Source organism: Primulina tabacum, chromosome 1 (genome assembly GCF_025594145.1).
Source record: "Primulina tabacum isolate GXHZ01 chromosome 1, ASM2559414v2, whole genome shotgun sequence".
NCBI classification, from domain to species: Eukaryota; Viridiplantae; Streptophyta; class Magnoliopsida; order Lamiales; family Gesneriaceae; genus Primulina; species Primulina tabacum.
Genome location: NC_134550.1, coordinates 5,887,848 through 5,958,373, shown reverse-complemented (window position 1 = coordinate 5,958,373; position 70,526 = coordinate 5,887,848). Strand labels below are relative to the sequence as shown.

The window sequence follows — 70,526 nt, the reverse complement described above, 5'->3', positions numbered from 1 at the left end:
TAATACATATTGTGAGTATCTCATTTACGAAGTCAAGTATTTGCAAACTCAAATTAAAATACTTCTCATTTAGGAAGTAAAATAAAGTATTGGTAGATTCGAATTAGATATTTTTTGTACTAATTTAGGTATCACATTTTAACTTCACAAATGACACATCAAAAGTCACTCAATATTACTAACTATATTTTTTTATATCCCGAAATAATCAAAATTGAGTCTTAAAATGGTAAAATCAAGTATTTGTGAAATCAAAATAGGTACTATTTGTACCAATTTTAGGTAGCACGTTTTTCATTCACAAATCTCATCATCAAAAAATATTCAATATTATCTTCAAATTATATATTTTGACATACTCAATCGAATTTGAGTATTTAAAAGGTAAAATCAAGTGTTTGTGAACTCAAATTATGTATTATTTGTATTAATTTAGGTATCACATTTTTGCTTCACGAATATCAACATCGGTGTCACTTAATATTAACTTCAAATTATATTTTGGCATCCTCAAATAATTGGATATGAGTATTACGAGGTAAAATCATGTATTTATATACTCTAATTAGATACTCTTTGTACCAATTTAAGTATCACATTTTAACTTCACAAATGACACAATCAAAAGTCACTTAATATTACTTGAAATTTAAGTATTTTCTTACACATTTGAAGTATTCAAATAGCCAAATCAAATATTTGAAACCCGAAAATAGGTATTTTATTGATCAAAATAAATAATTTTTCTAATTCAACAACTAGTGAGAAACTGTGTTTTTTCAAAAATTATATGACATGAATAAGTCATCTTAATGCATTTTCAATGAAAATACCAACAATTATTGAATTTATTGTGATAGCTCGAAGATCCAGTATTTTCTTACACATTTGGAGTATTCAAAGAGTAAAACCAAGCATTTGGAACTCCAAAATAGATATTTTGTTTGTCAAAATAAATACTTAATCTTATTTCATGATGAGTGATGACCTATGTATTTTTTAAAAAATAAAATGACATGAATAAGTCATCATAATGCATTTTTCATGAAAATATCAACAATGACTGAATTTACGTTGAATGCTCGAAAATATAGTATTTTCTTATATATTTGGAGTATTCAAAGAGCAAAATCAAGTATCTAAAACCCCATAATAGGTACTTTGTATGTCAAAATAAGTATTTACTTTTATTCCATGATAATTGAGAAACAATATTTTGATAAAACTATATTTTAAATGGATAAAAATGATATAATTTCGGTAATTTGGAGAAAAATACCTCTGTCAATGATTTAATTAAGATTCAGTACCCAACAATTTTTTTTTTGTAATTTAATATCTGACAAAAGACCACTTAGTTTTTACTACATGTTTTATACATTTTTACATTTTTACCCTTTTTAATTAATAAAAAATTATATAAATCTCAAATTTTTGTTGGTCATCTTCTCTTTCCACTCATCATTCCCGATGCATTTTGATGACATGTACATTGAATTAAAATATTTTTTATTTAAAAAAATACAAATTCATAACTAAGCATTGAACTTTTTGAAATACTTAGTTTTACTTGCGAAATATCTAATTTCAGTTTTAAAATACTTAAATTGGTAAATGAGATACTCAGAATGAATATTAAAATACTAAATATTCGAATATGCAACGTAAGTTCATCAAGTGATCGTATTTCCATCTAAGATCCATTTGGATGGCATGTTCATTTCATTTAATTATTTTTTTTATTTTTTAAAAAAACAAATTCGCAACTAAATATTGAACTTTTTCAAGTACTTAATTTTACTTGCGAAATATCTAATTTCAGTTTTAAAATAATTGATTTGGTAAATGAGATACTCAGAATGAGTATTAAAATACTAGATATTCTAATATGCAACGCAAGTTCACCAATGCTCTTGGATGACTTGTTCATTTCATTTAATTTTTTTTATTTAAAAAAAAACAAATTCACAACTAAGCATTGAACTTTTTCAAGTACTTAGTTTTACTTGTGAAATACCTAATTTCAGTTTTAAAATACTTGATTTGGTAAATGAGATACTCAGAATGAGTATTAAAATACTGAATATTCGAATATGCAACGCAAGTTCACCAGGTGCTCTTATTTCCATCCAAGATCCATTTGGATGACTTGTTCATTTCATTTAATTATTTTTTTATTTTAAAAAAACACATTCGCAACTAAGCATTGAACTTTTTCAATTATTTAGTTTTACTTGCGAAATACCTATTTCAGTTTTAAAATATTTGATTTGATAATTGAGATACTCATAAAAGTTAATAAAATACTGGATATTCTAGTAGGCAATGTAAGTTCACTATGTGCTCGCATTTCCATCCAAGATGCATTTGGATGACATTTACATTTCATTTAAATATTTTTTTATTTTTAAAAAAAAAAACAAATTCACAACTAAACATTGAACTTTTTGAAGTACTTAGTTTTACTTGCGAAATACCTAATTTCAATTTTAAAATACTTGATTTGGTAAATAAAATACTCAGAATGAGTATTAAAATACTGGATATTAGAATATACAACGTAAATTCACCAAATGCTCGTATTTCCATCCAAGATGCATTTGGATGATATGTTAATTTCATTTAATTATTTTTTTATTGTTAAAAAAAACAAATTTGTAACTAAGCATTGAACATTTTCAAGTACTTAGTTTTACTAGCGAAACACCTAATTTAAAATACTTGATTTGGTAAATGAGATACTTAGAATGGGTATTAAAATACTGGATATTCGAATATGCAACGTAAGTTCACCAAGTGTTGGTCTTTCTTTGGAAGATGCATTTGGACGACATATTCTTCTCATGTGATATCTATTTTGTAAAAAAAAAAATTCAAATTCACAACTAAGCATGAAACTTTTAAAGTACTTAGTTTATTTGATAAATACCTAATTTCAGTTTCAAAATACTTGATTTCATAAACGAGATACTCAGAATAGGTAATAAAATAATGAATATTCTAATATGCATTATGATGCAATTTCAATGCAATTGAAATTTTAACAAATACATTGTTCATCACTCTCTATGAAATAAAAATAACAATTTATTTCGGTATACAAAAAAAGAACTTAATTTTACTCCGGGACAAGTATGCTACTATATTTTTGTTAAAAGTAAGTGCTTATTTTGATCTACAAACAACTTACTCTTACTTCACGATCAGTAATGAACTGTGTTCATTTCTATAAATGACATGAATAAGTATTCTAATGAATCTTAGTTGGAAAAACCAACCATGACTGAATTTACGTTGCATATTCGAATATCCAGTATTCTATCACATATTATGAGTATCTCATTTACCAAATCAAGTATTTTAAATTAAAATTAGGTATTTCGCAAGTAAAAGTAAGTACTTCAAAATGTTCCATGCTTAGTGATCGAGCAAAACTTTCATTGTAAAATTCTTAGTAAAAATTAATAATATTCAAGCTCGAAATAATCGCAAGTGCACAATGTCAAGTAATAATATAGTGTACAAGAGTACGAGTATCGTTCCTCTAAGGACTGTATTTATCAATTATTATTCTCAGTTATTCAATTTTTAGCAGTGATACTTCAGATGATTGTTTACTACTACGATTATTAAATAAAAACTCAATGAAATGGTTCAAGAATTAAATGATGAAATAAATAAAGCTAGAATGATTTATTAAAGTTCAATGAGAAATGAATTTTTTGAGAATATCGGTTCACCTACCCCTCGCTAATCTTCTTAATTCGTTCGACAATGATCTATGCTTTCGACGAGATTTCTTATCCAGGGTGAATTGCATGTTGTTTTATTAAATCCCCTAGCTTTCGACCTACTGGACTATGACTATCGACATGTATCCGACTTCATATTTATATGTAAATTGTAAATCCATGAATTATGCTACTCGTTCCTATCACGGGCTATTATCTCGAAGAACATTGTCCGAAAATCTTCAAATCTTCGCTCCAAGCCTTTTTTCTCTTTCAAAGCCCTGTGGCTGTTAAAAAGTCCTTGAACATGTTATCCAAATGCATCTTGGATGGAAATGCAAGCAGTTGGTGAACTTACGTTGCATATTCGAATATCCAGTATTTTAATACTCATTATAAGTATCTCATTTACCAAATAAAGTATTTTAAAACTGAAATTAGGTATTTTGCAAGTAAAACTAAGTACTTGAAAAAGTTCAATGCTTAGTGGCGAATTTGTTTTTTTTACAATAAAAAAGTAATTAAGTGAAATGAACATGTCATCCAAATGTATCTTGGATAGAAATGCGAGCACTTGATGAACTTACGTTGCATATTTGAATATCCAGTATTTTAATACCCATTCTGAGTATCTCATTTACCAAATCAAGGATTTTAAAATTGAAATTAGGTATTTCGCAAATAAAAGTAAGTACTTCAAAATGTTTTATGCTTGGTTGCGAATTTGTTTTTTTAAAATAAAGAAAATAATTAAATGAAATGAACATGTCATCCAAATGCATCTCGGATGGAAATGAGAGCACTTGGTGAACTTACGTTGCATATTCGAATATTCAGTATTTTAATACTCATTCTGAGTATTTCATTTACCAAATCAATTATTTTAAAATTGAAATTAGATATTTCGCAAATAAAACTAAGTACTTGAAAAAGTTCAATGCTTAGTTATGAATTTGTTTTCTTTTTAAATAAAAAAATAATTAAATGAAATGAACAAGTCATCCAAATGGATCTTTGATGGAAATACGAGCACTTGGTGAACTTACGTTGCATATTCAAATATCCAATATTTTAATACTCATTCTGAGTATCTCATTTACCAAATCAAGTATTTTAAAATTGAAATTAGGTATTTAGCAAATAAAAGTAAGTACTTCAAAATGTTCTATGCTTAGTTGCGAATTTGTTTGTTTTTTTTAAATAAAAAATAATTAAATGAAATGAACAAGTCATCCAAATGCATTTTGGATGGACATGTGAGCACTTAGTGAACTTACGTTGCATATTCGAATATCCAGTATTTTAATACTCATTCTGAGTATTTCATTTACCAAGTCAAGTATTTTAAAATTGAAATTAGGTACTTCGCAAATAAAACTAATTACTTGAAAACGTTCAATGCTTAGTTACGAATTTGTTTTTTTAAAAATAAAAAAATAATTAAATGAAATGAACATGTCATACAAATGCATCTTGGATGGAAATGCGAGCATTTGGTGAACTTACGTTGCCTATTCTTTTTTTTTTTTGAAAAGTACGTTGCATATTCTAATATCCTGTATTTTAATATTTATTCTGAGTATCTCATTTACCAAATCAAGTATTTTAAAACTGAAATTAGGTATTTCGTAAGTTAAAACTAAGTACTTGAAAAAGTTCAATGCATAGTTGCAAATTTATTTTTTTAAAAATAAAAAAAATTAAATGAAATGGACAAGTCTTCTAAATGAATCTGGGATGGAAATACGGGCACTTGGTGAATTTGCGTTGCATATTCGAATATCCAGTATTTTAATTCTCATTCTGAGTATCTCATTTACCAAATCAAGTATTTTAAAATTGAAATTAGGTATTTCGCAAGTAAAACTAATTACTTGAAAAAGTTCAATGCTTAGTTGCGAATTTGTTTTTTTTTTAAAAAAAAATAATTAAATGAAATGAAATGTCATCCAAATGGATCTTGGATGGAAATACGAACACTTGGTGAACTTTCGTTACATATTCGAATATCCAGTGTTTTAATACATATTTTGAGTATGTTATTTACTGAATCAAGTATTTTAAAATTGAAATTAAGTATTTCGCAAGTAAAACTAAGTATTTCAAAGAGTTCAATGCTTAGTTGTGAATTTTTTTTAAAATAAAAAATATTTAATTCAATGTACATGTCATCCAAATGCATCGGGAATGATGAGTGGAAAGAGAATAGACCAACAAAAATAGGGATTTATATACTTTTTTATTAATTTAAAAGGGTAAAAAAGTAAAAATGCTTGAAACATGTAGTAAAAACTAAGTTGGTCACTTGTCAGGTATTAAAATACAAAAAAAAAATTGATAGGTACTGAAGCTTAAAAAAAATGATTGACAGATATATTTTTCTACAAATTACCCATATAATTTTGGTGGATAAAATAATATATTTATTTAAATAATAAAGGGTAAAAATGTAAAGTTTGCTTAATGGGCAGTTAAAACTAAATGTATACATTTGTTAGGTACTGATTTCTGAAAAATTATGGCTAGGTACTGAATTTTAATGAAAACATTGACAGAGGTATTTTTGGGAAATTTACCGTTAATTGGAATCGTCAGATTTATTTACATAAATAAGTTGAATTGCATAAATTTATAATTCTATTTTTTCATATTTATATTAACAGTAATTAAGATAACAAAATAACAATTTTGTTTCAATTTTAGTTTTTTTTGGTCGGACTATCGACGTAGCATTGAAAAATGATATATAATCGAAATTACTTATGTGACAACGTATATTGTTCATGTTCAACATTTCAAATGAAAAAAAATATGATTTCCTTCTGCCAAAATAGGCATAATTTCAAAATTGGGATCGTGTATTTTTAATTAAAGAATAAGACTGAGAGTAAAAAGAAAATTGACTCCGATCGAATACCAAACCAACCCGTGATCCAAAAAAATTAGTATAAAATTAAGAGACAAAAATTAGAATGGCCACCTATAGTTATTAATTAATACTTCATTTGTCCCCTTTTCACATTTACATTTGTTATACTAATGTGTGATTTTTTTAAAAAAAAAAATTTATTGCCTCGCAAAAGTTATTTAGTATTTAAAAACGTTTACCAAACTATTTTTTTCCGAATATTTTTTGTAGATATATAATTTATATTATTATAATTTATAATAAATTGATTCAATCAAATAAATTCACGCATTTAAAATTGATCCTGTCATATAATATGATTCAGAGAATCCATGATTTTCGCTGTTGTCCATGGAAAAGGTGACAAACATCAATTATTGCCTAAAGTTGGAGGAAAATATTAAATTGACTTGTCTTGCAACTTTGTGCTCTTGATTTATGAATACATATATATTGTTTGGAATCAACAATATAATTGTGAATATTAGTAAGTGAATCGTGTATGATTTTAAAGATTGAAATTGCATTATAATTATTACTTGTAGTTTTTAAAATTGTATCGTAACTACTAGCTAAAATTTTTGTCAAAACGACAATTTTGATTTATATATCTGATATTTCGCGCGATGCAATTTATTTTTTAAATCTCATCTAAAATTCCATATTAATGTATCTTGTTTTATGTATCTCTTAACTATGAGGCATTCTATGTATTTAGTGTTGGAAAAATTGAAAATATTGGATCTGTTCGTTCGAGATAATATTTAGTACTTGGTTAATTTCAGTGTCATCGTTGTATCTTGAGAAACAGACGTTCGATTCTCAAAATTATGACCATACCTATGTATGATAATTCTATTTGAAATTTGAAATTTGAAATTTGAAATAATATAATTTTTGCTAAACCGAGTTCGAGTCCCTGGTGAACTATCTAGATTTTGGTTTTGATAAATTGTATCTCGTTTCTTCGGTCTTAAAAGCAGATCTCGATCTACGTTTTTTTACACTACCGACTGCTTAGCTTTAATACCAATTTATGAAAATCAACGACTGTGTTAAAATTTTTGCTTTTATTTTAGTTTTATTATTATTTTTGAAAGTAAAACTCGCAAATTTATTGATTAAAATCATTCATTACAAGCTTAACCAACCAAAATGAAAACTCACCATTCATTCAAACAAATGATGAAGGTGAGGAAAAAAGCAAAACGAGCAATATTATGAGCAACTTTATTCGACGAGCGACAAACATGAGTGCACTCGGAGATCAAAGGTTTTATCAAACGCTCTTTAATATTATCTGCACAAAGTGAAATATACCCAATATCATCTTGATTGTTAGTGACTATCTGCACCGCCAATAAGAATGAGATACTACTTGGATATCAGTAAAACCTTTTATAAAGTAGGAGAATTCCTTCCCGGATTGCCAACAGTTCTCCGTGTACAACTGAGAGGGGTTGATTGATCTGTTTACTAAATGCCAACAAGAAGCTGCCTTGGTTATCTCGTACTACATCACCGATGCTAAATTGTTGTATCTCATCGTTCACATATGCATCCACATTAAGCTTTAATGAACAAGAACTAGGCGGCGTCCATATCCTCTCTGGATTTCCCCTCGATAATGCTTCAGCTATTTTCTCTTTAGCACGAGTTTTGCGCAAATCAGGTAGTATCGACGAGCTCGAGGAAACGTTTGCTAGCTGCTAGCGATTTCTTCTTATCACTATGAAGAAAATTTTACTTCTCTCGTCAAACTGTCCACATATAAAGTGCGAAATCCTCAAAATCTGACTTTAGTAAATGTGTTTTAAGCCAAAGACACATCTCCAAAGTGCAAGATTGATTAGTTTTGTTATTAATATTTCATTTCATCATATTTTATAATTATCATAAATCTCTCTAAATTACATTGAATAAACCTAAAACAGAGTCTTGTTAATTGAGATAAAGTGTTAATTACGAGTTTTGTGTTTCAGAAACAACCCTATATTTTTTTTAAGAGTGAAAAATATTTTGGTAGACGAACTATTGATATATTGATAAATTTGTACATGAACTTTTGTATATGGTTTAATTTCCACCTCCTCTAAATTGCTATTAAATCTAATATTTTTATTAAATTTAAATAAATACATAATTTTTTCAATATTATTTTATTGATTAAAATTAGAAAATTAAATTAAAATTATATTATAATATACTTTTTTATAAAAAAAAATTATGATTATTAAGTAATAAGAAAAATAAATTAAAATTATATTATTATATATTTTTTATAAAAAAATTATGATTATTAAGTAATATATATATATATATATATTCAAGTATAATATATTTTAAAATATATATAATATAATGATTTTTTTCTCTAACTATATTATATATTAATTTTTGTAATAATAAAATATAAAAATCTTCCACATCAATAATGAAATATATTAAATAAAGTGTCCGATTATTAGGAATAGATGTCGCGTGGGAATACTCTTGGGTAGGTAGGTTAGAATTTTATGGTGGAATATAAGAATATAACTATATCATATTATATAATAATTAGATAAATAATACTTCTATCAATATCATAATTTTCCTACAAATAAAAACCATTCAAAGATTAGGTGATCTGTAATTATTTTTGGGTGGCAACCAAATAAAAATTTATTGTTTTCTTTATCATGTTGTAGGTGACAGCATGACATTGCAATTTTACTTATATTAAACCATCTATAAGTAATTATACTATAGTTTTGTGGATTTTATGTTATGTCCAACGTAACGACGACTTTTAGATTGGTTTGGAACTTTATCTCAATGAGTGGTGATAGCCTGTCGAGTGAAATTCATGTGTGTGTACAACTCTACTTAAAAAGTAACTCGTATAATGAGTTATGCTAGTAACTACTTCATATCAATCAACAATATTTGAATATAGTTTATCTACGTCGTCAGTCGTCAGTACATTAAAATATCTTAAAAGTATATTTTTCTTATTGTATATGTTTTATGAATTTTAAATTAGTTTCCACAAATGTGTGGAAACAAGTTATAAGTTGAGTATGTCTCCAAGTTATTTATGGAGAAATTTTTTCTACTTCTCCTAAACTACCAATATTGTATTTTTATCTTCTAACTTCATTTTCTCATATCTATTTTTGGATGATAAAATGCTAGCATGACGATAATTCTTTTTCCTTACCTTGTTGTTTCATCAGATTGATTTGATTCTATTAATTCTTTTTTTGGAAATTTGGTTAGTATTATTGCAAACACTGATATATATAATTATATAGTAACAGATCGTGGCACACATGTTATATATATATAAAAATTAGATAATGGAGTTGTGTTATATATATATAATTTTAAAATGGAAATTATTACATTTTAAAATTGAAATGGTACGAGAGAAGATGAAATATAAAGAAAAATGTTATAAATAAGATAAAGAATAGGTCTCTTGTGAGACGGTCTCACGAATCTTTATTTGTGAGACGGGTCAATCTTACCGATATTCATAATAAAAAGTAATACTCTTAGCATAAAAAGTAATACTTTTTTATAGATGACTCAAATAAGATATCTGTCTAATAAAATAAGATCCATAAAATCGTCTCAAACAAACTTTTGGTTAAGATAAAACGTGACACACTGCAGCTTCATAGTTCTCCTAAGTCAATTCCCTTCGGGGAAAAAAAAAACATATCCTCCACGGAAAGTCTTTGAAAAACGAGATAATTGGGTTCGAACTCAATTATAGCAAATTACTCTCGTCTCCTCACTTAAACGAATAAAAAGAGGGGCAATTACGTAAATTCAGTATGGTTGCCAACGCCCGCTAAACACCTGAATCAGTTGATACGAGGGGGAGGAGACTACAACAAGAAAACAGAAAATGAAGGAAGAGATGGAGAGATAGATGGAGATATGGATAAATAGGAAATCTTTCAAATTTTCAGGAAACCTAATAAAAAAATATCTTGAAACTTTGATTGCAACTGATTCTCTGATTCCATCCGGTGGAGTCAGAGGATTTATCCATAAATTCGTTTTTCACATTCCAAACATTACCTTCCTCTTCTCTTGTGTACATCTTGTTTATGTATTTATTGATTTTTATTGTATGTATGAGTGTATATATTTGCCAAAAGTGCAATTCTGAAACATTCCTTAAATTGGTTTTTGATTAAAAGGGGAGGGAAAAGTTGGGATTTGTTTTTTCTTGAAATGGGAGAAGAATGGGAGATGAAGGGGTGGCTTTACCTGCTTCGTTTCAACCGTTTTGGGCTGCAATATTCACGTAAAAGGTACTTCATTCTTGAAGATAGTTGCCTCAGGAGCTTCAAATCAATCTCCGGTTCCGAGACAGAGGTGGGTCTTTGTTGTCGTTTTGTTCTTGGCTTTATGCCATTCTATTGCAAACATGCAAAAACATGTGTTTCTTTAAGGAAATATATGTATATGTTTTATCTATTGCGTATATCTTTGTGCCATTTATTTCAATGTTTATATCGTGTGCTTCTTACTCGATGTTGCCACTGTGAATTGGTTTTTTCAAGATTGTGATGACTGAATTTGGGAATGCCTCCCCTTCTGTTTTGATCTTTATGTTGGTCTATATCATTTAGTTACCACAAATTATGTAGCAATTATTTTCCAGTCTCAAGTAATGATGATAGTGATAATGCTACCTTCGTTATTGGAACATTTTTGTGTCCTCTCTAAATGCAAAAACTGTGTTGTGAATATGGGATACCTCAACCCTTTTCTCATAGTGTTTGTTATGGAAATATATTGTCTGCGGCATCACCATTTCCTTGCTTCTGAATGCGAACATGGAGTAGTTAATATTATGTCTTGTGATTTAACCATGTATGGATTGGGCTTTCATACTTTATTACTCAAACATTATCATTGATTCCATTTGGAAAGATATGTTGGAGAATGAAGCCTAGGTTATCAGTGGAATAGGTGTTTCCAACAAAACATTTAAGAACTCATATTGCGAGGAGAAATTGGTGATGATTGTAAAAATATTATTAAGATTGATTGATAATTTGAGTACAAATCAAATATTTACAGAGTGCTGATAATGGTTCCAATGCAATCAAGTAATACAAATAATATTTATAAGGCAATTAATTAATACCAAGAGCAGTTCTGACACAATGAGGTTTTTAGTTCTAGAGCTATTTTAGGTGAACTAAAAAAGTTTCTAGAAACATAATCGAGAAAATAACAAAATAAGAAACTAATAATTTGAATTGGAAGATTGTTAATTGTGTGCTGCGTACCTATCCTTGGATTATTTGTATCCATGTATTTTTCTGCTCGAAATAACTTATGTGATCATACAATGATTTCATGAAAGCAGCTGCCAATAGCAATATAATCTTGAAATGGACCACGTGTGTTGAAGAAAAAGATGTGTAATTTTGAAGCCATTCTCCTTCTCAAAAGGACATACTTGTGACCAAATGGACAAACTGGTGACCAAATGGACAAACTGATGAATTTTATATTATTCTGGCTAATTCATTTCTTGGAAACATATTTGATAGATAAATTATGAAAAATGTTATTTTCATGGCAACCATTCTGATGTAAAATGAATCGGTGATTGTTGGATCAGGAGCCTCTGAGAAGTGCAATAATAGACTCCTGCGTTCGTGTCATAGACAATGGAAGAGAGAGCCACCGCATGAAAGTATGTGGTTTCACTGGTATATTCTGCTAATCTGTTTAGATACCAAATGATCTACTTCATTGCTAGCTCATATGAAGTTTCTTGTGAAATACAGCTATTTTTCATTTTCACCTTGGTCAATACTTCAAATCACAATGATATGCTGAAGGTAAGCATAACTTGTTTTAGATTTTAAAAATAAAATATTATATGCCAATAGTAAGTGATATTAGGTGATGATATAATTCAAATACATAGTTAGGAGCAACCAGCTCCGAAGATGCCGCTAGGTGGATTCGAGCTTTACAGGATGCTGTGCTTAACTCAGTTAACAGCTTGACATCTTGTTCCAAAAGAAAATGGCAGCCTTTCAGGTGAGCATATTTTTCTTAACCAACATAAGCCTTGCTATGTTTTCGAAACTGAAATCTTGTAATCGGGATGCTTGGTACTTGTTACATAAATATATGGTTAAAACTTATGTCATCGTTGATCAAACAGCTTGAGTGTTTCAAAGAGAATGAAAAATAAAAGGTGTGTTGACTCGGCTTCAGTATCTTCCGATCACGTGAATGCGATGACATCCGATGTAATTGCACCTTCACCATGGAAAATATTTGGCTGTCAAAATGGTACCTACCTGACTATTAGTTTTTTTAGGTGAATATTTGTATGTGTTCAGAAATTTCAGTTGATGTTCGTATGTTGTTGCCTCTTCAGGATTACGTCTCTTCAAAGAGTCAAGAGATAGAGATTCCAAACGGAAGGTAGATTTCTAGAAACGAGTTGATCATTTGTCTTAAATCTTGAATAGGTTTCATAGCTCCTTGACAAATATCTGTATTATTACTCTCAGCATTGGGGCGATCACCCAGCCATAATGGCTGTAGGTGTCGTTGATGGTGCTTCAGAAGATGTTTTTAACACCCTTATGTCTCTTGGTACCTCAAGAACAGAGTGAGACCTCAAGTACCCTTGACACAAAGTTTAAGGCTTCATACACGTTTTTAATCTACTTCTAAACATTGTTCAATTATTTGTCGAGGACCTATAAGTGGGAGATATTTGTATAAACCGGCATTTTTCCCCCTAGATTTATCTTTAAACTACTATTTGCAGATGGGATTTCTGTTTCTATCAGGGCAGTGTGATTGAGCATCTCGATGGCCACACTGATATAATTTACATTCAACTTTACAACCATTGGCTACCATGGTAAGACTAGGAACTTAGGCCAGGAATCTGTACTGGAAAATAATTAGTTTTGAACTAATATCTTTCACGTGTACAGGGAAATGAAACGAAGAGACTTGCTGCTCAGACGTTATTGGAGAAGAGAAGAGGATGGCACATATGGTATCATTTGAACTCAGGAAGTTTATACAAACTCTATATTGTAAAGCCATTATTCTCACGCACTGTTTCTGTTGCAGTGATTCTTTACCATTCCGTGATTCACAGAAAGTGTCCGCCCCAAAATGGATATGTCCGTGCTTACCTTAAAAGTAATGTATGCTTTGAGTTGCAAATTCTGAGCCTTTCCAATCAATAACATCACGTGTCTTGAGCTTTTTTCATAAACTCAAGATCAATACACGTGTTACCTGTAGACAAGGAAGATGTTGTAATGGCTCGTTGAGATCCAGAAATCTTTTCGTAAAACTCAATTATTTCTAATTTTTTTTTCTTTCCATTTGAACATAACTATGTTGACTAGATTCAATTTTAACATTAAGTAAAGAAAGCATTAAACACGTGTGTTTCCTTCTGAATTGAATAATTTGTAATTAGCCAAGAAATACAGATACCGAGTTCATTTTCTTCATAATCATGCAGGTGGTGGATATGTGATTTCTCCTACAAAGCAAGGTAAAGAATGTGTCATAAAAAACATGCTGGCCGTGGATTGGAGGTTTTGGAAATCATATATAAGGAAAACATCTTCAAGATCTATTACTATTTGTATGCTTGGGAGAGTTGCAGGTATTATTCTTGTCAGGTAATGAGTATTAATTTTCTTTTCTTTCAGATTAATTGGAGAGGGTACTTTTGCAGCTTTAAGAGAATTTTTCACAGCAAAATCCGGAAATTCTAGCCATGAATGTGTATCGAGAGAGCTGACAATAGATACGGGGATGCCTGTGAGTGATAACGAGGCAATCCATGACAGAAGTTAGCATGAATAGGGTACCATATAAAGATGAAGATGAGCCGGCAAGACAGATTTCTGGGGCTTCTAGTCTCTTTGAAATGGATGATGCGGCTGACGAGTTTTTTGATGTGCCCGAACCGATTGATGATGAGCCATTAGAGACTGAATGGTGTTCAAACAAGAGTCCAGAATTGTGTTATGTGGTACTTTTGAATTTAACTCTCGTAATTTTAAATAACTCTGTCAAATATGAGAATTTACTGTGTACACAATACTCCATCTAGCTGAAATATTTTGATAAAGTCATTACTGAGGCATTCAAATGCAACGTCGATTACTACCCATTTTTAATGTTTTTCGACAATGTATGAGTGTCTAAGCCTCGAGAATGACAATTTTTCCCTCTTAAATCTGCAGGAGTACCAGCCAAAATTATCTTCTTCTGCCAACTTTGTGAAAAAACTGCATGATCTCGCAGGTAGGGAATTGATATAGGAATGGCTTAGTTTGCTGGAAAAATATTGAAATTCTGACATTTGTAGTTCAGAAAAAGGGTTACCAGGAATTGCGAGAAATATCTTGGGATGAAAGTGTATCATCCTCTTACGGTACCACGCTTCCGAAGGATTCGACTTTTAACATGCCCTGTAGCTGGGCAGCAGCTGATGCTTCCTCGTTCCTTATTCGTGATGATAGTTATTTACAAGACCGTCGAAAGGTATATTTTTTAATTATTGATTTATAAACCATGCCGCCATCAAAAATTCAGGTGAGCTACTTTTATTTTGTTTGATTATCTGAACATGATAAGCTCTAGGTGTCTCTCATATGAAGACAATTTGGTTTACTCAATTCTAAGATTAAATATTTGATCGGGCACGGTCACGTCCACTCTCATTATTTAGCTTGTGTACATTGATTATGCAATATGATCTTTCCACTAGCTATAGATTACTTTTGAATTCTTAATTCTCGTTTTTTTCCATCAGATCAAAGCAAACGGGACTTTGATGGAAATGGTTGCGGCAGATTGGCTGAGATCGGACAAGCGCGAAGATCATCTTGCTGGTCGATATGGAGGCATTGTACAGGTTTTACAATGAGAGTAAAAACGAAAACTAGCCGAATTATGGTTTCATATAACCACTCCCTTCACTTTTAAATATGATCCGTGCAGAGATATGCCGCTCAAGGAGGACCAGAGTTCTTTTTTATCATTAATATACAGGTTATCTTTTGTTTTTGCTTATGCTTTTTATCCCATGTCCATGTAGAGTTCAAGAGTACTCAATGTGCTCCGTGACCGAACCAGGTTCCTGGCTCAGCCACATATAGTTTGGCCTTATATTACATGTTAAAAACACCCCTGGAAGAGACGCCTTTGTTGGAACGCTTTGTTAATGATGATGATGCATTCAGGAATTCGAGGTTCAAGCTCATACCATATATTTCAAAGGTTGGTGAATATAGGAAGTGTTACAGATCACAAAATATGTTTTTTAATACGATTTGATATTATTAAGACTATATATGATACATCTTCAAGGTAAATTCTCAGGGATCTTGGATCGTAAAGCAGAGTGTCGGAAAGAAAGCTTGTCTAATAGGTCAAGTACTTGAAATCAATTATTTTCGAGGGAAAAACTACTTGGAGGTACAATCAACCATTTCCAGAAGATTAAAATGAATTTCACAACTTAATTGCTTGGATTTAAACAAGAAAATGGAGCGTTTTGTCTTGTTAATTGTAGCATTTCTCTTTGCTTTTCAGCTCGATGTCGATATTGGGTCATCGACTGTGGCGAGGGGTGTGGTTGGCCTTGTTCTTGGATACTTGAATAACCTTGTCATAGAGATGGCATTCTTGATACAGGTAAAAACCAACATAGTCCGATCCTCAACACCCCCACCTCGACTATTGTTGTGTTTTCTAGAAATTCTTAGCATCAGACTCAAATCATTTCGTCCTTTTACCAAGTCCAACATAAATATCTTTTACGAAATATCAAGTTAGAATCAAATTTTCATGTTGTATCATAAAATCAAATGGTTTGTTATGAAACTTGCAGGGTAACACGGAGGACGAATTACCAGAATTTCTGCTTGGAACGTGTCGACTTAACCACTTGGACGCGTCAAAATCAGTTCCTACTGTCTCAATCAGCAGAAGCTAGAAAGATGGAGTATGTGAAAGCCTCGAGTTGGTTCATGCATAGGGTTATTATTATTTTTTGCAATGCCATCCGTTTTTTGAAGCATTGCGTTAATGGTATCAGTAATTATTTTTACTGAAACTTTATCTAAAAATGGTGTACTTCAATGAGTTGTATGTATAGATGAATGACAGAGAAATTATATTAGAATTTATATCAACAACCCGCCAACGAAGTGTCGCTCACATTGGTGGACACGGTAGATATATATATATATATATATATAGTCTATTGGTTTTGGTGTAAAAATACAAAGGTAATTATCCTTCGTCTTCTTCATTTCCTTGCTTTTGTTCGGTTGCTCTCCGACATGTGGCCCAATTTACTCATTTACCGAAGCTCATTAGACTAATTAAATTTCTTGGGCCATATTATTCAAATTATTATTTTATGGGTCAACACCTATAAATACAAGAACTTGAGAATATATCTATGGTATCCGAATTCCGAGCATTCAAAGTACTCCCGAAAATCACATTCTTTGTGATTCAAGTATCATTGCCGCACACAAATCCTAGTATACAAATTGATTTCCTATATATGTGTTAGAATGTAGGATCAAGCCGTTGTCAGTTTACTAAAAAATATGATCTCAATGCAACTCAAATATTTTAAATCGTCTGACAACTCAAGTTTCACGTTTCAATTGTTCTACTCAACAAAGATAACTATTGCATTCCATCAATTTCTTTTCCGATAATTGTTCTCTTTGCAATCAATGACATTCGGACTCGTGATATTGTTTCTGATACTAATTATAGGAACGAAATTGTCATTTTACTAAAAACTATATCTGGTGGTACTTGTGAAGCTCAAATATTTTAAATCGTACAGCATCTCAAGCATCGCGTTTCAATTGATCTACCTGTCAGAGAGAATTATTGTACCACAACATAGAAACAAATTGGAGATCACAAATTGATTTAATTGATCTTCTATATATATCATAACACCTAGAATGTAGGATCAAACGATTGTTATTTTAACAAAAATTATGATAATAATTGAATTCAAATATTTTTAATTTAATTCGTAAAACAACTCAAGTATCACGTTCTGTTTTTCTACCAAACAAAGATAATTATTGTATTACATCAATATATCTTCAAATAATTACACTTTATACCATAAATGATAATCGAATATTGTAAATCTGGTCATTTATATTAGTCTCTTTAAGATTATCATCTGTATTATTAAATTTGAAATTTTTTCTACTTTTTTTTTTTTATCTTTTTTCATTTTTTGCCTTTTGTCTACATGAGCACTAAAATTTCAAAAAAAAAAAAAATTGTCAATATTTTCAAAATAAAAAAACGCAAGAATAAAAATCAATTTTAATAATATAATCGACCAAAATCGCAAAACTTAAAATAAAAACTTCAAGAAAAACCATGAGTTGGTATTACAAATTTTGCAGAATGAATCTATTACGTGGTTTTGGCTTTTGGATGCTTAATATTCAACGTGACCATCCCCTTATTATGAGAAAAATATCGATTCCACCTGGCATAATTTTTCATGTCATACTCTACCAGAATTTTCTATAATGAACCTCACATGTTAAGGGACATCATGTCGTAAGATTGAACAATAATTGCTCATATATTATAATTTATAGCTCTGGCATACAACAACAAAATTAGAAAAATATATATATATATATATATATATATTTCAAAATTTTCAAAAAAATTCAATTGAAAAGTACTAATTTAGGCTTGATTATAAACCAGTTCAAATCATTCACGTATCGATGAGTGATACGAGTAGTATATATCAAATTAGTTTGTGTTGAATTTATTCTGATTGGACTTCGTTGGAGTTCGAATGAAGTTTTTATTAATAATTTTTTTTTTATTGTTACTTCAATTGATTGTCTTGATTTTTAATAAATTAAATATTTCAACACTTATTTTTATTAAAATCTTAAAAGTCGAACCTTGTTTATTTGTATTTCAAACACCGACTAAGGTGATTTGGAAACTTCATTGTATTGTTAATTGCAATAATAAAATGGTATGAAAGATTTCTATATATATATATATATATATATATATATTGGTAATGATATAAGCCAAATATTTAAAACTTTATAACAGTTCAAACTTCATATTTTAATTAAACAAAAACTTGTGTGAGACAGTCTCACGGATCGTATTTTGTGAGACAAATCTCTTATTTAGGTCATCCATGAAAAAACATTACTTTTTTATGCTATGAGTATTACTTTTTATTGTGAATATCTATAAGGTTGAACCGTCTCACAGATAAAATTCGTAAGATCGTACTCTTTTAATTATTACTATTTTAACATGAGCAATTATATTAATATTCAACAATTCATTTGCATATAAGAAAAACCAAAAGTATAGCTCAAATGTCACATTGTTATCATCCCAACAAAAGAATAATTATTGTTCACATATTTTGTTTATTTAAATATTTGAAAACATTTTAATAAATTTACAAAATAAAAATATTTTAAAAACAAGTAAATTTAACCCATACTAAAATCAAATTTGACTATGCATTAATATGTCATTAATAAAAAAAGATGACCGATTGTGAATTCTGTTGATGTAAAAAATAATAATAATAAAACAATATGATCAAATAACAACTATCTTGTGATTAAATATTTTTCTTAATTTCAAAATTGATTTTCACATATTTAACTAAATTCATATAATTTTCATATTTCATTTTATTATTATAAACAAATTTATTGTCATATTTAATTTTATAAAATATCTAAAAAATATCATAATTAAATCGAAATAAAATACAATATTATATATATTAGTACAAAGGGCTCAAATCCCTAAACATGGTCACGTGACTCTGTCCGATGCCTTAGACTAAGGCTTAGCTGGCATATTCAGCACTGTGGGCTCCACAGATTCTACGATTTTTGATTCTTCATGTGTTAAAATGGACGGACCAGATTTCACCGACGCTGTAATATTTTCTCATATATTTTATTCCCGCGTTTGAGGGAGCCACTTCAGTTGCTGGATCGAGAGGGTTGTTTTTGTCCACAAAGAGGTCCACACGAGGATATAATTGTCCTTGCAGATAATTCGAATTATTTGAAATCATGTCATTTAAAATTTGAATAATTTTAAAATTATTAAACTCTGTTAAAAAAACAATTTTAAATTTTAATTTTTGAATTCAAATTGACACGGGATCCACACCATATTTTAGTTATTTATTTACTTTTCAAGACCTAATAATCTTGAAAGCAATCTACTAAATTTGAATTGAGTAATCTTTTCATCTTAAACATGTAAATTTGTTCGAATTTTCATATATATTAAGAAAAGCAAAGCATATGTTATCAAATTTTAGTTGTAATCATACATCTTCCGCTTTTTGGTATTTGTAGTCATTTTTATTTGGAATACTGATATGACAGTACACACATCGACGCTGCATTGATGTCACATCAACGTTCGCTAGGAAAAATGACTAAAATCGGCCAAAAAACAAAAATAGCAAAACAAACTGAAAATTAACAAAATAGATACCAAAATCACAAAAGAACAAACATATCGAACCAAAACCTTATGTGTATCTAATGTGGTTATTTACATGAGTATCGTTGAGGTAACACAATTATAATTGAATGTAAAATCTTAATTATCACATCTAATAAATAAACTTCATCCAATCAAAGCTCGCATATGTGTATTGAGTCAATAGTTTTCACGTGTAATGTGGCTTAAAATTAGGAATTAGAAAGACGATTAAAATAATAATATTTTCATTAAATTAATTTAAACCAATCATTTGTTCACAACATGCTTACGCGTCAGCTTTTAATTATTATATTATTAGAATGAGATCCGCTTAATTTTTTTTATTTTAAACAAAATCAACGTTGTCCATCCAATCGAGTGATCGGGCGGAGCTTTGTCGTTATATTTTAAAAATATTAGTATAATATTTAATACTCACAAAAAAATAATAATCATAAAAACAAAAACATTATTTACTATATTAAACATATATTATAAAAAAATATTCTCTGCAAATTTTTAATAGTTAAAATCTGATTGTCAACCTGTTAACATCCATTTAACACCCACTCTCCAATAACGCCCACTCACGTGATAGAGGGTGTGGAGCGTTCAAACAATTGAACGTCCCTGTATCAGTTTTTTTTTTAAAAAAAAAATTGGATAATTAGCGACAGTTTGTGAAAAACTGTCGCTATTTGCGACGGATTTTCACAAACCGTCGCTGAACGCGGGCCCCACACACGTGATGAACTTTCCTTATTTAATGTTATTTAGTGTATTGGTTTAAATTTCAAATTTGTATTTTTTTAAAAAAAATTCGAAAATTAAAATAAATTAAAAAAATATTAAATTAAAAACTAACGGTTGTTTTTATTTATAAAATTAAAAAATTGTTTTAACGGCTAATTAACGGCTAGTTTAATAAAAAAATAATATATTCATCTATAAATATTCACACACTACACAAATTATTTTCAAACATCAAAACATATTATTCATTTATTTTACATCAAGTTTAATTTATTTTCTTTTATTTTTATGCCAGTGTTATTTATTATTATATGTTGTACGGTTTTATTTTAGGTTTATAATAAATTTTTTATTTTAAATAAATGACACTCATAAAATTATATTATTTTATGTATTAAATATATAAAAACATATTATTATTAATATAAAATAATAATAATTCAAATTTCTTAAAAAATTTGAAATTGAATATATTTAATTTAAAGTAAGAATAAGATGAATGAGTGGACAACGGGACATACAAATAATGAGTGTGAATGTTAAAATGAATGTGAGAGAATAGATGTGTTAATGTAATGTGTGTGTGGCATGTTGACCCCACGATTTTTGACGAGGGTGCTCTAAGTAACGTGGACAGCTTGAAAATTATTTTGATAAAATGGGTAAAAAATCTACTGAACTTAGTGAAAATTTGTCCAGAAAAATAAATAAATATATAAGTACAATGAAATACTAGTTTTACTAATTTTTTTAGCTTGGCCTCTCACATTCAGCTGAAACAGTACAAAATCATCTGTTATATTTATATTTTGTTCAAACAAATCTCGTTTACATCAATTATTAAAAATTAAACATATTATATAATACTATGCATAAACAAAAAACAATAAATAAAAGATAAAACATTCAATTCATATATATTTTAAATATATATATATATATCTCAAGAATGATAAATAATCAAAATAATTTATCGTTTATTTTTTTTTTTAAAAAAAAAAGATGAATCGAATGTTTTGTTCACGATTTATTGTGTTTTGTTTATACATAATGTTTATGGTGCTTAATTTTTAATAACTCGTACAAACGGAGCTTGTTTAAACAAAATGTAGTATAATTTGAAAAACTATTCAACTTAAAATTTTAAATCGTATAACAACTCACGAAATAAACTTTAATTTTCTTCTTTGACGGCATGTTCATGGCTCAAAAAAGTGATGTCCACATGCAAATTGTCATGGGAACTAATTCATTTATGTTTACCGACAGAAAATGTGTCGGCTTTGATAGAAAACCATCGATCTTAATTAAAATTGTAGAATAATTTCAATAACAAGCAAATCACATTCTCATTCAATTATTTGTCTTCACGTCTCTTTCCATTAATGGATTTTTATTGTTAGTAATTTAATTTAATTTAATTTATTTTAAGCATCAAGAATCCAACGATGACGTACGTTATTGGAAAAGGGTCCATTAATTACACAATGATTATAATTTTGAATTCTGATTTGCAATTAAGATGTTTTGTATGTTACGTAGTTAATCATAATTTGAATCAATTTAGCTAATTGATGGGAATCAATTTAATGATCCAACTCAAATATTTTATGATCAAACGTTTGCCGTTTCACTAAAAAAATATAGTTTATGGTAATGATTCAACTTAAATATTTTAGGTCGTACGACATCGTAAATATCACGTTTCGATTGTTCTGTCCAACATAGACAATTTTTGCACTCAACGATCTCTCTCTCGATAATTTCACTTCTTGCAATCAACGTGATCGAATCCATGAGAATTGATTATGATATTAATTGTAGGGCATAATGTTCGTCGATTTACCAAAAATTATAGTTGGTGGTAATTATACAACTCAAATATTTCAAACTGTACATATCCGTAGATGAGTGGCTTTAGGGATGTCAATGGGTCTGGGTAAAACCCAGACCCGCAATGGACCCGCCCCATCTGGACGGGTTTGGGCATATTAAATGGGTCATGGGAGGGTCTCGGGTCTAATTTTTGAGACCCGTCTGGGTATGGGGCGGGTCATGGGTCCTATAATACCCGCCACATACCCGCCCCGTATATGTGGATATAAATATTATAGGGTTTTAGTTTTATTACATTTTTTTACCGTTTTAAATTACAGTTTTATTTTTTCAATATAATTTCTATCTTTAAATTTGTAGGTAATTCTTCAAATAGTTTGTCAACTTGTCCCACCATTCTTGATGAAGAGGAAGATGATCCTGAAGAATGTGTCTGAATTATTGCATACTCGCTGATTGTATATTGATCTGTTTAGGTTCTGTTATGGCTTATTTTCGGGGATGTCAAGATTTTTTTTGGAGAGCCAATATCTATTTTTTATGTAATTCTTTATGTCATAAAAATACTTTGTTTTTTTTATTAAGTGTGGTTGAAGATATGAATTAGTTTTCTATTGTATTGTATTTAGAAACTTTTTTGTTTCATAATTCAGTTATGTGAGAAGAATATTATTGTTTTCATTTTAAAAAAATTCGGGTCTCACGGGTCTCATGGGTCTACCCGGCCCCGTTTCGTATTCGGGATGGGGCGGGTCCGAAGAATATTTAACCGGGGTGGGGCGGGTAATGGGTCGAAGTTTTCTTCATGGGACGGGTCTTGGGTTTAGCCATACTACCTCATACCCGCCCCATTGATATCTCTAAGTGGCTTGTGAACGGATCCACTTAGCTATAGACCAGTAAACAACAATCTTCGTGGGTTGTCACATATGTCACGAACAAACGTCAGAATTTTCGAAAAATACTTTGACGCTCGAGTCAGTACATAATTAACATATATTTTTTGAAAGTTGTAGATCTAAATTAGAAAAATGATAGAATATACCTTAGATAATGACGATGATCCACTGTCTATATATTTTAAAAGAATGTATAGTGAGAGAACAAGAGTTTCAAAGGTCTCGAATTGATAGATTTCTAATTTTAAGGGAGTGTGATTGTCATTTGGGCTACGATGTGTTGCGATTCACAAATTTTGATTTAGTACAGATTCAATTTACATGGTGATTTTAAATATGTTATATTATTTTGAAACTTAATTTAGTTAATCTGCCAAATATCGAGATGTTTAAAAGTAATGTAAAATATACATTTTAAAAATTCACAATGAATTTATGTTTTTTTTCTTGTACACAGGTGAATTTAATTAAGGTTTCAAGAGAAAATTATTTGACGCTACTATAAAAACGATCCAAATATAATATTTGAATTATTGTATGATTTTAACATATAAATTATATATTATATGAACTATAACTTCAATATTAACAAATTGGCATGATCGATTGGGACATCCTGGTTCAACAATGATGCGAAAAATTATAGAAAATACACATGGTCATCCACTGAAAGACCAGAAGATCTTTCAGAATAATAAGTTTCAATGTAAAGCATGTTCTCTTGGAAAACTTATTATAAGACCATCACCAGTCAAAATCCAAACTGAATCACCAATGTTTCTTGAACGTATTCAGGGTGATATTTGTGGACCAATCCATCCACCATGTGGATCATTCAGATATTTTATGGTATTGATTGATGCCTCCAGCAGATGGTCACATGTATGTTTATTGTCAACTCGAAATGTTGCATTTGCAAGATTACTTGCTCAAATAATAAAATTGAGGAATCAATTTCCCGATTATACAATGAAGAAAATTAGACTTGATAATGCTGGTGAATTTACTTCCCAGACTTTCAATGATTATTGTATGTCTATGTGAATCATTGTTGAGCATCATGTTGCTCATGTACATACACAGAATGGATTGGCTGCATCATTGATTAAACGTCTGCAAATGATTGCTAGACCAATGATTATGAAAACAAAGCTCCTTATTTCTATATGGGGACATGCAATTTTACACTGCTGCTTCATTAATTCGCATCAGACCAAGTGCATATCATAAATACTCCCCATTGCAGCTTGCATTTGGTAAAGAACCAGACATTTCTCATCTGAGAATTTTTGGATGTATGGTGTATATGCCTATTGCACCACCGCAACGAAAGAAAATGGGACATCAAAGAAAGATTGTAATTTATATCGCTTATGATAGTCCATCAATTATTCGATATCTTGAACATCAGACAGGGGATGTGTTCACAGCACGTTTTGCTGATTGTCATTTTAATGAGGAAATCTTCACAATGTTAGTGGGAGATAAGAAACATACCGAAAAAGAAATTACATGGTATGTATCATCATTGTTACATCTGGATCCAAGAACAAAACAATGTGAAAAAGATGTACAGCAAATTGTGCACTTGCAAAGAATAGCAAATCAAATACCAGATGCATTTGCAGACACAAAAGGGGTAACTAAATCATATATACATGCTGCAAATGCCCCTGCTCGAATTGAAATTCCGAAAAAACAAATTGAATATACTCATGATGTCATTAAACGCCTGAAGCGTGGAAGGCCAGTCGGTTCCAAGGATAAAAATTCTCGAAAAAGAAAATTCATAGAGAAACACGATGATCACAAAATAGAGAATGATGTTCCTGAAGAAACACATGATGATCACAAAATAGAGAATGATGTTCCTGAAAAAACACATGATGATGAAAATGTTCTGTCAGAAACACAAACTGACGATAATCGTGAAATCTCTATCAATTACATTAATACTGGAAAAATATGGAATCGAAAAGATATAGAAGAAATTGATGATATATTTTCTTATAATGTGGCAATTGACATCATAAATGATAATGAAGATCATGAACCACAATCTTTTGGTGAATGTAAAAATCGACAGGATTGGATAAAATGGAAAGATGCCATCCAGGTTGAATTAGATTCGCTAAATAAACGTAATGTTTTTGGACCTATAGTTCCTTACACCTGAAGGTGCAAAACCTGTTGGATACAAATGGGTTTTTATTCGAAAGCGAAATGAGAAAAATGAAATAGTAAGATATAAAGCTCGACTTGTTGCACAAGGTTTTTCTCAAAGGCCTGGAATTGATTATGAAGAAACGTATTCTCCTGTAATGGATGCAATTACGTTTTGGTATTTGATTAGCTTGGCGGTATTTGAAAATTTAGAAATGCGCCTTATGGATGTTGTTACAGCTTACTTATATGGATCACTTGATAGTAATATATATATGAAAATCCCTTAAGGATTTAAGATGCCTGAAGCACAAAGTTCAAAATCCAGAGAACGTTATTCTGTGAAATTACAAAGATCATTATATGGGTTAAAGCAATCTGGCCGAATGTGGTATAATCGGCTAAGTGATCACTTGATGAAAAAGGGATATGTAAATAATTCAATATGCCCTTGTGTTTTCATTAAGAAAACAACAGTCCGGATGAGTAATTATTGTTGTATATGTTGATGATTTATACATCATTAGAACGAATAAGGAAATTCAAGAAGTTGTGTCATACTTGAATGAAGAATTTGAAATGAAGGATCTTGAAAAAACAAAGTATTGTCTGGGTTTACAAATTGAACAAAAAGAATGTGGAATGTTCGTTCACCAGACAAATTATACAGAAAAGATCCTTAAACGTTTTAATATGGATAAATCAAATCCTTTAAGTACTCCAATGGTTGTTAGATCATTAAACATAGAAAAGGATCCATTCCGTCCACGTGAAGATGATGAAGATATTCTTGGTCCAGAAGTACCATATCTAAGTGCTATCGGTGCCCTTATGTATCTTACAAATTGTACAAGGCCTGATATATCTTTTGCCGTAAATTTATTGGCAATATTTAGCAAATACCAACAAAGAGATACTGGAACGGAATTAAACATATATTCCGTTATCTACGAGGAACGACAGACTTGGGACTTTTGTATTCAAAAGATGCTAATCCAAGTATAATTGGTTATGCCGATGCTGGATACTTATCTGATCCACACAAGGCACGTTCCCAAACTGGATATGTATTTACTCGTGGAGGCACTGCAATTTCTTGGCGTTCACAGAAACAAACGCTCGTAACAACTTCATCAAATCATGCCGAGATTATTGCACTACATGAAGCAAGTCGTGAATGTGTGTGGTTAAAATCAATACCCAACATATCCCAATCTCATGCGGATTATCATTTGACGAGAAGCCTGTGATACTATATGAAGATAATGCTGCATGTGTTGCTCAAATGAAAGAATGATACATAAAAAGCGACAGAACTAAACATATTCCTCATAAGTTCTTCGCATTCACCAAGGAGCTTGAGAAGAATAAATGTATTGATGTTCGTCACATTCAATCAAGTGAAAACTCATCAGATCTTTTCACAAAGGCACTTCCTACAACAATATTCAGAAAGCACATATATAATATTGGGATGCGCAATCTACGAAATTTGTGAAGAATTGTTTGTGTCAACATGAGGGGGAGTTTACGTGACTGCACTCTTTTTCCCTTACTATGGTTTTTATCCCAATGAGTTTTTCCTAGTAAGGTTTTTAACGAGACGGTATAAAAACACGTAATGAAGACAATCATTATGATCATCATCACAAGGGGGAGTGTTGAAAAATAATATTTAAAATGTGTGTATTGAATATTTGAATGTTGAAAATAGGAGTTGTAAATATTGAAAATTAGTATGTGATGATGTAGATAATGATGAATTTATTTTTGGATTATTTGTAAAGATTTTCTATAAATAGATCTCTCATTTGTGAAGAAAATCACAATTGAGTTGAGAGAAAAATATTATAAAGTGTGTAGTTTGATAATTTTGAGAGTTTGAAATTTTTATTTTTTATCATAAATTTTTATTTTTTCACAACATCAAATACTTTTACGATGTTATGTTGAGTTTTTGCAATTTCTTAAAATAACAATTTAAAATTAATATCAAATTACGTGATCGTAACACTATCCCAACTAGCATGTACGATCGTCACCGCTCTAGCATTAACGTGTTTTTCCTAGTGATTTTGTTGGTTTTCTAAAATAAATATCGCTTTATTCATTTATGATTTTAAATTTGAAAATACTTCGACCAAAAAGTCAAACTTTGGAAAATTTTAAATTAATTTTTCGATTTGATTTGTAGGACGAAACGGGTAAAATTTTCTACTGTTCATCGACTATTTTTAAGGTAAAATAAATTTTTTTTTGGGGTCTCATTTTGGATTTTAATCCACCAATTATTCAAATTTTACTCTTGTTGTAATAAATTAGCAGATTGCTAAATAGCACGATGTTATTTATATTCCCATTTATTAAAAAATAAGAATAAATTTATATGTAAATCGGAGTGCATATAACATAACTTGAAATGCAAATGACATTATTAATTTATTTAATGTCCATTTCAAAAAAGATTTGCATATTTTATAGTTTATACACGACTCCAAATACATTTTGGAATTGAAAATGTAATACTATTATTATTGTATTAAACATTATTACAATTTATCGACGTAACGTTTAAGTTGTTGTATGATCGAAAATGTTAGATTTGTATCGTTATTATAAACTGAAACTTTTTGTAAAACGACGAACATTTAATTTTACACAATCTTATATTTTTTCAGGTCAAAATAATTTCATTCACGATATTTAATTTTTTTTAGTAAATTAAATTCTTATTTTATAGAATAAAATCGTAATATGAATTATAAAAAAATTGTTTAAAAATTTTAAAGTATTTATCAAATTTTTAAACAAAAGAATCCCATTAAATTACCGAATTCCCAAATTTCTCACTTTTTCATACCATTTTATTACACAAATAGGCCCAAAAAAAGGCATGGAAAAAAAAATCAATTTCTTGATTTTTTTTTTGTTTTTCGAGTAAAAAAAAGTTTGAATCTTTGAAAGTAAGGTGTCGGGGAGTGACGTGGGACCCGAGTGTAATCAGAGGCGGAGATGGAGGTGAGGTGATGGTCTTGAAGAAGACTTAAATATGAAGACAGTGAGGGGTTAGTAGTGCAAAAGACAGCTAGCAATGAGGCGAGAATTTCACGTGCCATTTGCCTTTTTCTTTTTAGCCTTTAATAGCATTTCTCTCACCATTTCTCCTTCTTCATAAGCAAACTTCACACCCCATTTTCAATCCCATTCTCTCTACTCTTTTCATATATATACATGATATTGTAGAATTCTATAACTCTATTCATGGAGTAAGTTTATTGTGGAGGAATAATAGAGCACAGGGGGGTTGGCTTAGAGTTGCTCCTTTCTTTTGTTTTTTGTTGGTTGAGTTTGGCCCTGTTTGTGTTGAGTTTTTGTGAGCTTGGAAGTTGTGCCAGTGGGAAAGAAATCTGCTCATTTCTTGGTCATTGTTCCTAAGCCTTTTTTGGGCGGGAAATTTGGTGGGGTTCAAGTACAGGTCTGGCTGGCTCTGCCTTATTTTTACTTTTCTCTCATTTGTGCTGGGAAAAAAATCGATTTTTTCTCCTCTGTTCTTGCTTGGATTTGTGGGTCTCGTGATATTTTACAACCATAATTGAGTAACTGGGTACTTTTTTTCCCTTCTAGCATTTGCATTTCTTCACCCTTTTGAGGGAAAAAAAGGTTTAAACGTGAAAATAAAACACGGTACAGTGTGATTCTGTTACCTTCGTTTGTTTTTACCTGAAATGCACCGGAGATTTTGGCTCGTCGAGTAATTTTTCCTCTCTTGCTAGAGAAAAAAGGGAAAGTTGAAGACTTGAAGCTCATTATCGTTTGATGAGGAAAAAATTGATATCTTTGCAATTTCTAGCCACCATAATGTGACATTTTCCACACATTTTTCTCCTGCGACTGTTACCTATCTTGACATATGTGATATTTCATGTATATTCACACTTAAATCTCTGTAATTTTTCCATTTTTGAAGATTATTTGTTGATGTAATTTTCTATTTTACACTTACTGAAATTTAACCAACCAAACTCCTTCGTTCGTACAGGAAAGTTAGTGTAGTGGGAACTGGAGTTGAAGAACTTGCAACAATTAAAACTTACTGCATTTTAGGATCTCCAGTTCTTGTATCAACAAACCCAAAAACTTCAAGGTTTGTTCCTTAGTTGGCTAGTTGTGGAGTTTGATTGAATTTTTGTGACGGTGTGGTCTAAATAAGCCATATATGTTCACATTTACTTCACATATTTACCGCCATTTCATCTCTTTTCTTGTCATCTTGTTCTGCATATCTGTATTTGGCAGAGATTTTCAAAATCCCACTCAAATATTAGACACAAACGAGCAAGAATCCATACATGCTCTTAATAATCACTTTTACTCCTTTTGGCAAGCATCAATTGACAAGTAATGTTTCCACACTGCAAAAGGCAGTTCTTGTGGCCCCCTCCTACACCTCATGTGCACGCTAGTATTATTCCCATTTCAAATCCATTCATTCCTTCATACATATTAGCAAATGTTTTCTCTTTGTTATTTTCCATTGTTTTTGTTAATTGTATCTCTGTTTCTTGTTCAGGTTAAATAACAGATTAGAGGTGATGGGGCCATTTTTCGTTGATGAAATTGACTGTGGAAACTTCTTTGATCAAATGGATGATTTAATTGAGTTTCCTCCGGAAAATGATTGTGCCGGTGGTGACTTAGTTAACTCCGGCAACTGCCAAGATATTTCGAGCATGTGGAATGACTTGTTACCGGGTTCCGACCCTCTTTTTCCCGGAAGCCAAACAGATTCTGCAGCTGATCTTTCTGCAGAGCTCTCTGTTCCGGTGAGTATGAATTTCTAGAAGAAATATTGCAAATTTCAAACTTTTGGTTGAATTGATAGATTCTTGGAATGGTGGAGTTTGTTCCGTGCAACGAACGATGACTGTAGAATATTGTTGGTTGATTGTATTGATTGTACCATATTTGACATGTGGTGATCACATGCCACCATTATTTAGCTGTTGGTTTGGTCAGTATACTGTATGGTAATGCCATAAGGTATCTTTGCTTTAAATTCTGAAATGGATTTCAAATTTTATATGTTAGACGTGGTGTGTGTATGGTGGTCTATTCAATCCACAAGTTATCCTTGGTAATTTAGTTAGAATTCGCATGATAGAGTGAATGTATTTATGTTATTTATCTTGTTAGGTTCTGATTACATTTGTGCTTTGTTTATTTCTCTCAGTATGAGGATATCATACAGCTAGAATGGCTTTCGACGTTCGTGGAGGATTCATTTTCCGGCAGTGGCGTGACCATTGGAAAAGAGAATTCTGGCATAAACAAAGTGCTACCATCCTCTCACAAACAATTCCAAACCTCAAGCCCAGTTTCAGTGTTAGAGAGCAGCAGCAGTTCCTCTTCTGTTGGGAAGAATACGCCTCTCAGTGGCTCACAACGTGCTCGAAGCAAGCGCTCCCGCCCCGCAACTTTCAGTCCCAGATTGCCAATTCATCTCATCTCCCCCTCAACCTCCGGAGAGGCCCCTCTGCCTTCTGCCCCTCATAGATTCTATACAGATGCCGATAATTTTGCTGAGTCACTCTCGAAACTGAATGGATCCGAACATAAGAGGAAAAAGAAAATAAAATCATCTTTATCAGTGGATCCGATGGAGTCTACGTATCAGAAAACACCTACACAATCCGTTCGTAAATGCTTGCACTGCGAGATAACAATGACTCCTCAATGGAGAGCTGGCCCAATGGGTCTGAAAACTCTATGCAACGCATGTGGAGTTCGCTTCAAGTCTGGTCGACTGTTCCCCGAGTACCGTCCCGCTGCCAGCCCGACCTTTGTTCCTGCTCTGCACTCCAACTCCCACAAGAAAGTTATTGAGATGAGGAACAACGTTGGCCTCGAAAGCATGGGAAAAACGTCGAAAACCGAATGCAACCCAAGCACCTCACTCTAGTAGGTGTGATAATTTCAATCAAAGAAAATGGCTCACTTGGTCATGCTGTTTCCTGTTCGTTGGTTCATTGTACAGTAGTTTGTAGCTGCAATGGAAGCTATATACAGATGATGGTAATTTTGAGAATCGAGAAGAAAGTACTTAGGGAGCTTAGACATAAAAAAGAAAGTTAGGACTAGGCGCTGAAGTTGAATCTTGTTTTAGGTCCTTGAAATATGATATAGCTGTTCGGGTCTAAAGTAGCTCCTCTCTGCTTAATGGGAATTCTTTTTGCAGTTGATTTGTAGTAGGGATTTTCAAATGGTGGTGAGTTTTATTTATTACTTACATTATTATTGAACTCATGGATGAATGACATTTTAATGCATGATGTTTACTAACATAATATATCTGTCATCTAGAAGACACCATCTTTGGTTTCTTAAATTCTTCTTACAAACTTTTTTTTCTAATAATAATTTTGTACTGAAACAGGTAATTATATTTAGAAATGGTAATTTTCGTGATCAAATCTTGCCCACCAACATTAATGAAGGCTCTAAAATTCAAATGTTTTGTTGGGTCGTTCGAGCGAGGGCTTCAATGGATATTGGCTGCACATGCACCTATCATTGTATGTCACTATCTCTGTTTTCATTCATATCCAGACAAATAGTTCTGTCATGTCAGATATTTTAATTTCAACTCTATCTTTTTTCAAAAATATAGTTTTTGTTTAATGATCAAACACCGCAATATTTGAATGAAGTTTTCAACATCACAGCAAGAATGTCGATGAAATTCATCATCTTGTTTAGTATTACATATACAATTGTCTTTATAATTCTTTTTCACGTTTATAAACAACTAATCACATAATTTTTACAACCAATCTGATAAAATGCATGAGCGGATTAAAGAAGTTTCATCATGAAACCATACCTCACTTCTTGCGAAGCTCTTGGGTAAGGCCAATTTGCTCCTTCGGGGATCTTAATGGATTTATAGCCTTGGTTTGCATACAACATGGTTGCTCCTCGGTTGTTAAGATCACAATGTAAAGCTATGGAACGACATCCCCAACTTTTAGCTTCTTCCTCTGCTTTAGCGATTAGCCTCTTCGCTATTCCCTTTCTGCGGTATTCATCTCGAACTGCAACATTTGATAAGTACGCGATTCCTGTCCTGTCCACAACCACGACATGCTTCACTTCAACACATGTTTACCTATGTGGCCGAATCTAGGAATTTCGTGAAGAGGGCTAAGCCTGAAAGAGGATTGACTCAATGGAATACATCGGATCAATTTTGAAATTTTGAAAAATTACACATAAAATCGAACATTTTGTCGTCTGAAGGGGTAAGCCTACACTCAGTAAAGGTTCATCCATCACTTGCCCGAATTTCGATCATGCATTGTAATAAAACCTTAAACATATATATGGGATATCTCAAAGCCGATAAACTTCTATGGTTATGACTATATATCATAGCTATGTTTTGTTATATGCAAGATTTTTGACGCTAAACAGTAAAAGTATTCACCATTATGAAATTCACTAAACCCCATCTTAGGATCCAAGAATAGCAGTAAAGCATAAACAAATTTTGACCAAGTTTCGAAGTTCAAGGCAGGCTGTTGACAAGAGTGAGTTGCCACCATCATCTAGCCTAAGGTAATGATTTGTTTTATCCCTAAACTTCTATTTTCCCCATTATTACTGGATCTGCCCACTTCAGCACAAAAATAACTAGAAAAGAAGAAGAAAACAAGTGTCTAAGTTACCTTCTTTGTCGAAGAGGTCCTTTTCTCGGAAGAAAATCTGCCACCGTATCCACGGTAAGAATCCCCGCTACATATCCTTTATTTAGACTAAACTTTCCCTTAAAAACTCCAATTTTGAAATCTTCACTGCCTAAGAAAAAAGAATCTTCACCAGAACTACCTATTACAGCAACCAGAAAAGTCCTCTTGCAGCCAATTGGTGACGAGAATCCAAAGAGCATTCCAATGAGCCGGTTAACTCTCAATGCTAAATCCAGAGGGAAAGTGTATGCAGGAAAGAAAGAACTGCAGTGTGTCTCAGCTACTTCCCAGCAGTCATCTATCCTTGCTTCGCGAACAACAACCTCAGGAGATGTCATTGGGAACAGTTCTGCCACCTGACTTGCCATACAAGTCCCTATAAAAAGAATACTTTTTCTGAGTCCGTTTTGGAAGTTTGGTTTTCAAGATCTTCTAATTTACAAAAATATCAAGTTATTACATAGTTTACATTATTTACTAATACCAGTACGATTTCTTCATTTTCAACACCTCGAAGATGGTATCTAATTAACGTTCCAATATCGAATCTTCAGTTTATTTACAAATATATCAGTTGATGATGAAAAAGAAGACAGTAAATCCTATTTAAGGTTAAAACTAAAGTACTCCTGATTCCTGAATCAAACAGGTCTGAAATTAGGCTTCTAAAAACCGACTCAGATATCTATCATATTACGGCTATGCTTAAATTTGGACGTCAATGTGCTAAAAATAAAAACAGCAAAGTGGAGGCTATAGTTACTGTGACTTGAACCCAAAATTCAAGTCATGGAAAACCAATAGCTCTGCCACTAAGCTATTAGTTGGCTACACTACCTGCACACGATTGCTTCTCATAGTCTTCTTATCATCAGTGTCAACATGTAATTGCATACCTAGCTCTGAATCTTGGGACATTTTATTAACACATCTTTCAAGCATTTCCCGGTAATACACCTTCATTTACCTGCTCAATTTGGCAAGGTCTCATCTTGACCATTAAAACAAGGGATGTGTTCATATCATCAAATATGGTTGCGGGCACCAAAAATTTGATTGAATCCTATATTGCTGTTTTTTTAATGTTTGTTGAAGTACGTGTAGATTAAGAGTGAGAACCTAAGAATCATAAATTAGTGATATCCCTACCCCAAGAGGAAAATAATTGTAAATAATGCATTCCGATAATGTGGTAAAGCAAGAGGTGTTTGGTGGAACTGATTGCATCCCAACACAATCATGAAAAATTTAATCAAAATTTGAATTTAATTCTCTCTCACTCTCAGAAGAAACTATGTATTCTTGAAATTTAGCTTCATGATTCTTCGGCCAATTCTGAACCAATTGTTGCATGTTAACAACCAAAATTCCAATTCTTTCTACCTCTATCTCTGCCTCCAAGCTTCCTTTCCTTCAACTCATCCAGTTTCTCAGTCACGTGCTCGAGTGCTCACTCACATGCCACAAAAGTATTTGATGTGAAACATTGTACACACATTGCTAAATTGTCTCCCACTGTGGAACTGAATGTATGATTTTCTAATCATGCGTAACGAATCTTGAATATCTGATTCAACTCGGTACATTGGACAGCTGTGGGAGTACATATATATACTGTCATTACACAGGCCAGTATCAGAATACATAGTTGTTAACATAGATTCAGTCCTAAGTATTAATACTTAATAGAAGCAGGTGATGAGACATTTTCCTTTGCTTGCCATAGATTCCGAAGTCATTGTTTCACTTTCAGACTTGGCTTCAGCAGATTTAGCATTTGACTAATAACACAAATCTTACAAAATGAAAATGCTCAATTCTATTGTTCCTCATCCCACCAGTTGGTGTCATATTAGGCACATAATCTCAAGACATATTTTCCTGAATTAAGATAATCTGACAATCACGCAAAAACACTATCATAGAGTTATACAAGTAACTGCTCAACTTGACTAGAGAAAAGCTTGAATGATCGAACTGAAAACCAAAAACTGCAGTACTAAACTTTACTATCCTTACTCATACTTCTATGTTTCCCCTGGCAATTCTTGGACCTTAATTCACCCTATCTAATGCCCAAAAACAATAAAACTGATTTTTTTTTCCATACCTGATGTCAAGGGATGCGAAGAAGAGAAACCAGAGGTGGGAATTCCGTAACCAGAAATCGAAGAAAAGGGCCGACGCTTCGGATTCTTGGAACTGAGAAATATACTAAAACTACGGCTGCAGCTATTTACAAGCGTCGCACAAGAAATGCCTTGCATTTCTCAACAATTCCAACCCCTCCACTCTCCCTCACTCGCGGGGCGGAGGTGGAGTAAGAATCGATAAAACCAACACTATGTCTCCGAGATTCTGGGACTGCAAGAATCCGGGGTTTTGCTTCGTTTGTGTGATTGGATCCTCAGATTCTTGCTTGTGTCAAGATGAAGATAAAAAATAGATTGCCTTAGCCCAAAATAAGCTTCAGAGATATTTGTTAATAATTAATTAATTAATGTACAAGCACGATAATTAAGTTTTTGACTTAACAATCAAATAAATCCATAAATACAAATAAAAAATGTATTCTTAAACGATTTTTTTTTTTTATAATGTAAAATCGTTTGTTGACTTGAAAGTTTTTCGAAAATAAAGTGGCAACCCTTACAAAAAAGAGAGAATGAAAATCAAAATTTGAAATTACCAAAAAATAATCTTTAGGAAGTTTCATACAGAAAGCATATGAAATAAACTTATTTCTTTTTTTTTCAAAAGTTCAATCCAAGTCCATCTATGCAATTATCCTATGTCGTTCGACGCTGGAATCGGAAATAAATGTTTTAACACAAAAAACTCTTATAAGATAGTCTCACTCATGAAAAAAATATTACATTTATATAAAAAATATTGCTTTTTTTATATGTAAATATGAATATAACCTATCAATCTCAGAAATAAAATAATGTCTAACAACACATCTAAATTGAAATGTATTGACTATTACTAGCATGCACTTGTGTATACATGTAATGATTTCAAAAGTTTTATTATCTTAAAAACTTAAATTATATTTAAAAATATACGATCGATTTTAAAAGTGAGTTAGAAAATTTGTAATTGAAAAATAATGTACGGTCCAAAAACTTATGTATTACCACTGAAGCTATTTTTGGAAAAACAAATCTTTTATATGTATGTGTATATGAATATAGAAAAGCAAATGATTTGATGAATCTTTAGTATAAATTTTTTATGGAACTATGCCTCTCGATTTTTATTTTTAATACATGTAAGGTAGACAGAGTTGTCAAAACAGATTAGATTCATTGTCCCACCACATGAAATAAATATGAAATAGATAAATTGCGTTCGTAATTCTCCAAAATAATGGATCAAACTACCCCTCCCCACCTAATTATGGATTGCGAGGTAGCCAACCCCGCTTCAATATTTGGAAGAAACAATAATCTCATTACTTCCTGAGAATGAAAACTCATTAAAGGGAAGCTATGCGCCAAAATGACAAGGAAAAAACCAAGAAAAATGGAATAATAGATATTCTCTCCCACGGGAACCAGAACACAAGATGTGGGGGGGATTCGGCAGGAGGGCAACTTCTTATTGGGGCCGTTAGATCTACATGTTTAGACATAGACACCACTATCCTGAACACACTGGGCCGTTGAATTTTCAAGTAAAAATGATGCAATCTTCCATCAAAATGAATTTCAAGAACCATGAAAATTCGGAGTGTATATATATATATATATATACCACCGTGTCCATGACGTATGCTAATGTGTCCAAGACATATCTGACTGATCAAACATGCAAAAAGTCAATAACACGGATTTACCGTATCCGATACTTCAGATTTTTTTTTTAAGAATATCCATTTTACACAAGGTCTTCAAAACATATCCGAAATCGGAAGACGAGTATATCAAATAAAAACAGGAATTTCCTAGAATATGATATCCCTGTGCACAAACTACACGGCAGTATATTCGATGTAACCATTCAGACCAGGACCACGGAAAACAATCCACAGTCTTGATTACAGTTAGGATTAATATGATTACTAGTTGAGTTACGACAAACAAAGAATTATTTTTCTAATCACATAGCATCGATAAAGGTCACTAAGGCATACTTATAATGCAACCAACAACTTACCATTTCAAACCATATTGGCAAGCACAGTTGCGCACATCTCAGTTAAATTCGTGGCAGCTAAGGGTTAAAAGCATAGAAAAGCAATTTTATGGCTTCTGAGGAGCTGAACCTGCTCAGGAACTATTGATAGAAGTTTAAATCTTGGTCAAATTCTCCTCGAAACATGGACCACAAATAAATAAACCAAAAAAGAAGAAAGGAGAAAAAATAACACCTACATAATTCATATTCATTGAAGCCACCAGAGGCTCGTACGTTTCAAACTACATTCTCCATCATATCTTCAGCTCTTTTAAGGCTTTAACCTCTGCTGACTCCTGCAGCATGTCTTGAACTGATATTCTAATCTCATTTATGGGAGCTTTTGTACTGGTTGATGAACTAATAGAGCTCGAAACGGGCGCCTGGATTTTGACCTCTTGGGACTTCGAATGATGGTGCCTCAAGTTGTAGTGTTGGAACCTCAGAAAATGGTGCCAAATGAACAGGTAATAACTTCGGACAAAGAGGTTCCACAACTCGAACTAGGGGAAGCTTAAAGAAAGGAGAGTCACCAAGTCTACCTGAAGCAACTCTAGAAAGTGGTGGCTGCTCTACCCGAGCTGGTGGAGGTCTGGAAAATTGTGGACTCTCTACTTTAACTGCTGGGTGTATATTGGGTAGCTCCTCCATCTGATCAGGAGAGGTAGCAGATACTGGAACAGCTTGTCTCACACGTACAGGGGGTGCCATACGCAATACAGGGGGTCTTGCCCCCATTGAAGACTGGGTTGATGGGAGAGGTGGAGCAGAGAAAACCGGAATTGCATTTCGTATTGTCACTGGTGGTGCAATTCTTTGGTGGGGTATACAGCGCTGGACTGGAATATATGGAGCTGCTCCTGCTGCATGGAACTTATGAGATTGGGGTATTTGGTTGTCTATCAATGATGAGAGGCACTCATTTGCAACGGTCATTACATGTTGGCTTTGAGCTATCTTACATATATTTTGAAACACAGCACTATTGCTGACAGTTGGAACAGTTTTGTCGCGAAGGAGCTGTTTTTGGGCAAATCAATGGAAGAATTTTGGAGGTTGTAGCTGGAGACTGCTGTGTACTCGATGGTCTAGGATTTAGAGCTGGGAATTTTATAGGAAAACATTTTTTTTCCAATTTTGCCTTTATGAGGTACTTCTGCAATGCGTGAGCCACTGTTACATGCTCTGGCTCATCCTTACGCTTCTCAAACATTGAACTCTCCAATTGTTGCACCACTGAGAAGATAAAAAAGAACAAAAAAAGATAAACAAGTCAGGTTTGGTTGATACTTTTGCAATTAAATGAATCACTTGCTGATCCTTGAGAGTAAAATATCATGACCTAATAATTTATTCTAAGTAGAGCCTCAAATTCTCCATTTGTATTCAATTTTTTTAGTGTAATTCCTTGACGCGACCCACTGTTTTTTCTTTTAGGCTTATAAACCAGGTTAAGATAGCCCTCCAAGAAGCATTCTTCAAAGGGATCAATTTAAGGGTGGTCTTAAAAAATTCAACATGATGGGACTACTCATTCACTAAATAAACTGGGTCAAGATATTATTCCTATAAGCATAGTCAAAACATTGTGTGCAAAGGCCTTGACCAAATTTAAGATAATGAGCCTATCATTTTTTCTAAACCAGACTGAGAGCCATCAAAATTACATTGAATAAAGTAGATTTAAGCATTTTGTGTTTACCGATGGATTCATACAACCCTAGGCACTCCAACTGGGATACAGATGACTGAGCAGCTGCCTCAACTACACTACAAATTTCTATAGAGATAGTTGGGTAAAAGTCTAATATTTTATACGTCAAACAAGTAGGATTCATGCATATAGTACAAATCTAAGATCATCAGAGGCTATAGGCTATAGCCCTCGGTCACCTTACACACCACCACAATCGAATAAACCACCTTCAAACCCACTTCTCTAGTTCAGCTCTTATCCACAACGTGATCTAACCCTACAGGGGATCTTGGGTTGCCCATGGGTAGCTGGTGAACTGACAGCTTGGCTACAGCGGAGTGGGCCAGTAAAAGAGGTCGTGGAAATAAAGTTGATTTTCTTTCTTTTTCCCTTTCTCTTCCACTAGAGTAAAAGGTGATTCATACGGACGAAGAAATTATTTCTATGAAACTAGAGGCTTCAAGAATAAAGATAATAATAGCTAAAATAAATAAAAAAGAAAGATCAATGCGGCTATCCCCACAGGCTTCATGAAAGTATACAAGCAGGAATATTAAAATAAAATTAGTTGATTTGTCCCCCGTTCGACTCAACAACAGAATTGTTTTGTAGTGCACTTAATCATAGTATAGTAGCTTTATTTAGAATACCTGGTATCCTATGCCCAGCTTAAATATTTTCTCAACACTTCACAAGGAATATCTGTTGCATTAGAGAATCATTTTCATTTCTTCACATATTATCTTTTTATTTGTTTATCTCTTTATGTCTGAGGGAGAATGGGACAGACTACAGAGTAGAAAAAGACAAAAATTTGCACACCTGTTCTTCAGAAATTTTAAAACTGACTAAAAAATCTCCCTCTAGTCCTTTTATAATTCTCTCATTTTTTATAAATTTCAAGAAAGTTCTTCGAACAGTTATTAAACTGATTTTTGAATGATTTGATTAAAAAAAATGAATTGTCCCTATTCTTCCCAAGTATCTGCCAGTTTCCCTTTACCCTCTTCATTGTTGCATGATAACTCATCTTTTGGGTAAAAGAATATTAGGAGCCTTACTACTAGTGTATGAAGGTACACCAAATTGGCGCCTATAGATCTACTACATTAAGTTGACTCACATACATGATTTCAGAGATAACCAAGCTGCCATGGCTGCGTTCTTTTCTGCTTGCTTCTTATTCTTAGCTGGCTCACCAGTAAATATAACCTTTGCCAACTCTACAGTACACGTAAAAACTGGAAGGTGGCCAAGACCTGTTCTGAAAGTTGTATAACTAGGCAAAGATGCTCCCACTCTTTGTGAGACCTCCTGCAGAAGATTCTTATAGACACCTGTCTCGTCCTGCATTACAGAGTTTATCACAGAAAAGGCATTAGCTGGCAAGCCCGGAATTGTACAAGTTTACACACAAACTGTAAAGAAAGTAGAAAATTCATATGGAAGCGAACAAACATAATCTGACATTCTGTTCTGCAAAATGCAACTACAGCTTAAGTATACTAGTCCATAAAAAAGCAATTTGGAAGGAGTCCCAAGGTCAGGGCACGTTAAGAAGATTGTTTAAGACATTGTGTGCATATCGCACAATTTTCTATATTGCCTCTTATGTAGATCTTTCTCACCAATACTGCTCAAACAATCTGCAAAAATTTTTACAGATCAGAAATGTTATGAGGTATCAATTGACTCGTTATACTCAGATACAGTCATTGGACCGATTAAAGGTAACTTTTCTATTGACTCACCGAAATTTCATGAGGGGTAATTTACACTCACGAATAGTCAGTATTAAGCAAAGTTAGCTACGCATATCATTATTATGCAATAAGCACTCTTTGCTATGCTTATACTACCATGTTGACAAAAAGGTTTATACAAGATATAGTATCATTAACTGATCAGTTGTTCGTAAGTCACATGCTTTTGCAAGTTGCTTGACAAAATAGCAAGTCCACAAAGTCTATCCACAATAATTATTATTTTCTCTAAATAGATTTCATAATGATATATGATGGCTCCAAAGATATATTAATCTTGGCAAGATCTGGTAAAAACTCGGTAATTCAAAGCACCTAGATGGGATGTTAATAACAGGAATTAGATTAACTAGAAATGCTATAACATATGCCACATTAAGACGCCCATAATCAATTGAATGCCCACTTGCTGAACAATTCATTCAAATAACAGATTTGAACATCCACCACATTAATCAACGGAAGCAGATTCACCCTTAGACTCCTCTAAAGAAAAACAACATGGTAATGTAGCAGCATTCGTTCTTATCGCGGGAACATCTCTTAATATCCATGGCAAAGCCATGCACTAGCTGTTATACTTTGTTTCCCTCCTCTTTATGGTATTTACTTATCAAAACAACTTCAACAAGATAAAAGCACAGTCAAAGCACAAAGAAAGTGAATCGCAAAAAAAAAAATAAAAAAAAAAACAATGCAAAGGGCGGACATTTTTTCCCCTCACAGAATCAACTAACTTAAATTAACTCAAAACCAACATATTAATCTCACCAGAATCCTCGCAGCAAGGGAATTGGAGGGGCCACGGCAAGAGAGCGCATTGAGCGCCACCTCAGCAGAAGAATGCTCCGCCTGGCGCAGCGTACAGCAGTAGCTCGGACTCTCAAACGTCTCGCCGTTAAAATTAACGGCAGCCTTGAAGCGCGGCGCGTGATCGGGACCTTCTCGAATGCAAGTGTATGACGGCAGATTGAAGCAGCTCCGCTGTGCCAGCTCCTGCAGCTGGTTCTTATACATCTCTACAAAACACAAAAAACAGAAGAAAAAAACCCAAAAAAAAATCAACTAAACCACTAGAATCCCAACATCCCTTAAATCATTCCGACGCACGCTCTTCACATTTCAACTACAAAAATGCAGCGGATCAATTATCTGCATTCCAACAGAAATCAGATCCAATCTTCATCATTCCGAGAGACTAATTCCTAGGGTTTCCACTTGAATCTCTCGAAAAATAGGCAGAAATATTTCTGAGAAAGAGAGAGAGAAGAGGACTTGCAAACATTTTTGTGTACAGTAGTAATTTATGGCTTTAAAGAGAGAGCGATGGAGAGAGGAGTTCTGCTCAGTGTTTCTATGGCTCAGATACGACGAGACGAGATTCCAGCCGTTGGATGAGTGTTGGGGAGGGGCTACGGTGGGGTAGGGTGCATGGGAAAGTGGTATGGGGATTTAATGTGGAATTTATTGAGGGTTTTGAATAAGATACAACATTGGATTTAAATGAGGATTTATTGATTCTGCAGAAAAGAAAAAGAGCAATTCATCCATTCGGCCCTTCATTAAATAATCTCTATACTTTGGAAAAAAGATTTACTCAATTAATTTTCATATTTAATATAATATCAAGAAAAATAAATTCATGCTAAAATCTAGTAATACTTTTCCTTGCCATTTTCTCATTTATTTTAATTATTATCAGTGTCCAATTGCACGCGTTACATGCTTATACAACTTTTAAAAAAAAAAAAAAAACTAATTGGACATCAGTCATTTTTTGTAGTTAGTTTCATTTATATTATTAAAATAAGGGTTAGTGTAATATTATATTTGTGAATTTTTACTCTTTTTTGTGAGTGGAACTACAAACAAGGGTAGAGTAGTAGTTTAGTCACATAAATTGAGGTTGTTTCTTTTTTTTTTCGAAATCCTATTCTAGGAGTGAGATGACTCGAACTCGAGTCACTACAAAGAGAAAATAAGATGAGACCATTAGAGCTAAAGCTTGATCTCTATTGAGGTTGTTTCTTAATATACTATAGATATAATTATTGATTATCGATATAATTTCTTGGAAACTTACAATTTGATTTGTATATCTATATTTTCAAATTTTAGTGTTAGTCCACTATAATTTTTTGAAATTTAGTTTGCCATAAAAATGAATAAATTACAAAATATTGAGATATATATGAGCAAATTTTACAATGCAATTTTGTAGGAAATTATTAAAATTGAATTTGGTAAAATGAATGGGGCTGACTGCCCCCAACAAAGCGGCAAGGTAAATTACTTGGTGGGCCTTTACATATAGATGAAGCACCAACTGCCTCGTCACGCAAGGCCCAATCCATTTAGTTCATATGTAGATTGATTAACACTAATATATGTGATTACAAATTAATTAATTTCTAATATCTCATTTTTATTCATAAACAAGAAGAGCTAGCGTTCATAAACAACTAGAAATATCCAATCCTGCTCTGTCTGTTGTGGGTCAAGGTCTCCTTCTCCCTCCCTTTCGAACAAGAAAAAAAAACCGTTGTCGTCCAGAGATTACAACCTTCCAAATAAGAAATCAATCCATGGGTCGAGTAGCCCTTTATACTTTATACAAAGGTGATTAGAAAAACACAATTAGTTAAGTGAGTGTTGAATATGGATTGCCCCAGAGGGCAGACTAATATTTGAGTGTATATTTTTTGTAAGATTGTTTCACATGAATTTTTGTGAAGATTTAAATTAGAGATTAAGTATTGGTTATTGGTTGATTCGTGAGATTAGATGATAAATTTGATGATAAAGATAACATGACTGTTTTTTAACTTCAATTATTGTAAAACATGAGTCAACGCGAGATGATGCAAGAATATTGAATTTTTAACATTTATATCAAACGAAGTCTTATGGTTTGTAGTACCGATGTCATTCTAAGTAGTTATGATCGATCGCTTACAATTAGACCAAAAGTTATAGATGTTAGCTAAGGCGCAACTTTACTTTTTTATACTCGTGTCAGCGCAGAGTGCACCTACAATCGGTTGCTAATAGGTCAGACTGTGAGGTCCTTAAGTCCGGAGAGGTACTACGTGTATATCTGCTGGTGCTGAATCACAATATCATCCATTAAGATCTGGTGTCACTCTTTTACGGTCCAGCTAGTCAACCAGATCAAGCAGCACAACGTCAACAGCTTAACGTATAAGAACTTTCCACTAGGTCACATATCTCACTACTACTCTCATTCATACACGTTGAACCGAACATCCATCCAAAAATTATAAAATATGCTTGTTGGGTGACTTAAACTCATGACTTCGCTCTGATATCAATTGTTATGATCAATATCTTACTACAAGTTCAAAAACAATAGTTGTTTGCCAAAGTATAACTTTGTTTCCATATACTCGTGGAAGCGCGGAATGCACCTACTTTGGTACTAATGGGTCGGGTTGTTAGGCTCATGAGTTCGGAGAAGTACGTGTCTATCTGTTGGTGTTATCTCATATTCCTTAGATATCGATATTACAATTTCTCTACAGCTGGTCTTGTCCCCAGTAGAGACAGTAATATCCGTTAAGAATTGACATCAGTCTTTTATGATCTATCTAGTCAACTAGATCAATTAACAACGTCAATATCTTAAAGCATAAAAAATTCTTATGAGGTAATTAATATATTTACTATTTTTATTATGCACGCTTAATCAATATTAATAATTCAGTGTTTGTTAGGAAATGATTGTCATATTCCCGGTGACATAGCCTGGGAGGGTCCTGTTGGTGCCACTTCAGCTTTTTCACTTTTTATTATACAATTCAAAGTTAAAAATGCATAATAATACAGTATATATAAAAACAATTTATCTTCCCAAATATTCATTTAACCTTATTCGTCGACCCAATTTTTCATTTTTTTCTACCCAAAATCTAAATACCAATTTTTTTTCTCGTGCAATTTCACTTTTTATTTCTTTGCCTTTTGTGTGCCAACTATAGAGCTTCATTATTTCTTTGCCCTTTTTTGTCCCGATTGTGGGGCTCCGATTTCAAGAATCTACAAGTGCTAAAGTAACTAAGTGATCTATACTTTTTTTTTCCTATTTATAAACTTTAAAGCTAGATATATATGATATTTTTAATAAAAAAAAACTTTGGAATTTGGAGCAAGATTTATGAGCTTTTTTGAGTAATTATTTTTTTAACTGCAGTGTTCTGTTACAAAGTCGAAAGCTTACGCTATGTTTTTTGGGCCTCCCAAACAAAGCTTCTTGCTCCGCCCGTGCATATTCCGTACGTACCTACGGTGCATATGATATTATCCTATAGGACAATGGAAATGAAAATTTTAAAAATACATGGGTTGCAATTAATCGATGGAAATATGTTTTAGTGATATTATACATAGCAAATGGAAATTGTAAGTAACGGGGAATCTTAGTATCCTTTCATTCTGGTGAAGTGCAGCCGATGAAGGGTGTCACAGAGGTCTCAGTTTGGTGGTTTCCGCCGCAACTCAGCGCCCTTATCACAGCCCAGAATCCCCAACCTCTGCTTCTTCCATGGCTAACCACCTGATCTCTGCTGTTCGATAGCAGCGGCGATGGCGGCGGTGAAGAATATTGACGGCGGTTTTGCCTGCTCCTTATATCCCTCAGCTCCATTTTCGTCGAAAAACTCCTTATCCCGAAGAAGAACAAGTACCACCTAGCCTTCCCCGATGATGAGGATGTCAGTATCGACATTTTACACAACCGATAATCGGACCCTTGTAACGAACTTTGAACGCGACCATCTTTCCTATTGCCATGATCCATGCGCCTCGTCGAACCGCCTCCACGACGGTTTTTCTCGCCATCAGCAACTTGCTTCTTCGCGCTCTCGTAAGTTCTCGACGGATCCTTGTGATCCAAGTCATGACTTGGTTGCTTGTAAGGAATGAGTTTGCCACAAAAGACGACGTTCTCCGGCAGAGAAAGGGCTGCTTCCGTTCCGGCATACGGGCTCAGTTCTTGGCTGAAATTGAAATCAAAGTAGCCTTGGTCCGAGGATGATAAACCTTCTTCTTCTTTTTCTTCTTCTTCCACATGGCTGTATAATGGAAGATCACTTAGGGAAAGTGTTTCCTCTTCTTCGTACGTAGTTTCTTGCATGCTTTCTTCTAAATTTGATTCTTGAACTACCATAATGCGAAGCAATTGAGGTTATAGTAATACACAACTCACTTTTTTGGTGAAATTTAATTTGGACATTTGGCAAATATAAATGCTTATTTATATAAAAAGTCACCAAGTGATAGATATGAGTACAAGGATATAGAAAAATAAGGGTCAATGAATCATTTTTTATACATTAAAACCTTATATTCCCCTAAATTTTTTAAAGTTAAAAAAGTTAATTAGAAAGTATTGCATTTATTTAAGGGATTGGTTGGTGAGTTTGATGGCTATGGTATATTTTTCTAGACGTATAGAAAAAGGCAAAAAGTATGAGGGAATAAAAGAGGTTGGTTGACGTTTAATTTTTCTAGAATAACATAACATTTTGTGTACTATTATTATTAGTTTCTCCGGCAAACTATGGCAAAAGATAATGATAATTATATTAATAAAAACTTGTGTGAGACGATCTCACGGGTCGTATTTTGTGAGACATATATCTTATTTGGATCACTCATTAAAAAATATTAATTTTTATGCTAAGAGTATTACTTTTTATTGTAAATATCGGTATGGTTGACTCATCTCATAGATAAAAATTCGTGAGATCGTCTCACAAAAGATCTACTCAATTACATTTAAAATGTAATAAAATCCCATTTGTAATGAATGTTCAATAGAAGACTTTATTTTATTTTTTCTAGGAAGTCTCATGTTAGTTGCTCTGGCCACATCCATATAAACATTAGTACATAATAAATTGTATTTTGTACATTAAAGGACATATTTATTAAAGATGTTTGTGGGATATGATTGACAAATGGGATTATGAAAAACCAACATTATTATGTTCTATTCCAAATAATTTATTCAAATTAAATTTACCAATTCACAAGTTCAGATGTTTCGTATACCTAAAGTTTATATTGGTATTATTGTTATTTTTATTTTGTTTAGTTAAAGGGTGGTTTTATTTTTCTTTTTCTTTTTTGGAAAAGGATGGTTCTTCTTGTTGACACTACGATTTTTCAGTCAATTTGCTATACATGGCAATAAAATTGGTGGGGAATAACGTGTTTGAAGAGTGGTAACCATGTCATTTTCTTGAATTAATTTTAACTAAGCTAAAAGTTTAATAATAATAATATAATAGATAAATGTTAATTATTAGTACAGTAATAAGAAAATTATATATATTAAAAATAATAATTGCTGGGTTTTCCTGTCGTGTGGACCAGTTATGAGTTCTAGAATTGGGTCTGCCCGCACTTTGAACAATTGGGCATATTTTTTACGACGGCCGCCGGCTCCTCGCCTCTCAACATTGACCTTTACATATCCATCCACCGATAAACTAGTGTCACATGATATTATTATATATACATTAAAATTTTCCATATTCTAGATTAAATCCAAAAACATATTATTGTTAATTCGACTGAATCGAATTATAATTTCGATTGGACGAATAAATATTTCTAGGATGAATATTTTATTTAATTTTTCGAATAACTGAAGTGTGTTTTTTCTCAAGGTATTCAGGGTCTCTCTAATTATTAGTATTTTTTATTTTTATTATTATTATTATTTTTTTGTGTGGATATATCTACAAGTATATCCACAAAACCAAAAGTGTATATCCACAAGTATATCCTAAAATGCACAATGACGTGATCCATTTAAGCACCTACATAAGAGTAGACGAATTCGCCCCATTCACTTCTGACTTCATCATATTGAGATTGATTGTAATATTGGTTATTGATTGATACTGCAAACTGAAATATAAAAAATACAAGATGCATTAGATTAATAAGATCATTCATCCAAAAAAAAATGACAATATCCACAAATGAGAATGCATTATTCGGAGTCAGTTTCAGAATATATTTCAGCTTAATTTTTAGGAGATTTCACACTTCAATCTACACAATAATTCTAGATTATGAAATCAAGACACTGAAATTATATATTAATCTAGCTTCTAAAGGCAAATCTTTACAAAAACTGATATCAACAAAAAAACAATAAAACGAGCATATATCATAAACACCACTGTCACAAATAAAGACCAAATCATATGCATATAAACAAAAAAAAAACTAAGCATATCATAAACGACAAAATATAGGGCAAAACAACATATCAATTATCATAAAATGCATATTACCATATGCATATATATCCCAACGGAAACAAATTATCACAACCATTAATTCTAATAGCAAAAATTCCATAATTAATAATTATATAGATTTAATGTGCACATATCCCAATGACAACAGTTTATCTCAATAATAAACCAAAGCATATAATAAAGAAGAAACTTATCATCTTCTCCAACTGTGTATTTTCATATTCAATTATCTTTTTCATGTATCTCATCACACAATATCTACATTCAACAGAACCACGTACTTTGTTTTAGATTATCCTATATATAATGAAATTGAAAAGTTAATGTAACAATCACAATCCAAATAATAAGAACAATCCATTCATGTCTTATACATAGGCACAATTCATACCGTCAATTGTTTAAAACATGGCATTTGAGAAACACCCTTCGAGTCATTGTACATTTTGACTCCACTACATTTGAAAAAGTAAATTTTTTTTTCATATTTATAAGTAAATGCATTCAAAATCAACATAATCTACTACTTTAATTTGTCACTATAGTTTTTCATGCATCGTCTCGGTTTCTGTTAGCAGTAGAGTCCAATAAATATATCATATTTTTATCTTCATTGATGATAGTCAAGATCCAATGGTACCTGCAAAAATGAAAATATAGCATTGACTAGTATGTAGTAGAAACCAATAAATAATTAAACTCTTACATAGTGTCGTATGGGATAAGGCAGATGATGTCTCTACACATTGTTTCCAACTGGTCAGGAATATGTCGTGATAAGTCACGACCATCTTTGCCAATTGGGCATCTTAAACGTGTTAGCCCTACAAAATTTGGAGGCAAATTAAGAACCTCTCATCACATAAACACAATGATGGCAGATTGAGTTGGTTTCAAGAAAGTATTCAAGAAAAATCTTGTGAGATTCCACATCAAGATTTTTCAGACATTTCTTCATTACCGAATTTTCGTCACAATGAGGAAGAGGGGTACGACCCGTGAGGCGTTGAAAGCAATCGCTCAAATGCCAAGCTAATCTAGTCCTCGACTCTTCATCAGCAAGAGTCTTTGAACATCCTTCAAACACCTTCTGATAAGCAGCTTGCCAGCAAGAATTTGGGGCGAGCATTTTGTTCCTAGCATTCTCGACCAATGCCAAGCCATTCGGGTCGTTGAATGATTCTATGGAAAATTCAGAATTGCCATTTCTATCCATCACCTTGTTCCCAGAAAATTTATTGCTATTATCGATCTTTTCCCTAGACGAAAAGAACCAACTCCATCACAAGCATGTTTGTGAAAGCAACACTAAGGTGAAGATGAAATACGAGTAAGGTTTCCGAGTTCGAGAATCCATAACTTATATCGAACCTGCAAACATTGAAATAATTTTTTTCTTATTAACGCAACCAATTCACATTAAGCGTCCGAAACTTTAACACAAATTACATGTAACATTCATGAGATGAACATGATATGACCTCCCGATGAGAGGTTGACACAAAATTCTTCATGTCTGATGCTGTCATTACTTGGGAAACTAATAGTACTATGCTTGAAGTAAATCTTTTACCTCGCAAATTCCGAAAACTTGAAACTTCAAACAGAAAAGACCAAATAAACGTAGACTCCAATAATTCGAGGGTAGACCATTAATCGGAACAAAGGGATTTATTAAAAGTAAAATATCCAAAGTCTTTAAGGATCAACCTAAATTTCATCAACGATTTGTCTGCATTTGTGCAATAAATAAACATCTGATGATAGATTTGGAGGCGTCTCTTGGAAGACAGACAGGAGAAAGTATTTTTTTATCAACTTTACTGGCCGTTACGTTTCAGCTACCTTCTACGGTGGTTGCTGCTCCGATCCGGTGACTGCACGATCCGATTATGGTGAGGAAAGAAAGGTGACGGGTTTGGGGAAGAATGGGGTTACGGCCGATTGAGTTTTGGGTAATAGCTCTTTTGGGATAAATTAATGGTTTATTTTTTTTACTTCAACGAATATGAATTTTTATTTATTTTTAATTTTTTAGTTCATCAAAACTACTGTATCAAAATAAAATGTTACAAAAAAATTAGAAGTGAAGTCCGTATTTTTTAAATTTTGAAGTAAAAAATAATGTTTTATTTCGCTTGTGTTTTTACCGAAGTTTATTGATATATATTACTTTATAATTAGTAATCGCCGAAGTAATTAATGACGAAATAACAACAAAAAGTTCTACCAAGAAGAGAATCATAAATCAAAATTTCTAAAAAACAAACATAAAACCTTTCATTCAAAATCTTGAGAATATGCACTTGATTTCGAGTCATCTGTTATTTCGCAAGGGTTATATTTAACCTTTATGGTTCATAGATTTCGAGTTTGGAAATGGTTCTACCTTGAAATACAACCGTCATATGTTGTGAGGTGATTTACCGTCGAAGAGCTCGCTAGCGCCATAAGCGAGAAAATATCGATTCAAGAATGAAAATTAAATTATACTCTTGCTTCTATATAAGATTTCAAGCCATTTTGCATCCCGTTCCCTTGTCAAAAACTTGGTTGGATGCGAGATCTACTTCACAAGGAGCGGTAGTGCGGTACAGACGTAAATGATATCATCACAACCGAAACCATGAACTCCATCTCGATGCAACGATTATTCTCTAAATTATTTTCCTACATTAAACACTCGGGCTGATTGCACCAAGCCTTCGTAGAAAGTGTAAAAAAATATGAATAGGCATAGGGAAAATTGCATTTTTGATTTTGTCGTTTTTGCTTGTTCGTGGTTTTGTTTTTCTCTGTTGTCGAACTTTTGATCTTAGTCATCTCTCTTTGTTTTTTTTTTTTTTAAATTTAAAATTTTAGACCTTTTTCTTACTTAGTACCATTCTGATATTAATATGATGATGACGTATATTTTCATATCAGAACTCGATGAAAATTGACTGAAATTTCTAAAAATAGAATATATATTCTAACACTGAAATTTAACACCACATATAACCAAAATCACAAAAGGAGAGAAACATATCATATGTTTTAAAAAAAAATTAAAGGGTGAGGATTTTAAAGGCAATTAATTTTATACAGTTAGTTTTTCATTTTAATTTTTATTTTTTTGAAATTTTATAAGAGATGCTGGTACAATTAACCCTTGATTAGACACGTATCAAAGCCGTCAACATTGTTATTCGTAATGTAATTCTAGAATCTGTTGAAAATATATAGAAACCGTAGGACCATGTATCTTTTCAATGCATGATAAATCAATGATCCTAAACTTTGGTTTGACACGTTAATAATATAGTCTCATTCGTAATTAGATGTCACGATCCTCTCGAAACCATCTTTTCTCCTAGTCTTTTTCCTTTCCAAGCTACCAGCCTACCACAATTAATTTTTCAACTTTATTGACCTATATAATATATTATTTATTTTGTGCTTTCTCCTATTCTTCTAGTAAGTCTCGTTATTTCTATCCTTGACTAACATTTTGATAGTAGGAGTGCATTTGGTTACCAATTTCTTTTTCTTTTTTTTAATTTTTTTGAAGCTTAACATGATTTTTTTTTTTAAAGATATGTAGTAGGAAACTTCTTCGACCCTTTGACGTATGCAGGGGTTGTATATATATAGAGGTAGTATACGACCCTTCCACTTCCACCATACCTAGAAAAGCCTTCCATATATATCTCTCGAAATTTTCACTCTGCGTCTTGAAATCTGACAACAATGGGAGACTTGCATGTTGAAGAAGAAGTGAGTAGGCTCTCCTTCAGCAATCTTCAGCTGGGAGATTCCTATTCGGGATCCCTTCAACACATGGTTCGCCGGAACGGCCGTTCCGGAACTGGAACGGTGACCGCCGTTCCAAAGTTCCAGGGCAAATCGGTGATTGTTTTGTAGCGCTGTTCTTCGACTTTTTAGCGGCGATTTAACGTCGATACGGAACGGAACGGCTGAGCGGAACGGTTATGTGTAGAAGAGGCACACTCTTTTACATTGGATGCAATCATGGTTGGATGAAACGGGAACGGAACGGTCAGAACGGGCGTTCCGGAACCGGAACGCAAGGAACCTTGACGAGGTTCCGGGGTGTGTAGGTTGATGGCTTGTATCGGCGTTTCATATACCGAAAACGGGGATTTAACGGCGGAACGGAACGGGACACGCGGAACGGCACGGAACGGAAGAGATTTGTACAGCTGCAACAAGAACAAAAAATCTGTGCGTAAAGAAGAGACCGCAAGTCAACTATTTCTATTGAGAAATTTTCGTTACAAAGTGTGAAAAAAACTAAGTTAATTATAAAATATTTATATTTTAATTGATGTTAAATAATTTGTAACATCATTTTATATAAGATTGATGCTTATTATTAGTCCATCACTCTAAATTGATTCAAATTTGTACGAACTTATATATATCCAATCAAAAATATTTTAAAGTTTTAATTAATTAAATACAAATAATTTTTAATAGTATATTTAATTTTTGATATTGTTGGAAATATTTTAAATATAATGACGATATAAATTGTGTTCATTAAATTGTTAATAAAATTTTAAAAATATTTTAATTTCTTATTTACATCAAATAATCTATTTAAATGATATTTATTTTAATTTTCATATTTCTAAATATTTTCCAAAATTTTTAATTTTTATATATTTATAATATTTTTTTAAAATACCGGTCCGCGATCGTTCCGCGAAATTTCACTGTAACTGGAACGGTAGCATCCGTTCCGATCTCCGCGACCGCGACAGCGAACCATAGTTCAACACAGCCCGAGAAACACATCACCCCCAAGTACCGATCAGTTTTTCGAGTTTTTCACATCCCAAACGCTGCCCATTTACTCCAGCCAAGGTGTCGTTTTATGCGGAAAAATGATCCGCCAGGGTGAAGAAGAAGATCAAGAAGAGCTGAACGAGTATCGGAAGAGAGACTACTTCGCCAACCTGAGATCTAACTCTTTCCGTAGATCCGCCATAACTGCTCGGAAAGAAAACGGAGATGATATCTCATTAAGACGTTACTCGGGCTCGTCCCGTTTCTCTACTACCCCGAGTTATCGCGTGCAGACTGTGAACATCACCGCACTGACTTCCATGTCGGCGAAATCGAGGAGAAGAATGTTCATGTTCGGGCTCGTGAAGTTCAAGTCCGAGATGGATCTGAGCGAGATAAAGCAGAGATTGAGGAGGGAACCCGCGGCGGCGCCGGGGAAGGAAGTGGTGAGCGGTGGCAGTGACCGGAGACTATGGAGCGTGGTACGATCAAATTTAAGGTTGAAATGGCATCTGACGAGAGTGTTGACGAAGTCATTCGGTTGCCTTCCGGTGGGCGGCGGCGGCAAAAGGTGGATTGATTAAAGTCGATTGGCGGGTTCCTTCTTCTTCGACTTGATGATCAAGTGTGTTGCAATTTAAATATCATGTACTAATTAAGACAGTCGTAGTTTAGAGAAACCAGAAGGAAAATAAATCAGTGATTTTGACGAACAGAAAGCATAATTTGAACTGAGAAGGAAAACCAGGAGAAGTTTTACAAGTTGCTAGTTCACTCTAATTACGAATTTGCCGAAGTAAGTTAGCCCGTATAAGGTTTAAGTAAACTTAATGTTCCAACAAGGCATATGCATGCATGCATGCAGAGCAAATTGTATCGGTACCCAGTGTAAAAATTATAAAAAAACGAAAAACCTAATTTCTAAAATTTATTGTATTTAAAACTTTGTGTGTTTTTTAAAATAAAGACCCTTACAACCAGTGTAAAAGTGCTTGATTTTATTTTAAACACGAGAATTAAATTTTCTAAAAAAAATGGAAGATGCATTTACGTTTTTAGACTTTTCAAGCGAGAGTCTGTTGCAATTAGTCGCATAACTAGCTCGTGTTTCAAGGTTAATTTGCAAGAACAATGCCAAAGGTACAACCAAAATATCAATATCGTATAACGATATTTATAACAATTATATCATGAGATTTTGTTATTATATCACGAGATTTTACTATTATTTTGTGAGATATTGTATTGAATTTATCGTGAGATTTTAATAAATAAATTTTTGTATTGAATTTTTTGTGTTGTAAGAATTGTTGTATAAAATTAATTGTACATGTAACATTACTCAATTTGCACGTACCCTGTGTTGAAGTAGGAGTGTGGATGATTGGATGGATGAGTACACTCACGTAGGTATTATTTGAACCATTTTCAGTGGGTGTTGGGCGTTCATATGTTTGAACGGCCACGCTGATATTTTTTTTTAAATAAATTCACGCTGCTCATTTATTTTCATTTTATTTTTTTATTATTTTGTTTTTAATTTTTAAAAAATTATTCCAACGTTTAATTTTTTTTAAAAACAATTATTATTTTATTGTACAAGGTCTGAGAGGTTTAAATTTTGAAACAATCACGTGTCAAAACTTAATATGGATATGATATGTATTTGCAGGTGTCACCGATTCACGTAATGAAATTAATGTGATACGAATATCTCATATTCAATTATGTCTTACAAAGACATGCACCGGTGGTTAATTTCACGATGAACGACATTCAATATATTACAAAAGAATATTATCTAACAGATGAATTAAATCCGGAATGAGCTATTTTTGTGAAGGTTTTTTTTTCCCAGAGTATCCAAATAGAGGTTGTTTAAAGAAAGACAAGATGCTACAAGAAAATATGTCGGACGAGATTTGAGGTGCTCTAAGTTTGATAGGCAAATGTTAGAGGTACAGCTCGTTATTGGTATATGAAAAAGTTAAAACATATTTGTTAACATGTATTATTTGGCACAACATGATTGTTGAATATTAGGGAGGTCGCGTGACAAATTGATACAACGATGAAGGGAATGAACCCGCACAACTCGTCCCGGGTCAAACCGAGAATTTCATGATTATTTTCGGACAAATTCTGAACTACGTGATAGTCAAGTATATCACAAACTTCATACCAACTTAGTTAAACATATTTAAAATATTAAAACAATTATAATTGAATTAATATTTTAATATTTCGGAATGCTTTATTTAATGTTATTTTTTAATTTAATGCAAGTATTTTTTTTTTTGTTGTACTAATTCATTTCAAATTTATAATAATATTTTAATTTTAAATAAATTACACTCGTAAAATAATATGAAATAATTTTAAGTATTACATGCTTAAAAATAATAATAATATTTATTTTAAGTAATAATTATTTAAATTATGTAAATAAAATTGAAAAATGTATTTATTTAATCTAAAATAAGAATAAATATGAATGAGTGGACAATGAGACCCACAAATAATGAGTGTTAATATTAAAATAAATTTAGGATTTAAAAAACCACGATGTCTAAATTGTTTTCTAACATTAAACTGACACCAGTCCGTCACTGTTGTACTATTTTATTGTAATTTAATGATTTTGAAATTTGATATTGCGGAATGTTTTCAATGATTCTGAACTCTAGAAGCCATGCTATATTTCTCTCGTGTTAATTTCCTTTCCTAAATTTTCAACTTTATTAATTATTTTGCGCTTATTATTTATTATTCTTCTTCTTCTAGTAACTCTCATTAATTATATCCTTGACTAACATTTTCATAGTAACAGTGCATTTGGTTTCCAAAGTTTTTTTTGTTGGAAAAAAAAATTTCTTTTTGAAATGTTAGGGAAAATTACAAATTTGATTCTTTTTTTTTTTCCGTCTATTTGCGTTTTTTGATCTTCTATGTAGTTAAATTTCAATATTAGACATATATGTATGTATATACACACACACATAAATATATATTGTAATTTTAGTTTTTTTAACAAGAGTGCTGATAAAACACGTGAATGTTACGTTGACGTCATTTAACATCGCATCTATATCATGTCGGAAAAATGATTAAAAAATAAAAATAAAAATAGAAAATAAATATATTAGATCAAGACTGAAATTTGAACAAACATTTATGACCAAAAAGTGCAATGAGACAAATATACAAAATCGATGCCATTATTGTTAAGCAAGCATTCTGATAGGATTTAAAACCCTAATTCTCATTATCATAATTATATTAGCAAAAAAATAAACACACAGAGATTATAATATTTATTAGATTCATTCTTGGTGGTTCATTTTCAATGTGAAAATTATGTCTATTTATCACCATTGTAAAATCTATATTAAATGACTCAAAAAAATCTATATTATTAATAAATCGGATATTACAAAAAATGAATTTTAAGAACACATTCTTTCTTATTTTTTTAAATAGGAACACAAATATATATATATATATATATATATATATAATTATGATAAAAAATATTAGAATGTCACGTACGTAAGAAACTTCCTAAACCTTGACGTATATATACAGGATGTGGTCGTGTGTGTGTGTATATATATATATATATATTTATTTATAGGTTTACCACTTCATGTAATGCCATACCCCAAAAAACCTGATTCCATAATATCTCTCTCTCACAATTTAGTTTCACACTGTCTTGAAATCTGAGAACAATGGGAGATATGATGCATGTTGAAGAAGAAGAAGCAGCTAGTAGGCTCTCCTTCAGCAATCTTCCGCTCCAAGATAACAACTCGCCCCGATCCCTTCAACACAGCCCGAGAAGTAAGGATCAGCTTTTCGAGTTTTTCACATCCCAAACCCCGCCTGTTTTCTCCAACCAAGGGGTGGTTTTCTGCGGAAAAATCATCCACGAGGAAAAGAAAGAAGAAGAGCTGAGCCTGAAAGAGTTTCAGAAGAGAGACTACTTCGCCAACCTGAGATCTCACTCTTTCCGTAGATCATCCATAACTGCTCGGAAAGAAAACGGAGATGATATATCATGTCGACGTTACTCGGGCTCGTCCCGGTTCTCTACTCCGCGCAGTAATCGTGTGCAGAGTGTGAACATCTCCGCACTGACTTCCATGTCGGCGAAATCAAGGAGAAGAATGTTCATGTTCGGTCCCGTGAAGTTCAAGCCCGAGATGGATCTCAGCGAGATCAAGCAGAGGCTGAGGAGGGAACGGGCAGCGCCGGGGAAGGAAGTGTTGAGTGTCTGTGGTAAGGGTGGTGGTGTTGGGGGCAGTGGCCGGAGACTGTGGAGCGTGGTACAATCAAATTTAAGGTTGAGATGGCAGCTGACGAGGGTTTTTACAAAGTCATTCGGTTGCCTTCGGGTGGGCGGCGGCGAAAGGGAGGTTGTCGTGGGCAATTGAAGTCTTTTTGACTTGACAGAAATAAGTATGTAGTAGAATACCATTTTTTTTTGTAAAACAAATAATATTAATAAGGAATTAATTTTTCTATAAATATCATAGAATCCCACCTCTAAATTTGGATTATACAATTTCGAATCCATTATATTTCAAATTATACAATTTCAATAATAATTACAATAAAATTTAAATAAATGGTTCATTTGAAATTCATCAACAAAATCAAATTCCATATTCACGACATTCTAAAAAAAATCCATATTCATTTTTATTCTTTTAGTTAAAAAAATTACATTAATAATTGAATTTTGAAATAATTTAGCTAATAAAATAATGATATTTGACGGATTCAAAATGCATGGAAATCATGTGATGTGTATATTGCCAATGAATTGGCATCCACACATCTAGTCACGAGCACCCATGCGTTTGCCCACGTGGCACCCTATATATTGAAGTGGCGTGTTGGTTGGGATATTTATTAAAGTTATTTTATAAATTTCCTCTTAAAGGCTGATTACGTTCATCTAGATTACATCTAGTCAAATGTGAATTCTTCCTTTACACTGGGCTCGTGGGTGGTGTCCACATGGCTGACGTGGCTGCCCTGCACATGGCACACACATGTCCGATCACGGGCGGAGGTACATGTATCCTCGGCTCCGACAGCCCAATTTTTTTTAAAAAAAAATTATATGTAAATTTTGTATAATTTTGGATTAACATGATATTAGTTCGGATAGATCAATTTAAAATATTAAAAAATTCTAGAGTTTAAAATTATAATCCGGGCAGAGCCAGATTCCTGGTTCCGTCACTTGTATCCAACATCGACTTACCTCCCAGTCATGCTATGGGGGATTTGTGCTGTAGATTTCAAATCCAAATTTAATCCTCCTTGGTTAATTCAAAGTCTCCAATGGTATTGTCATTTGTAATTTATTTTGAAATTTTTTTAAAAATAAATTTCAAATTATCACGTGATTCATGAACTTTGGGTCGTAAGCTGTCACGATCCTCTAGAAACCTGGTGTTCTCTCCTTATCCTTCATAGGTTACTTTCTTTCCTTTTTTTCAACATTATTGACCTATTATTAATTCATTTTGTGATTATTACTATTATTATTATTATTATTATATTAAGTCTCATTATTTCAGTATATAATTAATATCATTGACTAATTAACATTTTGAAAATTTATTAACGTTTCGCCGTCGTTCAGATAAAATACCTGGTAATTGTATATATTGATTTAGACAATTCTTCTCTCTTGAGCAAGTTTTTTGAGTTGAGTTAAGTCAAAGTCTCAATCTTAACATAATATCAGAGCTTAGATCCACCATTATGTGTTGAATTGCACTTAGTTAGACCACATGTTAATATCTTCATGTTTCAATAGTTTATTCATGGGTGTGAAGTTCATTTTTGCAAATTTTAGCATTGTCTATTATGTAATTCTTTGTATTGATGATACAAGGATATGAACTTCTTGGCTCGAGGAAGAATCAAACTTCTTTGGATTGGTCTTTTAAGGTTTCTTTGATTTATTTCGCGAGTAGAGATTCGTTTGTGCATAGAATGATGGATTCGAGATTCTTGCTACAAAACTCCGATATGATGCTTCCTAAATCCGGACTAACCCAACTCAACCCAATGCAACCCAAAGATAAATAGGAAAAATAAATTCACACAACCAAATTCAACAAAAATAATAATTAAAAAACTACGAGCTTAATAGAACAAATGCAACATAAACATTTGTGGAAAAACGTCAAATTTATTATTCGGTGCCAGAAAGTAATAATTAAACAACCCTAGTCAGAAGACTTGGTGACTGATTATCCGACGGCGCCACCGTACTCCGCCGCGATGGCCAGCCTCACCACTACCCCTTCTGCTTATCTCAAGCAATCCCTTTCTCTTACCGGAACACGACAAATTTCATCTCCCAAAACCAAATGCTACAGCTCCAACTTCACCACCACACACCACGCGTTGTCGTATTCTTCTGCGGGAATAGCCAAGGGAACTTCCCAAATTACATCTGTGTCCCTTGTGGATTCATCTTCCCACAAAAGAACTGCCAATCCAATAATAGTTATCGATAATTACGATAGCTTCACTTATAATCTCTGCCAAGTGAGTTCTCGGTATTTTAAACTAATTCATTCAATTACATTGAGTGCTCTTCAATATGGTGTCAGTTTTTTCTTATGTTCATTGTGTTTGTGTCGGATTTTTCAGTATATGGGTGAGCTGGGATGTGTATTTGAGGTTTATAGAAATGACGAGCTCACCATTGATGAGCTAAAAGGGTAAGGAGTTTGCCATTGAATGGTTATGTTCGGTGATCTTTATTTTCTTCTTGGTGTATTCAATTCCTAGGAGACATTTGATGCATTACATTGATAAATTTGTTAAGTACCTGTAGAACTTCTTTTCATTGATTGTGTGGGTGTGGGAAATTTATCATAGCAATTCAAAAAATTAGGTGGGACTTGCGGGAATAACATGATGTTAATATGACTTGTTTTTATTTGTGTGCAAAACACATAGTAATTGTGATTATTTGTCATACCGGACTGGTTAATAGCAGACCTCCATTTCTCTCTCACAGGAAAAATCCCAGAGGTGTATTAATATCACCTGGACCTGGTAAGAATTTGTTGTTGTTTGTGTAACTCGTCATTTATCATTGTGCACCATAGGAGTTGTTCTCCTTTTTTTTTTTCTGTAAATTAGGTACACCTCAAGATTCAGGCATATCGCTACAGACTGTGTTGGAGCTTGGTCCTACGGTGCCACTATTTGGTGTCTGTATGGGACTACAGTGCATGGGGGAAGCGTTCGGAGGTTATTTTTTTTATCTGTGATGTATTTACATCATTTGGTTTTCTTTGATGGCATTGATAAACATCAACCTTTGTCTTGCTTTTATGTTCAAATAAAAGTATATGATATGCGAACAATTTACATGGAATAGAAACATGGAAATCAAGTGAATCCAAAAATGAAGTCGTGATTGAATGTGGTCTGAATTAACACTTAGCAGGATCAAGTTTCTTGATTACTGCAGCTCGACTTCGTTGTCGTAACTGCGAAAAGTACAAAATCTTTGTAAATTGTAAAATTGGGTGTGGAAAGTATGAAACAGAATTTAAACCACCTTGTTGCTGCAAAAACTTAATATCTTGCGAACAAATTCGGTGTACGAGGATAAGAATGTTGGATAGCTTAAACTCTTTTGACTTGTCATAATTGCCAAAAATATAAATAGCCACAAGAAATATTAAGTGCATATTTCCACTTGAACTCGTTGTTGGGACTAAAGCTTAATACTGTCCACAATAATGTATAATTAAAGGGACTAGGACAGTGTAGAGCTTGAGCTTTTGACACCTCTAATCCTTTACTATACATCCATTACTATAGCATCTGCATCTTTAAGCATTTTCAGTTTTTTTGCGCAAACTTTCAACATCAATTTTAACTAATAAATATCTGCATAAAATTTAGAAAGCAGAAGCCTTTATTGTCTTTTTTCCTCTGTCTTTCCCTTTCCTTGCCTTCACCATCTCTTTTTGTCAACCTGGAGAAGAGAATGTATTAGTAAATATGTGGTTGCTATGATGTGGGGGCAGTCGGTGATATTTTGGTATAAAAATTTGATAAATGTACAAGTAAGCAAAACGAGATTTTGTTTGATTCAAAACATTATTTATTATTTTGTAAACGCGGCTGTTCACTAGAAGTGTGACACTACCATGCTACACTTGGCACTTTTGTAACACTCGCTTGCTTTATTCTCAATACCCATTCATTGTTAGGCTAGAATTTCATGTTTTCTCCGTGATCCCTAACCCTTGTATCTTGCCCCCCAAATGCATCTAGTTTAGAAAAATTGAGTAGTAAATAAGACACCATCTCCTAGTATAATCACTCTGGGACATCATTGTTCTGTTTAAACTCCATATGAAAATGACAGAACAGTTGTCATTTCATATGCTTTAGATCATAAATTTACAAACTTTCACCCTTATTATTTCTTGTCCCTATTTTTAGGGCCTTTGGCCTTTAGGTATTTGTAAATTGTTTAGGATTTAAAGTCCAATTCCCGTTTTAATTGTGGGCATGGAAGTTGGACTGGTAGTCATGGTTTCGTATTTTGAAATAGAACAATCAAAATTTCTAAAGAGATCCCCTCAACTTCCATGTTCCATGAGACATGTAACTTTGTGTTTTAGATTTGATATGGAGCGACATTAGAAATATGTACCTGATGCTTGCCCTTGAGGCACTATTGATGCAATTTTTGAAAATGTTCTGAAACGGGCTATTTTCTCTCTTTCTTTTCTCCTCTAGAATGGATCTCTCTGTTTTACAGGTAAAATTGTTCGATCTCCTTATGGTGTTGTGCATGGAAAAAGTTCTCTTGTGTACTACAATGAAGATGGGGAAGATGGCTTGTTTGCTGGCTTACCAAAGTAAGTTTCTGTTTACTGCCTATCAATTGTCACTCTTGAAGTATGCTTCACAACGTATTCATTTTCTCAAATCAGCGAGTAACAAAAATTTGTCTTTACCAGTATATTTTCTGCGTCATCTAACGCAGTCAGTATTAACATCATCTTACATTTCTTCACTTCGAATTGGTCGTTTGATGTGATTTTTGTTCCAGCCCTTTTACTGCTGGTAGATATCATAGCCTGGTGATTGAGAAGGAAAGCTTTCCTAGTGATGTCCTTGAGATAACTGCATGGACAGAAGATGGATTGGTAATGGCTGCTCGTCACAAAGTACATAGGCACATACAGGTAGTTTTCCTCGGCTATGTTTGGGGAATTTTGATTCCAGAAACCTTATTTTTTTTCCACTCTGCTTTTTTTTTTTCGTTCAACATTTGAAGCACCCTGCTTTTGTATAAAGATTTGCAACGTCTGTCACACTTACCTTTTTTTTGTCTTACTTTTTTGGTGGTTTAATCTAGACTGGCAAAAGCAATTTATTTCCCTGATTTCATGTCTTTATTTTGAAATGGAACTTTTCGTGGGAGTTGGAGGGAGGAAAGTGTTTCTAATGAAAGATTTATTCATGAGAATTTGCATGGATAATTGGTATGTTGAGACAAAAAACTGGAGTGATTTATTTATATGTGTCAATTATTGTGCGGGCGCGCATTCTATTCATAGAATGTAGATGAATGCAACCACGGTTGCGTAACATGTTATCACAAAAAGCAACATGACAGCTATAGAAATACAAGTTGTGGTGTGTCGAAGAGTATTTCGGCAGCACATTGTATGTCAATATATTATTGTAACAAGAAAGAAATCACATTCTTACGATTCCTTTCCAAATCTAAATATTATTAATATTTTTTCTTGATTATTGTAGGGAGTTCAATTCCACCCAGAAAGTATAATCACAGCCGAAGGTAAAACCATAGTTCAAAATTTTATCAAATTGATGGAGAGAAAGGAGGCTGAATCTAAGAAACCAGAATCTTGAAATATTTGGGGAATTTTTATTTGGTAATTATGATCATATTTTTAGGAAGACTGTTTCATAACATTGTTTTTTACGCAAGTTGTGTGATTCCCGGGAAACATGAAAAGCTATTTGGATGATGTATTTCTGATCGCTTTTGATAATAATATGCCTCGGGTGTATTTGGATTGATTAATTTGGAATCGTGAAATTCATGATTCCAAATTCCCGATTCAATGATAGAATAGTGATTGAATGCTTTTGTTTCAAGAAATATTTGTGTACATACAAGATACAAAAGCCATTTCTTTTATAAAAAAAATTGTTCAGCCTGAACCCGAGTCTCTCTCACATTTGTCAGAGTATGATATCACCAAAGCCAAATTGGCTTGGGAATGTCAATCAAATTTTGAACATAACAAAGCAGGAAATTACCAGAAATTTAATCTTGGGTTGGCGCATTAATCGAACATCATTTGATCGAAGAATTAGCAAGATATTTAGAGCAAGAGAGCAGTAGTATTGGTACATGCAATTAGGAGTGAGCATTATATCGGTTAAATCGAATTAATCTACTGAACCGATTGTTAAATTGAAAATTTGTTTTAGTTTTATATAATATCGGTTTGGTTTCCGTATAATAAAAAAAAAAAAACTTGGTTAACCGAATTATTTGATAATTAAATTTTTAAAGAAAACTCAACCATGGAATGTTAAGGCCTCAACCACTTCTGAATTTGAATTGAATACATTTTCAACCACAAACACACTCTTTGGTTATTCTCTTTTAGTTCGACCTGAATCGGTTGCAATTTTTGTTCATGATACAGGAAGAAATCGACAAAAATTTACATCAATATATTGTTTAATAACTTTAAGAGTTTGACAAACTACAAAAGAAAAAGTTCAAAAGTGATAAATAATAAGTTTTAAATCTTAGTAATTTGAGTTAATGTTTCATTTTTTACGAAAAATATATTTTAAAGGTTTATATTTTAATATATTAAATGAAAATTACGTGAAAAATAAGATTAATATGGAATCTTTATTATTAACAAAACATAGACATCCAAAATGAAGATGATAATATATACTCACCAAGAAAAATAGACAAATAACTGACAAGAAATATACAAAAAATTTAAGAGCAATAAAATTTTAAAAAATTTCGGAATAATATATTCATGAGTAGGTCTCTTGTGAGACGGTCACACGAGTATTTATCTGTGAGACGGATCGATTCCACCGATATTTACAATAAAAAGTAATATTCTTAGCATAAAAAGTAATATTTTTTCATGGATGACCCAAATAAGAGATCCGTCTCACAAAATACGACCCGTGAGACCGTCTCACACAAGTTTTTGCCTATATTCATTCTCATAATCAGTTATGTTTATCTTATCGAAGTTCCCTTTCAAAATCTTAAATATGAACATCATCTATAATTCTTTTGGATAATTAATTAGCCACAAACAAAATGTTCTCATGTGTGAATGAGGCACATTAGTTGTATTGTTCTATGTTTATATGTGTGTGTTATAACTTATAGACACAGATTTTTCTAAGAGATTTTTTTTTTTTGATTTCTCTAATATTTGATTTTTTTTAAAAAAAGAATTTTATTTCGGTTAATCAATCAGTTAGAGCAATTCAACTTTTCAAATTTAAGAAAATGGAATAGCTGAGTCCACTGCCACTCAGGTACGATAATTGGAACCAAAAAGAAAAAGAAAAAATCTATCAATTTTTGTTAAATAATGGAATCTTTATTTACAAATATTGTAAACCCATGAATTCTTTGTGATATTATGTGGATTTGGTCATTTGTGGGTTTTTTTACTGCTCAATTCATAGGTCATTTTCCCTGTTTTCTGGGGCACACAATGTCGCAATGCATGTGCTTGTCAGCTGTGCTTGCTATCATTGTATAGCTGACTCTCTTTGTGTTATTTTTTACTTTTCTTGAAATCTCAAACATTTTAGGAATTTGTGACCATGAATTTTGTCAGATTTATAATATCTTCATATATGCCTGCATATGTTTTTTTATTGGTAGACAAAGCCCACTATTCATTCGTCGATTAATAAATTTTATGAGAATTGAAAAAGAAGACCCTTTGAGGATTTTGATTTCTGAGTTTTGTTACTTTATATCTCTTTGAAAAGCCCTTTTACTGAATCGGGTGATGGGTTATTTAACACACTCAGTTTCATGTGTAATATGGCTTTTTGGGTTGTTATTTTTGGTGGGAAAATGTTTCTGTCTTTTAAATATCGAACAAGAAAATGATAGGATTAAACAGTTACCTGGGGAGCCATCAAATGTTGGATTCAATCAGTATTCTGGTTATGTAACTGTAAATCAACAGGCAGGGAGAGCACTATTTTATTGGTTGACCGAGGTACCTACAGATAGAGACCCTGATTCGAGGCCATTGGTTTTGTGGCTTAATGGAGGGCCTGGGTGTTCTTCTATAGGTTATGGAGCTTCCGAAGAAATCGGGCCTTTTCGGATCAATTCTGATGGGAAAACCCTTTATCTCAATCCTTATTCTTGGAATTATTGTATGTAGGATCTTGATGTGAAATTTTGAATTATTTTGGTGTGAATGTGATTCTGATTTCCTTAATTGTTTTAATTTGCTTTGGCAGTGGCAAATTTGCTCTTCTTAGAGTCTCCTGCTGGTGTTGGTTTTTCATATTCAAATACTTCATCGGATTTGTATAATGCAGGTGATAATAGGACAGGTAATATCTCAGGAATCTGAAATTTTGATTCTTAAGAATGCTGTTCTTACCTGGCAATGGAAATATGTTTTTTTTTACTGTGCTGTGATACGTGAAATACATGTAAGTGCAATTGCAGCTTAAAGGATGTTCGAGATTGTACCAAGAACTATCGCTGACAGTAAAGTAACCACGTAATTCTCATCTTTTATACCACGTAACTGCCAAAATCAAGTGTCATGTAGGCATCTATAATTGTTGCTTCCTAACAATCATTTTTCTGACAACGGCACCAATTTGCAACTCATGGGAATTGAGTATGAGATAATGGCTATGATGATAGTTGTGGGACATGTTGTTTCTTGTTTTATCAAATGTTATAACTGATTGTATTGGTACAATTCAATTTTTATTTTTAGTATCACATCTCAAGTGCCATGTTAAACCGAGCACCAAATACTTAGCCAAACAGGGTAGCAGTTTGCTCCCCAACATTGATATAAAACTTTTGGTCCCAAGTAAATGCGAGTGATCCTGTGCATGATTTAACGGTGCAAAATGAATCTGGTGTATGTATAAATAAAACTGTGTCGCGGAAAGAATCATGATTTCTTTAACATCTGCTTTGTTTTGCATTCTTGGTTTTTGAATGTCTTGGATATTGGTGTAATGAATTTGTAGCTGAAGACGCATATGTTTTCCTGCTCAACTGGTTTGAAAGATTTCCTCAGTACAAGTGTAGAGAGTTTTACATTGCTGGAGAAAGCTATGCAGGTTTGAACTGTTCTGTCTTTTCAAATACACAAGTCAATGATATGAAACAGTTAGTCAGTGAATAGCAGATACATTAATCCTGGCCTTTCCACTCTTCTTTTAAGGGCATTATGTTCCGCAATTATCTCAAATCGTGTATGAAAGAAACAAGGGAATTCAAAATCCAGTGATCAATTTCAAGGGATTCCTGGTATTAGATTTTATAGTTTACACAATATTCAGATTAAATTATAGTCACAACAGTTCAATATTAGAAGCTTTGGCTTATTCTTTATGTTTGAAACGTCACTAATTAGGTGGGAAATGCTGTCACTGATGATTACCATGACTATATCGGCACATTTGAGTATTGGTGGACTCATGGTTTAATTTCAGATTCAACTTACAAAATGCTACGCATAACATGTGACTTAGGATCCGCGACTCATCCTTCGACAGTGTGCCTTAAATATCTTGACATCTCGGATAAAGAGATGGGGAATATTGACCCGTACAGTATTTACACTCTCCCTTGCCATGGAACTTCTTCACTTAATCGCCGAAGGAGCCACTATGTAAGTAATCGTATTCTAGAAAACTTTTTAAATCGCATAAATTTACATGTGATGCACATGTGAAGATGCGTATCAAACATATAGTGAAGGCCATACGTTCCTTGTCATGACAAGCCTTTTCTTGATTCTCCTGGTCAACTACTGAAATCGAACAAAATTTGTCATTGAATTTTGAGTAGTTTTAAAAATATATCGAGTTGATCACACCATGAAGAACAACATTTACGTGGTTCGGCCATGACAAGCATGCTTGCACGACATGATGCAAAATGGCTAAAACTTTATCATATCTTATTATATAGATTAAAATCATCGTCTTTTTATATTAGGTTAAATGTATTGGGATAAATATAATAAAAGATCTTTTACATTGTTAAATATAATAAAACATTCATATTTTAATAAAATCACTTTCATGATATAAGCCTTAAATTTCTAATGTTTGTTGAGTGTTATTTTTTGCCCTTTCCAAGTCATTTTCTCTTCCTTGTATAGCCATGGATGTGGAGAGGATATGATCCATGTACGGAAAAGTATGCCAGAGTTTACTTCAATCTCCCTGATGTTCAAAAGGCATTCCATGCTAATGTGACAGGGGTTGCCTATCCATGGAAAGCATGCAGGTGATCTTATAACTCTTATCTCTGCTTATGCACTAATGCTCAAAAATCACGACCATAATTTGTATCAGAGCTCTTCAATTTGCAGTGATATAGTTGGTAATTATTGGGCGGATTCTCCTCTATCAATGCTTCCTATTTATCAAGAACTTATAGCTGCTGGTCTTAGGATCTGGGTATTCAGGTACAAAATCCTGTTTCTTCTCCCTTTCTGAATCTTATTTTCCCTTCATGTCTGATTTTAGATATTTTATATATCATGCAATGATGGTTATAATAGTCACTTTATGAATTGAAAGTGTGAAACTTGTATTTCTAAAAAAAATTGTGTGTGAAATATATATGCTTGTCTGTCCTTTGTAATGGATGAACATTTAATGGCCATTTGTTGTCTCCACTTTCAGTGGTGATACTGATTCAGTGGTTCCTGTCACTGCAACTCGTAATTCAATCGATGCTTTGAAGCTTCCGACGGTTAGAAGTTGGTACCCGTGGCATGATAAAGGAAAGGTGAGTGAGTAGAATTTACCAAACTTTGAGCACTCTTTGTTTTGTTTGTGTCTCAAATTATAGACTTTTGTACAATATAGGAAGCATTTTATGCATACATAGATAAATTTTTTCGTGTGCTAGTTTGTAAAAGATTGTTCTGTCCCCCTCCCTGAGATTTTTAAGTTTGCATTTTACAATTAGAGTTGTATACACCCTGCTTCTCACATATTTTATTTTGGTTTTGCCTAATTATTTAGATTACGTGTATAAATCCTCTATACTGACCCCTTTCAGAACACTGGTAGTTGTTCTATCCCGAGAATTGGCATTATGTAAATTGACTGATATCGATTGTGTTTCTTCTGCTATATGTAATGCAGGTTGGTGGTTGGAGCCAAGTGTACCAAGGATTGACATTAGTGACTGTAAATGGAGCTGGACATGAAGTCCCTCTTCATCGTCCGAGACAAGCTTTCATTCTTTTCAGATCATTTTTAGAGAACAAGCCTATGCCTACCTGAATTATGGGGGTTGATCCAATAATAGTCAAATTCAAAATTCATACATTAGCGTGAACATGTTAATATTAAGGTATATGGTTCATGTAATATGTACAAGCTTTATTATATAGAGTCGAATTCTTTTCCACATCTTTCATTTGTATTTGTAAGGAGTGAGTCAGGCTAGGTGGATCAACAAAAAAGAAGGATATGGATGGTCGGTTCAACGTACCCGAGTGTCTCCAGACTCGGGATCCACTTTCCTTAAAGTTAGCTCGCATTAGGCATCAAAATTCTCACAAACTGGAAGGCAAAGGATTGAGCTTATTGGCAATATCCAAATGAGATTAATTGCATACACTATCTTTATATAAAAAGTATCTATTAATTTCCTGTGATTTTAAATTCAGGACCTAGAGATATGAGATGATATTTAATTTTATTTGGATGAGAAATTTGTCAGAAGTGAAGGGAAACAGCCGCCCCAAGTTAAGAATCGATGTTTTTGTTAAACTGGGTTTCGAGGGAATCCACCTCTGTAAGCTGATTTTCAATGTAATTTGCGGGATTTGATCTTTTCCTTCGTTTTTTTCTTGGTCCTAAATTATTTTGTCATGGTGAAAAGCAAGGGGATTTTTTTTATTTTTTTGCACTTTCAACCAACTTGGTAGATGGTAATAGTGAGATTTGTTCTTATTTTGCGGTAATAATTACGGATGTGGTTTTGTAAACCAATGTGTGAAATCTTGTGCGCATAAGATTTTCTAAATTGATGAATTAAGTAACGACTTTTAAAATGTTTCAACAGATGGATGACGAAGAGCATACACTTTACTGCATAACTTCATACGCTCAGAGTTGCCAATGGATCCCCTTGAGGATTTAACTGAAGAAGAGATAAAGAGTAGCGTGGATGGTGAACTCGATTGTTACATTAATAATGCTGAATCTTCATCTCAAGTGGCTAAGCTGTAAAGACAATTTAGCCAAGGCAATGTACCACGAGTGGATGATTGTAGGCTAAAATTATGTCGATGGTCAATCTTATTTTGTATGCTACTGGAAAGCTTTACTAATTGGCACATGTCTACTTGTTGATATGGTGCATTTTTCGAATTTTGTGGCACCAAGAATCGCCGACGTTAGCGTATATGCATCTGTATCTTGTAGTAGATGGAAACAGAGGCAACTTTTTGTTATGGTGGTTTGTTTGTTGCGGAAGGGAACAAAGCTTTTGATATTTTGTGGTTTCTGGTACATTGTAGATGGAACAATGACAACCAGTGTATGCTGCGGTGCTTTGTTTCAGATTCCCTCTATGGATATAAACAGATTTTGTTACGATTTTCGATTTTTTTTTTGTTGGCTGTGCAATTGAAGAAGATGGTGTTGCATGTTGGCGTGTTCAACGTCATCAACTGTGTGAATCACATGCTGGGAACATAATTGATTTCGCATATTATTAAGTTTCAGCTGTTTATTGAATTTTGGTTTGGGATACTTGTTTATTTTTTATTTTTATTTTTGTGTGTTGGGAGATGGTATATTAAGTCTCGAACCCTGTATTTTATGATAAATTTGAGATTTTGGTA

General features: G+C 32.7%; 5 protein-coding genes, 2 long non-coding RNA genes and 2 pseudogenes across 9 annotated transcripts; 6 read left to right on the top strand and 3 right to left on the bottom strand.

The window, feature by feature from the left end:
* Positions 1-10,488: 10,488 nt before the first annotated feature.
* LOC142537449 (protein ENHANCED DISEASE RESISTANCE 2-like) lies at positions 10,489-16,887 on the top strand (annotated as a pseudogene).
* Positions 16,888-28,948: 12,061 nt separating this feature from the next.
* Positions 28,949-32,171, top strand: LOC142537431 (GATA transcription factor 8-like). 2 transcript variants are annotated; one of them, XM_075642952.1, is made up of 4 exons: positions 28,951-29,343; positions 29,908-30,012; positions 30,439-30,691; positions 31,099-32,171. In XM_075642952.1, exons 3-4 carry the CDS (start codon positions 30,461-30,463, stop codon positions 31,825-31,827), a joined length of 960 nt encoding a protein of 319 aa, XP_075499067.1. In that variant the 5' UTR covers positions 28,951-29,343; positions 29,908-30,012; positions 30,439-30,460; the 3' UTR covers positions 31,828-32,171. The 2 variants fall into 2 exon arrangements, with proteins under 2 accessions (XP_075499071.1, XP_075499067.1); XM_075642956.1 differs by lacking the exon at positions 29,908-30,012 and having other exon boundaries at positions 28,949-29,343.
* LOC142537443 (uncharacterized) lies at positions 30,698-30,950 on the top strand. The gene is made up of 2 exons (XR_012818556.1): positions 30,698-30,843; positions 30,909-30,950. It is a non-coding gene; the product is annotated as an uncharacterized LOC142537443 (long non-coding RNA).
* Positions 32,172-32,600: 429 nt separating the features above from the next.
* On the bottom strand, positions 32,601-36,068 carry LOC142537424 (GCN5-related N-acetyltransferase 4, chloroplastic). Its single transcript, XM_075642947.1, has 3 exons — positions 35,724-36,068; positions 33,593-33,989; positions 32,601-32,991 (listed from the first exon to the last, which is right to left on the bottom strand). The coding sequence occupies exons 1-3, from the start codon at positions 35,878-35,880 to the stop codon at positions 32,721-32,723; spliced, it is 825 nt and encodes a 274-aa protein (XP_075499062.1). The 5' UTR covers positions 35,881-36,068; the 3' UTR covers positions 32,601-32,720.
* A 1,702-nt stretch (positions 36,069-37,770) lies between these two features.
* On the bottom strand, positions 37,771-42,553 carry LOC142537414 (double-stranded RNA-binding protein 2-like; annotated as a pseudogene).
* Positions 42,554-48,018: 5,465 nt separating this feature from the next.
* LOC142537406 (uncharacterized) lies at positions 48,019-50,505 on the bottom strand. 2 transcript variants are annotated; one of them, XR_012818550.1, is made up of 3 exons: positions 50,260-50,505; positions 49,420-49,920; positions 48,019-49,373 (listed from the first exon to the last, which is right to left on the bottom strand). It is a non-coding gene; the product is annotated as an uncharacterized LOC142537406 (long non-coding RNA). The 2 variants fall into 2 exon arrangements; XR_012818555.1 differs by having other exon boundaries at positions 49,511-49,920.
* A 6,566-nt stretch (positions 50,506-57,071) lies between these two features.
* LOC142556680 (uncharacterized) lies at positions 57,072-57,776 on the top strand. Its single transcript, XM_075668167.1, has one exon. The coding sequence runs from the start codon at positions 57,072-57,074 to the stop codon at positions 57,774-57,776; it is 705 nt and encodes a 234-aa protein (XP_075524282.1).
* A 1,751-nt stretch (positions 57,777-59,527) lies between these two features.
* On the top strand, positions 59,528-63,522 carry LOC142537395 (anthranilate synthase beta subunit 2, chloroplastic-like). The gene is made up of 7 exons (XM_075642930.1): positions 59,528-59,916; positions 60,022-60,092; positions 60,395-60,432; positions 60,520-60,630; positions 62,162-62,261; positions 62,456-62,591; positions 63,172-63,522. The coding sequence occupies exons 1-7, from the start codon at positions 59,647-59,649 to the stop codon at positions 63,283-63,285; spliced, it is 840 nt and encodes a 279-aa protein (XP_075499045.1). The 5' UTR covers positions 59,528-59,646; the 3' UTR covers positions 63,286-63,522.
* A 1,567-nt stretch (positions 63,523-65,089) lies between these two features.
* Positions 65,090-69,080, top strand: LOC142537383 (serine carboxypeptidase-like 26). The gene is made up of 9 exons (XM_075642922.1): positions 65,090-65,832; positions 65,920-66,015; positions 66,676-66,768; positions 66,873-66,958; positions 67,065-67,322; positions 67,818-67,945; positions 68,031-68,126; positions 68,347-68,452; positions 68,815-69,080. The coding sequence occupies exons 1-9, from the start codon at positions 65,454-65,456 to the stop codon at positions 68,953-68,955; spliced, it is 1,383 nt and encodes a 460-aa protein (XP_075499037.1). The 5' UTR covers positions 65,090-65,453; the 3' UTR covers positions 68,956-69,080.
* Positions 69,081-70,526: the final 1,446 nt, after the last annotated feature.

Excerpts from the sequence above, each read along its gene's own strand:
- LOC142537431 (XM_075642956.1), top strand. The coding sequence starts at position 30,461 with ATGGGGCCATTTTTCGTTGATGAAATTGACTGTGGAAACTTCTTTGAT. Across the intron at positions 30,692-31,098 it reads CTGCAGAGCTCTCTGTTCCG|TATGAGGATATCATACAGCT; the intron begins GTGAGTATGAAT and ends TATTTCTCTCAG.
- LOC142537424 (XM_075642947.1), bottom strand. The coding sequence starts at position 35,880 with ATGCAAGGCATTTCTTGTGCGACGCTTGTAAATAGCTGCAGCCGTAGT. Across the intron at positions 33,990-35,723 it reads TTCGCATCCCTTGACATCAG|GGACTTGTATGGCAAGTCAG; the intron begins GTATGGAAAAAA and ends TTCTTTTTATAG. Across the intron at positions 32,992-33,592 it reads GGACCTCTTCGACAAAGAAG|GACAGGAATCGCGTACTTAT; the intron begins GTAACTTAGACA and ends GGTTGTGGACAG.
- LOC142556680 (XM_075668167.1), top strand. The coding sequence starts at position 57,072 with ATGGGAGATATGATGCATGTTGAAGAAGAAGAAGCAGCTAGTAGGCTC.
- LOC142537395 (XM_075642930.1), top strand. The coding sequence starts at position 59,647 with ATGGCCAGCCTCACCACTACCCCTTCTGCTTATCTCAAGCAATCCCTT. Across the intron at positions 60,093-60,394 it reads ACCATTGATGAGCTAAAAGG|GAAAAATCCCAGAGGTGTAT; the intron begins GTAAGGAGTTTG and ends TCTCTCTCACAG. Across the intron at positions 62,592-63,171 it reads AAGTACATAGGCACATACAG|GGAGTTCAATTCCACCCAGA; the intron begins GTAGTTTTCCTC and ends TGATTATTGTAG.
- LOC142537383 (XM_075642922.1), top strand. The coding sequence starts at position 65,454 with ATGGGTTATTTAACACACTCAGTTTCATGTGTAATATGGCTTTTTGGG. Across the intron at positions 67,323-67,817 it reads ATCGCCGAAGGAGCCACTAT|CCATGGATGTGGAGAGGATA; the intron begins GTAAGTAATCGT and ends TTCCTTGTATAG. Across the intron at positions 68,127-68,346 it reads CTTAGGATCTGGGTATTCAG|TGGTGATACTGATTCAGTGG; the intron begins GTACAAAATCCT and ends CTCCACTTTCAG.